Source organism: Spinacia oleracea, chromosome 2 (genome assembly GCF_020520425.1).
Source record: "Spinacia oleracea cultivar Varoflay chromosome 2, BTI_SOV_V1, whole genome shotgun sequence".
In the NCBI taxonomy this organism is placed as follows: domain Eukaryota; kingdom Viridiplantae; phylum Streptophyta; class Magnoliopsida; order Caryophyllales; family Amaranthaceae; genus Spinacia; species Spinacia oleracea.
Genome location: NC_079488.1, coordinates 58288207 through 58360295, shown reverse-complemented (window position 1 = coordinate 58360295; position 72089 = coordinate 58288207). Strand labels below are relative to the sequence as shown.

General features: G+C 37.4%; 1 protein-coding gene and 1 pseudogene across 3 annotated transcripts; both read left to right on the top strand.

The window, feature by feature from the left end:
- The first annotated feature begins 20221 nt into the window (after positions 1-20221).
- Positions 20222-41282, top strand: LOC130467441 (uncharacterized; annotated as a pseudogene).
- A 2164-nt stretch (positions 41283-43446) lies between these two features.
- On the top strand, positions 43447-53460 carry LOC110785215 (vacuolar cation/proton exchanger 3). 3 transcript variants are annotated; one of them, XM_021989653.2, is made up of 13 exons: positions 43447-43815; positions 44507-44548; positions 45159-45425; positions 45821-45888; positions 45980-46008; positions 46398-46594; positions 46705-46917; positions 47404-47538; positions 48880-48996; positions 49224-49277; positions 50007-50123; positions 51323-51416; positions 52887-53460. In XM_021989653.2, exons 3-13 carry the CDS (start codon positions 45159-45161, stop codon positions 52895-52897), a joined length of 1302 nt encoding a protein of 433 aa, XP_021845345.1. In that variant the 5' UTR covers positions 43447-43815; positions 44507-44548; the 3' UTR covers positions 52898-53460. The 3 variants fall into 3 exon arrangements, with proteins under 3 accessions (XP_021845345.1, XP_021845346.1, XP_021845344.1); XM_021989652.2 differs by having other exon boundaries at positions 43448-43815; positions 44499-44548; XM_021989654.2 differs by lacking the exon at positions 44507-44548.
- The last annotated feature ends 18629 nt before the right edge of the window (positions 53461-72089 follow it).

The window sequence follows — 72089 nt, the reverse complement described above, 5'->3', positions numbered from 1 at the left end:
AAATGCGTTATTGAAAGGTGCGATATTGAAATGACGATATTGAAGTGCGGTATTGAAATTGCGATATTGAAATGACGATATTAAAATGACGATATTGAAATGACGATATTGAAATTGTACTATCGTATTTGAGATCTGAACGCCAAGCGACTACTTAATAATAAGTGCGTCCGACACGGATTCAATTCTAAAAATCTCAACTTTAGGATAAGTTTCTCATCCCAAAGTGTGTTAGATTTTGAACTTGAATATTGGACTTGAGTATAGAACTTGAATATTGAAACTTGAATATTGAAATTAGGAGTTTTGAATATCAAAGATTAGACCTTTTAATGTTAAAAAGGCCTCACCTTTGATGTGCTCCATGACTTGGAATTGATTCTAGTTTAAGGAAGTGATTTCAAACAACCTTAAACATCATTGAATCTTGAATATTGAATCTTGAACTTAGGAGGCTAAATGTTTAAAGTCCAAACCTTTTAATGTGAAAAAGGTCTCAACTTTAATATGCTCCATAACTTTGGAATTGATTCTTGTTTAAGAAAGTGATTACAAACAACCTTAAACATCATAGAATCCACAACTTGTATTTGTATCATAAAACGGTTTTAATTTTGTAAAATGTGTGATTGTTGTAAGTAACACTTTTAAGAGTAAAAGTGTCAACCTTACTAATCATTTTTTAAATAAAGATTGAACCTTGCATAATTAAAATGGTGTTTTGGACAGTCATTTGGAGAGGGTTTCAAGAGTGAAACCTCCCAAAGATGACACCTTTTGGCATGGTTTTCCTAGTTAATCTAGGGTATGAACCCTAATGATAACATCATAGGATTTTGTATTTAGAAAGGTAGAAAAGTAGAATGCATTGTAGATTTCGGTAAGGATTTGGAATTACCTAGTTAGGGTTAGGTTGGATTTCCGATTTTTGATCCCAATTGCTTAAATATTTGAAATTGTATAGGAATGTAGATTGGAATTTGATTTTTGTGTTTTGATTTTGAAGGCTGATTTCGAAATTACGACGTTCTGTTTTTGATTTGCTGCCCCAAAATGCTTGGAAATGAGGGCTTAAATAGAAAATTAGCCGGCTTAAATCCAAAAGCCACTTACGCCCCGCGCAGGGCCCTGCGCCTGGCGCAGGTGACGTGGCCCAGGAAACGCCAAAGCAAGGACGATGATACCGTCCTTGCATTTGTCTTTTGTGAATGTACCTTTGTACGAATCGTACGACTGTTGGCATGTAGTGAATGCTTAATGATTAAGGATTTAATTTTGCGACTAAAAACAAGCCGTTTTCGGGTTTTGAATTCGGTTTTACGGGACGGGGACTGACATGCTCGCTTTTGTGGGTCGGCGCCCGAATTTGGATTGCTTAGTGTTATTTAGACTGGAAAAGGCCTTGTAAAACCAATGGAGAAGTCCATTGGGTGATATTGTGTTTGGATTTTGAAATTGATTTTTGGGAATTGAATTTTGTACCGAGTTCCGGAATGGGAACGGGCTCGGGATTTGGACTTTGGATTTTGGAATATATTTTAGCAATTGGGACTTCCGCATGGAGTTGTACCAACCACCTAGAAAGGATAATAGTATCCTCATCATCCCATTAGGGGAGACACGATTTAGGTGTCTACAGAAAGCAATAAACAAGTAAAGCATCATCACAATAAGTAAAGGAAAAGTGCGTACAAAACCACATCACCTTAAAATAAGGTGAGTAAAGAGTGCGGAATTGAAATAGAAAGAATAAAGGTGCAATATTGAAATGCGATATTGAAAGGTGCGATATTAAAATGCGTTATTGAAAGGTGCGATATTGAAATGCGTTATTGAAAGGTGCGATATTGAAATGACGATATTGAAGTGCGGTATTGAAATTGTACTATTGTATTTGAGATCCGAACACCAAACGACTACTTAATAATAAGTGCATCCGACACGGATTCAATTCTAAAAATCTCAACTTTAGGATAAGTTGCTCATCCCAGAGTGTCTTAGATTTTGATTATTGAAATTGAACTTTGAATATTGAACTTTGAATATAGAATCTTGAACTTAGGAGGCTAAAAGTTTAAAGTCCAAATCTTTTAATGTGAAAAAGATCTCAACTTTAATGTGCTCCATAACTTTGACATTGATTCTAGTTTAAGGAAGTGATTACAAACAACCTTAAACATCATAGAATCCATAACTTGTATTTGAATCATAAAAGGGTTTTGATTTTGTAAAAATGTGTGATTGTTGTAAGTAACACTTTTAAGAGTAAAAGTGTCAACTTTACTAATCATTTTTGAAATAAAGATTGAATCTTGTATGGCATAATGGAAGTGGTGTTTTGGACAATCATTTGGAGAGGGTTTCAAGAGTGAAACCTCCTAAAGATGACACCTTTAGCATTGTTTTTCCTAGTTAATCAAGGGTATGAACCCTAATGATAACATCATAGGATTTTGGGTTTAGAAAGGTTGAAGAGTAGAAAACATTGTAGATTTTAGTAGGGATTCGAAATTACCTAGTTAGGATTAGGTTGGATTTCCGATTAGTGCTCCCAATTTCTTAAATGCTTGAAATTGTATAGGAATTTGTAGTTTAGAATTGGATTTTGTATTTTGATTTTGAGAGCAGATTTTATATTACGACGTTGTGTTTATGATTTTCTGCCCCAAATCCTTGGGAAATGTGGGATTAGATAGAGAATTAACCGGCTAAAATCCAAAAGCCACATGCGCCTGGCGCAGGTGACGTGGCTCAGAATCCGCCAAAGCAAGGACGATGACGCCGTCCTTGCATTTGTCTCTTATGGCTGTACCTTTGTACGAATTGTACGAAGTTGGCACGTAGTGAATGCTTAAGAATTAAGGCTTGATTTGCATCTAAAAATAAGCCGTTTTGAATTTCAAAATTGTTTTTGGACTCAGTTTTATGGGACGGGGCCCGATATGCTCGGTTTTGTGGGTCGGCGCCCGAATTTGGATGGCTTAGTGTCATTTTGACTGGAAAAGACCTTGTAAAGCCAATGGAGAGGTCCATTGGGTGAGATTGTGTTTAGATTTTGAAATTGATTTTCGAAAATCGAATTTTGTACTGAGTTCCGTAATGGGAACGGGCTCAGGGATTGGACTTTGGATTTTGGATTTTGGATTTTGGATTTTGGAATACATTTTAGCAATTGGGACTTCCGCACGGAGTTGCACCAACCACCTAGCAAGGATAATAGTATCGTCATCATCCTACTAGGGGAGACACGATTTAGGTGTCTATAGAAGCCCCCACTTTGACTGAGCTTCGGTTAGGAAAACGATAGTTAAAGTTTTCGAATAGGGACGGAGGACGGTCAAGATGTTCTACAATCAAGACCATTCTTTGTACGCCGGTACCTGCACAAGACAAGCGTTAGAAAAAAGGATAGAGTTTACCTCCGTGCGGTTGTGATGACTCTGATTTGTACTTATACTGCTTTCCCGTCTTTGGTTCAGGACGGAGCTTGGCATCGAAACGTTTTGATCTTGAAATTTTGAAAATTTTGAATTTTGAATTTTCGAATTTTGAATACCCGGAGTTCATCCGCTGGGGATATATCTACTGGGGGAAAGAGTTTTTTATTGACTCTTAAAATTTTGAAATATCGTCTGACTTTCCTGGAGCTTGGGTCCGTTTGGAGTCGAACGCTTGAATTCTTGTATTTTTCGGACTTTGTATTCTTGAGATATTTATCTGTTAATGTTGAAGAAACAGATATATACCAGTATTCATCGGAAGGTAGCATGATTTGATGTTTGATGCCTGGTGCAGAAAACCATAGCAGCAAAGTACGTGCAATCAGCACGGAGGACCGCGCGTAGATTCTTCAGCGCATGGTCAGAGGGGTTGCGTCTAGCGCAGGGCCCTGCATCCCACGCAAGGCTGGGCTATATAAACCCCCTCGCCGCGCTCTTCATAGGAGCACATTCACTTGTTTGTTTTGTTTTCTCAAAGGTCAATTGCTCTCTCCCCTTGGTCTAGATGCTCTTGCCTTGCCCATGTAAGTATTTCATGTTTTGCTTATGAAATAACTTGTAGGATTGCATGTAGTTTTGATTCTTGCACTTGAAATATTCTTGTATTTGTTGATGTAGTACTTGTATGGTAGTATGCTTCTTGTATCTTGTAGGAATAAAATTGTTTGGTAGCCACATGAACTCAAACCGTTGGAACTTTGTAGAATTTTGAACTTTGTTTTTTTTTTTTTGCATCATCTTTGAATTTTGGCTTTTTTGCACTTGGCCTTCGTAGATAGTTACTCCGTTGGTGACCTCATTGGGTCTTGTAGGAGAGTAGGCTAGGATAGCCTAGACGTTGTTGTAGCATTTTCGAATACCTGCTTCGGCATGGATAGCCTAGGCGTTGGTGTAGAACTTGAATACCTGCTTCAACGTGGATAGACTAGGCGTTGGTGTAGAATTTGCATACCTGCTTCGGCATGGATAGCCTAGGCGTCGGTGTAGAATTCTCCATTGTAGTAGAGGTCCCTTGCTAAACTTGTGTTGCCACTGGGGATTTTTTGGACTTTGATTTTGTACGGGCTAATATGAGATAGCCCCCAGGTTTGGATGTTGATTTTTTTTTTTTGTATTTTGAATGCTTTAGCATGCCTCGTCATACTCGGAGGAAGCTCGCTGAATGCTCGACTATTCGAGCGGCAATGGAGGACGCTTCAGACAATGAAGCGGTTGAGGCAGACGTGCCACTGTCGGGCATGGTACCACGGACCAGACCGACTTTCGAGGGGGACATCTGGCAGTCCTCTGCTCTTGCATTTCGTCCCGAGTTTCATCTGTCAAAACGGTCGCGTGTTGGATTGGTAGGTTTTGCACTATGTTTTGAACTTGCTTCTTGAACTTGTATAGGTTTGAACTGATCCACCCTTTTTGTAGGCTGATGGCGAGGCGATGCGCACCTATTGGTCCTTGAAGGATCTTTGGACCATTTATCCGACTGTTTTTGGCGCCGAGGAGGCTCGAGCGATCTGGGATCAGACGGGCTTGACTCCTTTTTGGGAGGCGTTGGGAGGCTTTCGAGGGCAGGCGGGCGTCAAAGCCCGGCTACAGGCCCTTCTGATATGTGTGTTTTATATAGAGTTTTTACCCCCGTCCCTTAGTACTTTTTGATCTCAAATGAGCTCTTCGGAGCGATTTTTAGTACTAATGTGCTCCTTGTAGTGTGTTTGTAGTTTCAGGTTCATCATTGTAGGAATTAGCATATTTTTGTGCATTTCCTACTCATTTGAATCAATACAAGAGATTATGTACTTTCGAGAGCACAAACATTAAGTTTGAAGAGTTTTGAAGCAAAGCGAATAACGAAGGAAGTACAAAAATGACTATAGTCCACTATTTTAATCATAACTCAAGTTCTACAACTCCAAATGATGTAATTCTAATTGGGTTGGATTTTAGACTTCAATAGCTTTCCAACAAGTGGTCACTCGCCTAATTCCGACGAATAACGAAGGAGATATGACGTTTTGAAGATAGAGGATCGTGCAGTTTCAACACGCGCCCGATCGGGCGGGCTTCGCCCGATCCGGATCGGGCGGTCATTCTGGGAGCTGTTCTGGGAATTTTGCAACCACCCGATCGGGCCGACTATCGAGCACATCGCCCGATCGGGCGAAGCGTCGCCCGATCGGGCGACGCCAACCTCCAACGTATTTCGCGAGTTTTTATTTCCGATTTTGGGCTCTATTTTGGGCAAACTATAAATACTAGCCCCTTATATTTTTAGTGACACCTTTTATTTTTTAGTTTTGAACCTTAGTTTATTTTCTTAGCTTATTATTCTCTCAAATTTGTTCCAACACTTAGTTTTATTTTCAATCAAAAATTCAAGCTTTCATTATTCATTGTTCTTCAATTAGGTATTGCTTCTCGTTCTAATTTAGTTTATTGCTTTAATCATGTTTTCTATTATGTTAATTGCTTTGTTATTTATTATCATGAGTGAGTAGTTTAATTTCTAGGGTTTAGGGGATCCATGAATGCATGATTCCGATTATATGTGGACATGATATTTGATTGATTGATTATAATTTCTATAGCTTATTATTATTGCTCGTCAATTCTGTTCGGCCGGACTTTTTTGATTTGAGTTTGATTAACCTTACATTATGCGCCGAGAGGTATAAATCTGATGTTTTTGGTCTGTGGCTATTAGATAGGAAGTATTTCTAGTACGTAGCGAGAGCCCGCTAGTTGTTCTATCCTAAGGAATTCATAAGATTCGAGAGATGCATGTTTTCCTAGTTATGATTGTTAATTGATTGTTATTGTCCGTTGTCCAATCCCGGTTTGCATTTATGGTGAACCGCTGCCCTAGATTCCTTTAATAGTGTTATTTTCCGATTTGATTACTTGTTTTAGTTTAATACACAAACCATTCCAACTCTTGTTACCAGTAGTCTAGATTAGTAATTTAATAGTAGTAAGAACGCCTGTTTCCCTGTGGATACGATCCCTGCTTCCCTTGCTATATTTTTAGTTGGTGAACGTTAGGTTTATCTTTGATAGGAGTCCGATTTAGCCTGTCACCTTCTGGAGTGGTGGTGGGATACCACCAACACCTTTCACATGGTCTGGGGGGAGATCACCATCACCCCTTTCGAGTTTGCTATGATCACGGGCCTTCCTTTTTCCGAGAGGGACGTGACCTTTGATTCCAAGTTGAACTGGCATTCGGAGGGCGTCAGGGACTTGATCGGTCCTGTCGTCGATTTGACCTCGGAGGGTACCCGTACCTCCTAGGCGGTGATTATGGCTGGGCTTCGCATGGCGGACATATCAAGCAGAGGGTTCGGCTCTTCCTCCTGTCTCTTGTGAGTAGAGTGATGGCCCCGGGTAGGAATAGCCTCATGCTGGTGGGCTTCCTGGGTTCTTTGAGGGATTTGAGGGCTGTTTCAGGCCTCAACTAGGGTGGTCTGGCATACGACCACCTTTTGTACGAGATGAAGAACGCCTCCCGGACTGCACCGGAGATCAAGGCGAGTGTAGCTGCTTTGTAGAGTGTGGTGGAGGTATTTGGGACTCCTTGTATTTTGTATTTCGTACTTGCATGCTTGTATGTTGAATTTTGTATGCATAAGACTTATGGATGCCTTGCTTGCTTTTGAAGATTTGGACGTATGAGCACTTTTCGAGCTTGGCGCCGAATTGCCCCAAGGTTGCGGCTTACCCGTTTGCTGCCTCTTGGGAAGGAGCGGAGCGCAAGGATGTGTCTTTAGCGACCTTCCGCAGAGCTTTGCGGGTCTTTACTGTCAGAGAGGTAGGCCTTTGTACTGTTCTGAATTTTTATCTTTGTTGTATTTGTATACTTGTCTGAGCTATCTGTCTTGTAGGTGGTCTGGCGCCCTTTTGATGATGCGCCTACACCTGCTTCGGCCATGCGGGCCTATTACTTGTCTGGACGGCGGGTGGTGTTCCCGGGAGTGTACCGTCCCATGTGGTATCTGGGTGAGCGGGTGACTCCTCAACATAATGTGAGGGGCAGGTTTGTCCCTATGGATCCTCCGGAGTCCATGTTGGCGAAGACTGTTGATGTTTCTCGTCTTTATTCGGATGCCTTGGAGGCTGGGGTGAAGGAAATAATTCCCTTGGTCCAAGTATGCATTCAATGCTAAGTCTAATAATTGCGGTTCAGTATTAATTATGCAAGTCAATAATTCAGTGAGATCAAGTGAACTGTATGCCTAGCTAGAGGCCGCTTCAGTTCAAGTGGAATTAATAATATTAATCCACAACTTACTCTTGACTGAACCCGTAGGGTCACACAAATAGTACGTGAACGGATCAAGTATTTAAGTAAATTAAATACTCCATTTATGGATATTCGGAAAAGACGGATCTCGGTTCCAATGGGAGATGAAATCGTCAAAAACGAAAAATTATGAATACTCCGGAAACGATGATATTGCCGGAAACGGAAATATGGATCGTATCGGAAATATAAATATTATCCAATTCGTAGATGTTACCGGAAACGAAAACATGGTACGTATCGGAAAATTTTATTGGAAATGGAAATATTGCCGGAATCGGAAATATTACCGGAATCGGAAATATTATCGGAATCGGAAATAAATTCCGGAATCGGAAATATTAAATATTTGTTCGAAACGGAAATAAATTCCGGAATCGGATATATTAAATATTGTTCGAATCGGAAATGAATTCCGGAATCGGAAAACGAATCGGAAGCGCGACGTACGAAATAAACATCGGACGAGCTTGCTAGACGCAAGGGCCCAGCACGAAGTCAGGCCCGCGCCTAGCGAAGCCCGCGCAAAACGAGCAATAACAACAACGCAGCCCGCCTAGCAAGGCAGGCCTAGCCAAGCACAAGGCGAGGCCAGGCCCAACCGAGCAAGGCAAGGCCAGCAGCAGCAGCGTCCATGCTGTGGGCCGCATGACTGCCTGCTGGGCCGAGCCGCGCGCGCACAGCACGCGCTTCGTGGGCCGTGCGTGTGTGTGTTGTGTTCGTGCATGCTTCGAATCCTTAGACGCTTAGGATTTGTCCGGTTAGTTGTTTTCCTAAATCCACTAGTGTTAGTCGTTTAATTAAACACTAAAATACAAAGGATTAATTTAAATAGAATTCTAATTGAATTAGTAAATTGAATCCTAGTGGATATCTAAGGCCGATAATTCCTCCCTATAAATAGGTGATACATAATCACAATTTATAACACATCAATCATAAGTATTCATATAGTTTTAAGATTAAACTAAGCTTAATAATTTGCCAAATAATAAAGTTCGAATAACATAAAACCTTAGACTATATTCTAGTTAATTGAATCTAAGGCGGATCCGAACGTGTTGTACCTATGTACGGAGGGATGACACTTGGAGTCCTAAACTTTTTCTTGTTCGGTTTGGGAGCAGCTAGGGAAGGCACGCGTCACATGTATGTATCCTAAATTATGCTAATTGACTATGTGGCAATTAATTTGGATTCATGGCTTTATGGTTTTTCCGCATGAAATATATGTTTTATATTTGTCATAACCTAACAGTGGTATCACGAGCCTCTAATTAATTCCATAATCAATTATAGTTAACATGATTAAATTTTATAAATTTGCAATGAATTAAAGGGGTGATTAATTTCGTTGATTGTAATTAATTGCAAATTCGTACGATTATTTAATTATATGTTCGCAGGATTTTCGGCAGTTTAGTCAATAATGGTCGGAATCGTATAATTTTATAGTGAATTTCTCATGTAAACGACTGTAATCCCCCGTAATTTTATACATTTTATTAATATATTTTAACGTATAGTTAATTATATTTAAATAGAATTTACGAATTTTAGAAATAAATATATAATTTAAGTATATTTATTTTATTACATTTCGAATATTTTTAACGATTTACGAAATCAAAAGTAATTGTAGAATTTTACGTTGAAAAGAAATCGAATTACGAAAATCGATTGAATTTAGAAAACGATACTAATCAATTTTGGATTGAAATCCTAAAACTAAATCCTAATTCTAGCCCAATTGGCAAAGCCCAAATAATAAGACCCAAACACTTTACTCCTTTTCTCTCCTTCAATTTTACGTAAAACAAAAGAAGCCTAACCCTTCCCTATTCATGTGAACGAGAACCAGCCAACCCTCACAAACCTTGGTGCTTTCTCCCTCACGTTGCTGTCCCCGCCGCCGTCAACCACCAGCCACCGGCAACCACCACCGGTAACTCCTCCATCTTCCTCCTCTCCTTCATTCTTTCTTTCTCTCTCTCTTTCCTTTTGCTCTCCTTAATCAATGGTTCTGATTTTCTTGCCTATGCTTCTCTCGACAGCCACCACAGTACCACCACCAACCGCAGCAACCACCTCACTACAGCCTTTGTCGCGCAGCGCCGCCCAGTCGCGACCAACCCCCCTTCTTTCTGCTCCAACGCACGCAACCAGTCTTCCCTTCTCTTCTTGTTTCTTGCACACGCCATCCACCGTGATGCACCTCTGTCGCGCCACCTGCCACGTTGAACCACCGGCGCGCCGCCTCTTTCCCTGCTGCCGCCGTCCCTGACTGCCGGCCACCAACCCTTCTCTATTTCGTTGGTTAATTCTTAAACCCTAAGCTAATTAAATGTTTTAATTATGTTGATTAATTCTAATTATGTTCTTGAATTAAATTTATAATCTTTATGGTTTGAATATGATTTTCAGATTTGGTGTTGATATTATAAACTAATTATTTTCAGTTTTGGTTGATTAAAATATAAGTTAGGGTTTAATCATGTTTTATTAATTCGAATTATGTTTTCTTGAATTAAAGTTATAGCTTTATGATTTAAATTATAGATTTCAGATTATACAAATTATATAATAAAGTTACTAATTTTCAGATTATACTATATTGGTTAAATTAGTGCCTTTAAGTAGTAAAGTGTGACTTTTGAGGTTTTAATGGCTTTAAATCATAATAGAACTATTATATATTATTAAAGCTATTATTTTTATGATTTTAAGAACGTTGATTATGTTCCGTGGACGTTTGAAATTATTTTATATTGCTGGAAATTTTAAACGGGATGTTTTATTGGAGTTAGGACGACTTGTGAACATTAGTTTAATAGTTATTATGCTTGGAGGTTATTTAGTTAAGTTTTGATATTGGGGATGGTTCAAAATATGTTTAGGGTGTATTTATAGTACTTTAGTATTCCTGTAAATTGTTGGAAATTGATTGGGGAATTTTATTGGTTGTTTTTAGGCGGAGAAATATTTGTAGGCGACTTTTGAATTCGTTAAAGTGGCCTATCAGTTTGTTTACACAAGGTACGTACATACCTGTGTGCTTGGAATGTGTGTTATTTGTTGAATCCATGTTGAAATTTGTTGATGAACTTGGTTATGTTGGAATTACATGTTTAATATTGTTGGATAGACATGTTGAACATGTATATTTCGTTAAGAGAATTATAACATGTTAGTAGATGATTGATGCGAGCATGTTGGTTGGGAACATTAGATTATTATATATATTGATTCAGATCGATTGTTCGTTGTTCCCTTTTAGCTTTTCATTACTTTAAGAGGGCCGAGGACCTTGTTTAGTAAGTTGAAACCTTATACCCATATAGAGGGGTTGATCAGTATTAAAGGAAAGGTTGGAGTAATTTGAATAAGTCTTGATTGACATCTCTGTGATCACTTACTTAATTCCAAGATAAAAACAGTGAAGAATAATTGTTGATTGTATGACTTATGTGATTGTTGAGTCACAACAGAGTTTAATTTGTAAATCATGTAAAGTGAAACTGAGTAGCAATAGCTTTAGACTGTGCACGTCTAAAGTGACGGACAATCGAGAGTTGGGGTCATGGGTCGCCTATGGCTTTTTCTGGGGCCGGATTGATCACCGGTTCTATTTTATTCAAAAGTCCCTCGATATCGCAGGTCATTGGGGTTTACGGAGTCGCGCCCGTACCTCGTCTTCCTTAGTGAAGAAGTTTCTAGCAGACAACTCAGTCCATTGACTATTTCAATTAAAATAATGTTAATGATACAAAGGTCTAGTTCAATCAAATATAGTCTTCAAGTCAATATGTTTTGGTTATCCAGTGAGGTTATGATACATATGAATAAACATAAATCATGCGGAAAAACCATAAAGTCAGGAAACATATTATTTACACATAATCATTTAGCATAATTCAGATGCATACACTTTGTAGCGTTCCCTCCCTAGCTGCGCCCGAACCGAACAAGAACAAGTCTTTAGGACTCCAAGTGTCGTCCCTCCGTAGATAGTCCACAGCACGTCCGGATCCGCCTTAAGATTGACCAACTAAAATCGCCCTTAAGGTACTACAAATTTCGGTTAATAGGGCAAGTGTTTGTGGCTGATTTTTGCTTGAAAATCTTACCTCTGAATACTTCAATTCTCGATGTAAATATGTGACCCTAGGCACCTATTTATAGAGTTATGGAAAAGGACTTGGAATCCTATTAGGATACTAATTTATTTAATTAGAATCTTATTAAAACTCTATTAAACAAATTCTATCTTTATTAGGATTGGGATTTAATCATAGAACAAATTCCATTAGCTTTAGGATTTGTATTGAAACACAAACGTTGCACGAGCACGAGCATCGCACAAACCCGCGCAGGCCTTGCGGCCCACACGAGGTGGCGCTGCTCGCAGCCCACGAGCATCAGCCCCCGCGCGCGCGCCAAGGCCATTGTTGGGCCTGGCCTTGCGTTGGGCCTGGCGTGGCTTAGCAGCGTGTGTTTGGGCGCTCGGCTTGCTGGGCGTAGGCCTGGCTTCGTGTTGGGCCTTCGTCTAGCATGTCTCGTCCGATGCTAATTCGTACGACGCGCTTCCGATTAAATTCCCGATTCCGGAATTCATTTCCGATACGAACAATATTTAATATTTCCGATTCTGGAATTAATTTCCGTTTCGAACAAATATTTAATATTTCCGTTTCCGGAATTATTTTCCGATTTCGATAATATTTCCGATTCTGACATTATTTCCGTTTCCGGCAATATTTCCGTTTCCGGAGTATTCATTTCTTGCCTTTGACGATCTCAGCTCCCATTGAAACCAAGATCCGTCGATTCCGAATATCCATAGATAGAGTATTTAATTCCATTAAATACTTGATCCGTTTACGTACTATTTGTGTGACCCTACGGGTTCAGTCAAGAGTAAGCTGTGGATTAATATCATTAATTCCACTTGAACTGAAGCGGCCTCTAGCTAGGCATTCAGCTCACTTGATCTCATTGAATTATTAACTTGTTAATTAATACTGAACCGCATTTATTAGACTTAACATTAAATGCATACTTGGACCAAGGGCATTATTTCCTTCATATCATTGCTTATGTTTTATTAGTATCATGTTAGGATTGTTCGTTTAATAGAATCATGTTAGGATTATTATTGATTTAGTATGTAGTATTCAGCTTTGCCGATTATGTGCTTTTGCTTGTGCATGTTGATCATGGCTATGCCTTATTGATCCTGTGATGACCCAATCTTTGGTGAGCAGTCTCTAGGGATCCATAAGCATTGTCCATTGCAGGTTTGAAGATGATGCATCTCTGGGGTTCGGGATCTGGAGAGATTTGTGTAGTCGTTATTTTATTTCATTTGAATTTCGTTTTGTTGAACTTGTTTTAATGGACTTGAATTTGATTTAAACTAATTATGTCGACTTCGGTTTGTTGGTTTTGGGTAGTTGACTTATTTAAATTATTAAAGTTATTTATTATGTTTTCCGCTGCAAAATTCTGAATAAGCCGAAACGTTTTCACACGGGCGATAATACCTTGATAATTCTCTATAGCTATATTTATAAAGAGAGTTGTTTTAGAAAAAGGAGAATTGTTGGGGTGTTACAAAGTGGTATCAGAGCTAAGGTTTTACTTTAATAAAAATTTTAGGCTCCTAACTATCTAGTTATTTAAAATAAATTTCTTAAAATCGAGCTCCTACGTATTATAGTGTTAAAAAATTGGTACTTTTTTTGGAGGGGCGATTTCCTTTTATCTTGTTTGAAAGTATATAATATTTCTTATTTAAGTTCTAAATCAAATTATTTATTCAAGTTAAAGTGATACTTTCGACATTTTTATTTTTCTTATTATTTATTATTCAAAAAAAAATGAGTACACTTTTTTAAAAGAAGTTCATTTTTTTTAGTTGTTTCAAGAGTTAGAATTCGTTATTTAGGAAATATAAATCTATTTCGAATTAATAACTTTATTTTCGAATTTATTCGCTACGCATATCCTTAAGTTATTTTACTTTATTTATTTTATATTTTTATTTATGTTATTATTCTATGTTATAATTTTCTTATATTATCGTCCTTTTACTTTGTTATTTAAATTATTCCAATGCTTTAGTTTATGAGAGATGGGTAGTATAAGAAGGGCATATAAGATAGAATTATATGTGCATTAGTAGCTAGTCAATGCTAGCATAAGAAATTGATTGTTATGTACGTGTGTGTGCTAATTGTTTAAGTGTTGCATTTAAATGTGCATAAAGAATTGTTTGCTTCCACCAAACTTATTGCGTTATTGAACTTTGTTTATGATTTGGTTGGAAAATCGTTAGTGAGACCCATAATTGTTTATTTCAGGAATAAAATGTTTCTTTCCAAGTACACCAACATAGGATCCTTCGAGAAACTTGATATAGAAACCCCTGATATTTACGTGAAGAAAATTGTGTTTGGATGTGAATATCATGCTAAAGTTCAAGGGCAACCTATCTTAATGAGAAAGGATACCATAGCAGCCACTATCGTTCATTGCTTACCTAACAAAATGCCATACCTACAGCTCAAGAATAGGTTTAAGGATACGCATTTTGAGGATGGAACACCAAATTTGGCCAAGTATGGGACTAGGAATGGTAGGTGGAGATACGACTTAGAGATTATGACCACCATTATTGAGGCGGTAGAAAGTGGTTTCAAAGAGGGTAAAGACATAGGGAATCATGCTTGGGACAAATTTATTGAGGAGCCTATGGGAGTTGGTGTAAACAACGATCTAGAAGGGAATGATGTAGCCGTTGAGGATGAGAATGTAGGGGTTGAGGCAGAAAACCCTAACTCAGGGGCCCATGAGCCTACCATATATTGAGATCTCTAGTGATTCAGATGTAGACCCTGAAGCTGATGGTGAAATGTCAAGTGAGCCTTATCAAAATGAAGGCATGGGAAAGACTAAGATCTGGAATAAGAGTTCGACGAATACTAAAGATCTAGATTTCACTCCACAAGTTTCCAAGGAAATATCACATAGGCAAGATGCCTTAAACATTTGAAGTTGTAATATTTAGTTAGTTCTTTTATGTTTTGAAGAATAAGTAGCAAAGCTACAACAGTTTAAAGTTAAAGCAATAGAAGTTTGAGTTGTTCTTTATTCTTTTCAAGGATCTAATAAACCTCTATAGAGTTAGCAATAAAAGTTAAAGTATTCTTTTCGTTTTGAGAATTCCATAATATTCCAAGTTCTAAGTAGCACGCACGGGATTAATTCTTTATTGTTTGCATACTCAATGTGAATTGTGGATCAATCTAATTTCCACAAAATAGTAAGTGATTTGAGTGCATAAAGGAAATAAGGGGCAATCTAGACCCTTATTACCAATATGATTCAAAAAATTATGCCTTATGTGCGTAATGTGGATATTCTTAATGGATGAGTGACGATGATTACTCTAATATTGTTGTACTTTCTTGATTAAGTGTTTGTTGATGCAATCTCTATGATCAAATCTTTTCCTTTAGAGAATACATATGAGTTATGTTTCGAACCTAAATTAGAATATATTAATTTCAGGTCGTGTTATAGAATGGCCAACAATAATGACCTAGTTGTTGCTATTCGCCTCCTGGCGGAAAAGCTGGCCCATGGGAGAACTGAGCGTCCCGATTCTGTTGGGGACATGTTTGAGAGACTAACCAAAGTTAAGCCCACATACTTTAAGGGGCAAGCTGATCCTACCTTTTTAGAGAACTGGGTTAGAGAGTTTGAGAAATTGTTTGGGGTTGTGAACTGTCCTAAGAACATGAGAGTGGGTCAAGTTGTCCTGTACTTGGAAGATGATGTTGATTTATGGTGGAGAGAGAATAGAGCTAGGCTTAGAGCCGTGGAGAGATTAAATTAGGATTCAACGTTACTGCCTTAAGGGGAAAGTTTTACCCTACCTTTTATAAGAAAGCAAAAAGCTTAGGAATTCATAAACCTTGGGATGGGGAGTATGACCATCGCTGAATATAATAGAAAATTTATAGCGATGTCGAGGTTTGCACCTGAGGTTGTAGCCACAGAGGAGATAAAGGCTCAGAGGTTTGAGCAAGGGTTGACCGATGAGATCCATTTGGGATTAGGTGGAGAAACCTTTACATCTTTAGATAATATGTATGAGAGAACCGCTCATATTTATGGTTTGCAGTCCAGAAGGGACAAGAAAATTGTTGTTGGGGATAAAAGTAAAGAGTTTAATGTTGGGGGAAGTCAAGGGAAATTCAAGAGGAATATGAATGAGAATAGGAATGAGAATGGAAATGAAAATTTTCAAGGAATGAACAATCAGGGGCACAACAATAGGAACCAATATGAGAGAGTGTATCACCTTAAGATGTGCAGTAACAACAATCTTGGTAGAAACTGCAAGGGGGGATTAGTGACTTGCAACTATTGTCAGAAAAAGGGGCATAGAGAGTATAAGTGCTTTACTAAGCAGAAATAGGGTCAAAATGGTAATGAGAGTGGTAACCAGGGATAGTTAGGGTATAACTAATCAATAAATCAGGGTTCGAAGCCTATAAGAGCGCAGAACAACCAAGGAAACCTCCATAAGTCTGTTGATTAGAATAACAACCATAATAAGGCTCCGGGTAAACTGTTCGTGATGAGAAATGAAGCTGAACGTTTTGCAGACATAGTTCAGGGTACTTTTTCTATTAACTCTGTGCTAGTTAAAACGTTGTTTGATTAAGGGGTAACTCATTCTTTTGTTTCGTCATCTGTTGTTAAGAGTCTAAATTTAGTAGATTTTGAGGTAGTTGATTTACCTGTTAGTATACCTACTGGTGTAACCATAGGGTATATCAAGTTGTTTAAGAACTTGTCTTGGAAGATAAAAGATTGCGTTTTCTTTTTGATTTGATAGAGTTTACTCTGGGAAACCTAGTTGTAATTCTGGGAATGGATTGGTCAAGTTTTTACAAGGCTAAGGTAGATTGTGAAATTCATAAAGTAAGTTTAAGGAACCCTATGGGAAGGTCGACCTCATGTGGATGTTTTGAGAAGTCCAAGAACCTTTAGTGATTTCTGTAATGCAAGTGAGGAAATTGATGAATAGGGAGTGTGAACGATTTCTCTGTAGTGTGTTAGAGGTGAGTGAAGAAGTTGGAGTGAAAATCAAGGATGTTGCCATTGAGAGTGGATTCATTGATGTGTTTCCAAGTGAAATTGCAAGTATGTTACCTGTTAGAGCCCTTGAGTTCACTATAGAGTGAAATCCTGAAACGACACCTACAACTAAAGCACCATATAGAATGACACCTCCTGAAATGAGCGAATTAAGACACAATTGCAAGAGTTGTTTCGTTAAGGGGTATATTAGGCCTATTGCATCACCGTGGGGAGCTCCTGTGTTGCTTATTAAGGGAAAGATAAGAGTATGGAATTATGCATCGATTTTAGGGAGCTAAACACTGTAATATCCCGAATTTTCGGGTATTTTCTAATAAATTATTTTGATAAATTAAGATAATTTTACAATTAAAATAAAGTTTTTAATGAGTTTTAACTAATAGTCACTACAAGTATATTTTCAGATTAATTTATATATTTTTTCTGAAATTTAGTCTCCTAATTAAACCCTAATTGTGCCCAAACTATATATACCCTATTGTAACCGAAAAATTCCCGTGCATAATTGTTGACACTCAAACCCTCCTTCATCCCTCAATAGTTTCCCCAGCCGTCATCATCTCTAAGTTGCTCCTTCATCTCGACGGAGACTACTTAGGAACCACGCAAAGAGACTACTAGTTTGAGTACGTGCGCGTTCAAGGTAATTTTCGATGTCCATCTTATTTAAGTTCCATTAAAAAAATATTTTAGATATGTTTATATGTTATTATGTGATAGGAGGATAAAGATATTTGTAAATAAGCTATATGACTAGAATTTTTATATATATATAAACTATTATGTGATAGGAGGATAAAGATATTTGCTCTTAATTAAGTAATGTAGACACAGGTTCTTTATAATTGTATTGGTGGTTATTAACGGCTTGAACATGGTGATCCCCTTGACATTACATCGTCAGGGACTAAATGAGTTTCATTAGTTCTAATGAGTAATGCTAATTAGAGATTAATCGGAGAATTAGTGGCAAGGTTAGAATGTGATTCGTTGATGGATTCTTATAACTACTTGTATTATGTGCTTGAACCTTATTAAAATACTAATTACGAAAAGTGTAATCTCAGAGGGAAAAGCCCGTAAGGGTTAGGAACAGGTTGCCCTTCTAGATGTTGTTCTATCGGTGCACTTTAGTGGAGACCCGATAGGCTTCTAGTAGGTTTCTATTATTCTGTAATAAACTTTCTGCTTAGTCTTCCTCCTAATTCTATTGGTGCGCGGTCGCGGAGACCCATAGTCAATTAGTGAGGGGTGTGCACACTAGGGACATTTTGTATTCATCTTACTTTGGCCATTTTCAAGGGTTGCGCGTGACCCTTAGCGTTCTCTTTCCCTCACTTAATTAATATTGATCTTTATGTGATAAGTTTAATAATGGAGTTATTAAATTGGTACTGGTTGTTTAATTGTCTATTTTATGTACTCAAAATGTTTTCAAACTAAAATTATTTATTTTACGGGATGGAGTTGGAATTACTCAGTTTATCTGATTTTTGGGAGTTCGTCTCTCTTGTCTCTTTTCTATTTATTTTTGCAGGTTGGTAAAGGTACTTGGCTACGAGTGAGGAGACGCTTAGAATAACCACCTAGTCAAGAGACAATTTCTATTTCAGTTTAAGTTTAAGTTGTTTTTTTGTTATTCATTTTATGGGAATTGGTTGTAGTTTTTATGGGGCACCTTTTAGACCACTTAGTTAATTTTGACTTTAATGATTTTAAATTGTTTTGTTGCTTTGCATTTATTTTCTATGGAGAATAAATGTAGCAGTGACACTCCCAAGGTTTGGACGATTGTTTTATGATATAAAAACAGGGTTTTTGATTATATAAAAGGTCCAAATTTTGGGGGTGTTACAAATTGGTATCAAGAGCTTAGGTTTGTTTTCAAATTTTTTTTTCTTTCTTAGGAAAATTGTAATTAATGAAATAGGTTAAAAATTGCATAAGGGGTTCTAATTTAAATATGATAAAATAAGTACTAAGTTAAGTAAAAGCCGTGAGCGTGGGAATACGTTAAGGGGTTGTTACACTTATTTGAAAGTACTTGTTTAGTACTTACATTATGTTGTTTTCTTCTTTTTTTTGTCTGTGCTTAGATGGTTCGTACTAGAGTAACTGCAAGGAAACAAACTGCTAGGAGAGGTCCGGGTGTTCGAGCATCGACCCCGTATGAGCTACGAATTCGTGATGGAGAATATGTCCCGCATTTTATTAACCGGTTAAGAGCTTGCATGGAAAGCTATAGGTTGAATGACTTACTAGAGGGCAATGATTTTCATACTCCAGCTAGGCAAGCTGAAGTTTTAATAAGAACCCTTCCTATAGTAGGACCGCTAGCTCAAGTAAGGAGAAGGCATAGCCGTATTTTTGTGAACGGGGAGCCTAATACCCTAAGGTACAATTACATGGGACGTTGGTTTTTGGATCTTGTCCACTTGGAGGGCGAGATGATTGATGCTATTACTGCTTGGGACTATGATCGCATGCCGGATAATCAAAATAGTGCCCCAGAAACAAGTGACTCATCGGACTTCGACTAGGAAGCTAAAACTATTCGTTAAACTACAGTAGAAACTAGAAACTAATAAGGTCATTAGGCCATGAAACTCTCTATTTAATAGGATTAATAGATTTTCTGTTTTGCGTCAATACTACTACCAGCATTATAATAGTATGTTCTTTAAAATTAGCCATTAGTTTATTAGTTGTAATGACTTTCGATAATCACCTACTAGTAATGATTATTATTATTATTTTTTATTATTATTATTATTATTTTTAGTATTTTTTTTATTTGCCCATTATTTTGTCATGGTGGTCGTGAGAATTCTTACATGAAAGTCAAAGAGTTTGTTAAGTGTTGATGTGGGATGAAAATTCCTGCACCTTCTCACTAGACTTGGGTATTTGCAAGACCTCAAATAAGCTAGTAAAGCGTATTATAATACAAGCTGCTGGTACGAGTTAAGTAATGTGGGAAATCCTTATTATTATTATTATTATTATTATTATTATTATTATTATTATCATTATTATTATTATGTGCTTCTTAATTATAGGGGTACGAAATAGTCTTAATAAGTGTAATTGTGATGACGATTTATGTTAACATTTGGTACATGTACAAATACTATGAGTTTAAACGCATTAGCCGCGTTGAAATATGTGTGGTGATAACACCAGTGTTAAATTGTGCAGAGTGTGTATGCAAAACTATAACGTATACACTAGGTCTCGTACAAGAAGAGTAGAACAAATGGCTGAAACCCCGGAACAACTCGCTGCTAGATTAAGGAACCTTGAACAGATAAACCAGACTATGGGTTTGTTGTTGCAGCAACAGTTGCAAAACAACAACAACAACAACAACAACCATGCTGATAATGACCCGCAAACTACCATGGCTAAGAAGCTAGCTGCATTGAAACCCCCACTATTCCTAGGTAAGGAGGATCCGTTGTTGGTTGAAAACTGGGTACGTGATTTTGACAAGATCTTCTCTGCTGCTGGTACACCTGATGCTCAAAAGGTGGATCAGGCAACTTTCTATTTGCGCGAAAATGCTGACTTATGGTGGGAAAGACAGGGTCCTATACTAAGAAACCAAGAGAACTTTGGCTGGGATGCGTTCAAGTTGGCTATCAAGGGACGTTTCTTCCATGAACACATAAGGAGAAAGAAATACAATGAGTGCAGTAGGTTCAATCAAACTGGGGGCATGAGCGTGCAAGAATATGCTGAGAAGTTTAATGAATATGCTAGGTTCTGTCCCAATGTGGTACCTGATGAGAGAGCTAAGGCTTCAAAATTTGAAGATGGGTTGATTTTCAGAATTCAGAAGAAAGTGATAGCAGCTGGCGCAACAGCAACATTCCAAGAAGCATACGAAAGGGCTTGTAACACCGAAAGGGTGATAAAACGCGAAGAAGAGGTGAAGAATATGCACAAGAAGAGAAATAATGCTGAAACCTCCAACCAGCAAGGGTATGACAAGAAACCTCGCTATGGAGGAAAGAGTAATGGCTATGGCAATGGAAATGGCTATGGGAATGGAAGTGGCAATGGTAATGGCAGTGGCTACAGGTCTAACGATCGCTATAACAACAACAACCGCAACTACCAAGGCCAAGGAAATCAGAATCAGCAAGGATCCCTTCCTTGCAAGAGATGTCACAAGAGCCATCGTGGTCGTACTTGCCAAGGAGACCCAATCACTTGTTACGAATGCAAGGAGCCTGGACATAAGGCACGTGAATGTCCCAAGAGGCAGGGGAATAATCGCCAAGGTCATAATGGAAACAATAATAGCAATGGAGGCGGCTATGGAAGGAACTCGAACAACAATGTCAATGGACATACCAACAATAGTAATGCTGGAGCAACAAACACTAACCAGAACAATGGCAATGGGAGGACCAGCAATGGAAGGATATATGTCATGAACCAGAATGAGGCTAGCATCAATGCCAACGTTGTGACGGGTACTTTTCTAGTTAACTCTAAGCCTGCTTACTTACTTTTTGATTCAGGGGCGTCTCATTCTTTTGTATCCACTTCTTTTGTGAGTAAAAGTGCATTGAAACCTTCATCGTCGTGTCAAGCCAATATAGTGATACCATCTGGGGAAGTTGTGCTTTGTAAATCCCTATACCAAAACATTCCCATTAATGTAGCTGGGACTGAGTTACCTGCAGACCTTATCCAGTTTAACCTGACTGATTTTGATGTAATCTTGGGAATGGATTGGCTTAGTAAGTACAGGGCTAGAATTGAGTGTCACACCCAGAAAGTGTCTCTTAGGGGGCCAAAGGGGAATAGAATTTCTTACCATGGAGTTGTGTCTAAGCCTGAACTCAGTATTGTGTCAGCCATTACTTTTCATTCTTATATTAGGAAAGGTTACCCCATATACTTGTGCCATGTGCAAGATGTGAATGTAGAAGAGAAAGCCATAGGACAGATTCCGGTAGTAAGAGAATTTCAGGATGTATTCCCAGAAGAAATCCCAGGGATGCCACCAGCTAGGGAGTTAGATTTCAAAATAGATTTAGTGCCTGGGACAGGAGCTATTTCCAAGGCACCATATAGGATGGCACCCGCAGAGATGAAGGAGTTGAAAGTGCAGTTAGAAGAGTTGCTTGAGAAAGGGTACATTAGACCGAGTGTCTCACCTTGGGGAGCACCTGTTCTGTTTGTGAGAAAGAAGGATGGGAGCATGAGATTGTGCATTGACTATCGAGAGTTAAACAATGTCACAATAAAGAATAGGTATCCGTTACCTAGGATTGAGGATTTATTTGATCAACTTAAGGGTGCTGGGATCTTTTCGAAAATTGATTTGAGGTCGGGATACCACCAGTTGAGGATAGCAGCAGAAGATATACCTAAGACAGCCTTTCGCACAAGATATGGCCATTATGAGTTCACTGTCATGCCTTTTGGACTCACAAATGCGCCAGCAGCTTTTATGGACCTTATGAATAGAACTATTCAGCCGTATTTGGATAGGTTTGTTGTGGTGTTTATAGATGATATTTTGGTGTACTCGAGGGATAAGGAAGAGCATGAGGAGCATCTAAGAAGAGTGTTGGAGATACTCCGTGAAAAGCAGTTGTATGCTAAATATTCTAAGTGTGAGTTTTGGCTAGAGAAAGTAGCATTCTTAGGCCATGTGATATCGAAAGAGGGGGTTGCAGTTGACCCATCTAAGATTCGAGCAGTGACTGATTGGCCTCGACCTACTAGTGTGACAGAAGTAAGGAGTTTCTTAGGCCTTGCTGGTTATTATAGGAGATTTGTGGAAGACTTTGCTAGAGTAGCTCAACCAATGACAAATTTAATGAAAAAGACAACGAGATTTCAGTGGGATGAGAAATGTGAGCAAGCTTTTCAAGAGTTGAAACGAAAACTTACCTCTGCACCAGTTTTGACATTACCCTCGGGAGTTGATGGATTTGAGGTGTATAGTGATGCATCAAAAAACGGTTTAGGGTGTGTACTTATGCAACATGGGAAGGTTGTAGCTTATGCATCGAGGCAACTTAAGCAGTATGAGAAGAATTACCCCACACATGATTTGGAGCTAGGGGCAGTGGTGTTTGCTCTTAAGATTTGGAGACACTACTTGTATGGTGTGAGGTGTAAGGTTTATACAGACCACAAAAGCTTGAAGTACATATTCACTCAAAAGAAGTTGAACATGAGACAAAGAAGATGGCTAGAACTGATAAAAGACTACGAATTGGACATCTTGTATCATGAAGGAAAAGCAAACAAGGTAGCTGACGCATTAAGCAGAAAGACAAGCCACACGATGAACACAATGGTGTTGGCAAAGGAGTTATGTAAGGAGTTTCAAAAGCTGAATCTGGAGGTGATGGAAGCTGGTCAAGTGGATGCTCAGTTGAATGCAATGTCAGTAGAACCTACCATATACGATGAGATTCGAGAGAAGCAAGCAACAGATGAATGGTTGGGAAAGGTGAGAAAAATGAAGGAAGAAGGAGCAGCTATTGACTTTGAAATCGACGATACTGGAGCAGTGAAATATAAGGGAAGATGGTGCATTCCAAAAGATGAAGATCTAAAGAGGAAAATCTTAGAGGAGGCTCACAATACTCCATACTCAGTGCATCCGGGCGGAGATAAACTTTATAAAGATCTTAAACAACATTTTTGGTGGTCTAACATGAAGCGTGAGGTAGCGGAGTTTGTAGCAAGATGTTTGACATGTCAGAAGGTAAAGATTCAGCATATGAGACCTGGGGGGAAGTTGCAATCTTTGGAGGTACCGGGATGGAAGTGGGAGTCGATTTCAATGGATTTCGTGATGGCATTACCACTTACCAAGACAGCAAAGAATGCAATTTGGGTCATAGTTGATCGCTTGACAAAGACAGCAAGATTCATTGCCATGAAGGATACTTGGAATGTGAACCAACTAGCAGATGCATACGTTCGTGAAATAGTGAGACTGCATGGAGTTACTAAGGACATCATTTCAGATAGGGACCCGAGATTCTTGTCAAACTTTTGGGGTACTTTTCAGAAAGCATTTGGTACTATACTAAAGTTTAGCACAGCATTTCATCCTGCTACCGATGGGCAGACAGAGAGGACGATTCAGACTCTAGAGGATATGTTAAGGGCTTGTGTAATGGATTTTGGTGGGTCGTGGGATGAGCGATTGCCTATGATTGAGTTCTCATATAATAATAGCTACCATGCAAGCATAGGAATGGCACCTTATGAAGCGTTATATGGGAGGAAATGCAGGAGTCCTTTGTGTTGGAGTGATATTAGTGAGTCGTTGACATTGGGGCCAGAAATGATAGAAGAAACAATAAGGCAGGTTAGGTTGATACAAGAGAATATGAAGGAAGCCCAGGATCGACAGAAGTCATATGCAGACCAGAATAGAAGGGTGGTGGAGTTTGAAGTTGGAGAAAAAGCATTACTTAAGGTGTCACCGACCAAAGGTGTCATGCGATTTGGAAGGAAAGGAAAGTTGAGCCCGAGGTACATTGGCCCGTATGAGGTATTGAAGCGAATTGGAGAGGTGGCATATCAGTTAGCTTTACCAATGGAGTTAGCCAATGTCCACAATGTTTTCCATGTCTCCCAACTCAGAAAATATATCCATGACCCTAACCATGTAATCCAACCAGAGTCTATAGAGTTAGACGAGTGATTAACCTCCAAAGAACGCCCTATTAAGATTCTTGATACCAAAACCAGAAGTACGCGGAACAAGGCCGTTAAGTTAGTTAAAGTGCTATGGTCGAATCAAAATTCCGAAGAGGCAACGTGGGAAGCTGAGGATGACATGAAAAAGCGTTATCCAGAACTATTTGAGCAGGTATGCTAAGTTTCGAGGACGAAACTCTTTTTAGGGGGGGTGAAATAGGATGCTAACAGGTCAGTATCGTTCTTTTAGCACATTGGGTTAACCTTAAGTTCGAGGACGAACTTTGTTTTTAGGGGGAGTAGATGTAATATCCCGAATTTTCGCGTATTTTCTAATAAATTATTTTGATAAATTAAGATAATTTTACAATTAAAATAAAGTTTTTAATGAGTTTTAACTAATAGTCACTACGAGTATATTTTCAGATTAATTTATATATTTTTTCTGAAATTTAGTCTCCTAATTAAACCCTAATTGTACCCAAACTATATATACCCTATTGTAACCGAAAAATTCCCTTGCATAATTGTTGACACTCAAACCCTCCTTCATCCCTCAATAGTTTCCCCAGCCGTCATCATCTCTAAGTTGCTCCTTCATTTCGACGGAGACTACTTAGGAACCACGCAAAGAGACTACTAGTTTGAGTACGTGCGAGTTCAAGGTAATTTTCGATGTCCATCTTATTTAAGTTCCATTAAAAAAATATTTTAGATATGTTTATATGTTATTATGTGATAGGAGGATAAAGATATTTGTAAATAAGCTATATGACTAGAATTTTTATATATATATATAAACTATTATGTGATAGGAGGATAAAGATATTTGCTCTTAATTAAGTAATGTAGACACAGGTTCTTTATAATTGTATTGGTGGTTATTAACGGCTTGAACATGGTGATCCCCTTGACATTACATCGTCAGGGACTAAATGAGTTTCATTAGTTCTAATGAGTAATGCTAATTAGAGATTAATCGGAGAATTAGTGGCAAGGTTAGAATGTGATTCGTTGATGGATTCTTATAACTACTTGTATTATGTGCTTGAACCTTATTAAAATACTAATTACGAAAAGTGTAATCTCAGAGGGAAAAGCCCGTAAGGGTTAGGAACAGGTTGCCCTTCTAGATGTTGTTCTATCGGTGCACTTTAGTGGAGACCCGATAGGCTTCTAGTAGGTTTCTATTATTCTGTAATAAACTTTCTGCTTAGTCTTCCTCCTAATTCTATTGGTGCGCGGTCGCGGAGACCCATAGTCAATTAGTGAGGGGTGTGCACACTAGGGACATTTTGTATTCATCTTACTTTGGCCATTTTCAAGGGTTGCGCGTGACCCTTAGCGTTCTCTTTCCCTCACTTAATTAATATTGATCTTTATGTGATAAGTTTAATAATGGAGTTATTAAATTGGTACTGGTTGTTTAATTGTCTATTTTATGTACTCAAAATGTTTTCAAACTAAAATTATTTATTTTACGGGATGGAGTTGGAATTACTCAGTTTATCTGATTTTTGGGAGTTCGTCTCTCTTGTCTCTTTTCTATTTATTTTTGCAGGTTGGTAAAGGTACTTGGCTACGAGTGAGGAGACGCTTAGAATAACCACCTAGTCAAGAGACAATTTCTATTTCAGTTTAAGTTTAAGTTGTTTTTTGTTATTCATTTTATGGGAATTGGTTGTAGTTTTTATGGGGCACCTTTTAGACCACTTAGTTAATTTTGACTTTAATGATTTTAAATTGTTTTGTTGCTTTGCATTTATTTTCTATGGAGAATAAATGTAGCAGTGACACTCCCAAGGTTTGGACGATTGTTTTATGATATAAAAACAGGGTTTTTGATTATATAAAAGGTCCAAATTTTGGGGGTGTTACAAACACCATCAAGAACAAGTATCCTTTGCCTAGGATAGATGGCATATTGGATCAATTGAGTCGGGCGAGTGTGTTCTCGAAGACTGATTTGTGTTTGAAGTATCATCAATTGAGGATAGCTGGTAAGGGCCTAAGACCTCATTAGAACTCGTTATTGTCATTATGGGTTTAGAGTAAAGTCTTTTGGGTTAACCAATGTACTTTCCATAATTATGGATTTGATGAATAAGATTTTCCACGATTTCCGAATTAAGTTCGTTATTATGTTATTGACGATATCCTGATTTATTCAAGGAATGAGAAAAATCATGACAAACACTTGAGGATTATTTGGAGACGCTTAGAAAGAATCTAGTTTTATTAGATGAATGATACAAATCTTGAAGTCATGGGCGTAGAAGTGACACCGACGAAAAGTGGTTTTAGGACTAAATTGATTGAAAACTACGTTACGTAAGGGAATAAATTTAAGAGAAGATTTGAATGGTCCAGGATTTTTAGAAATCATTTGTTATCTTGAAAAGATGGAAGGAAATATATGAAATTAATGGAAGAGTTAAGCCTAAAATATATACATAGAAAACGCTAGATGACTAGAATGCAAGATGACTAGTAGTTCTGTTTCTTGAACTATGTCGACATGGCAATGTCGCAATCATTGGCATAGATACTTACTTGATAAGATTAGTATCGGGCAGACCTATAAAACTTTACTGTAAGAGATGAACATTTGTCATAAGTAAATTTAATTATATTCTTAGACACTAATCCTCAATACCTGAGTGATTTGAGATTACTTGTTTGAGAACTGGTTACTTTGACATTGTCAAGCATCGCACCGTAAAAGGAGACTATAACGACAACGCTCAGGTAATCACCTATCAAAAGAAGTCTAACCTCAAGATCAAAAGATTGGGATTGTCCTCCCATAAGTCGAGATGAGATGCTAAAAGTTGTACAAGGCCACTCGGAGAGCTAGAAACTGTAAAATGCATGGCCGTGCTCAGATGAATCATAGGCTATGATTATCTGTTTACTTGATCAGTTGAACTCTGACACCGAGAAATACCTCTGGACATAATAAGGACTACTACTCTTACCTTACGTTCATGAGCAGGCATCGAGCGACAAAGGAATTAGGAAATGCACACTTGTCCCTAAGGACAAGTGGGAGACTGAAGGAAATAATGCCCTTGGTCCAAGTTTACATTTAATGCATTTAATGATAAGTCTAATAAATGCGGTTCAATATTTATTAACAAGTTAGTAATTCAGTGAGATTAAGTGATCTGAATGCCTGGCTAGAGGCCTCTTCAGTTCGAGTGGAATTAATAACATTAATCCACAACTTACTCTTGACTGAACACGTAGGGTCACACAAATAGTACGTAAACGGATCAAGTATTTAAGTGAATATAACATTCATTAAGTACTCTTTTTATGGTCATTCGGAAATGATGGATCTTGGTTCCAGTGGGAGTTAAAATCATCACAAGGCAAATAAAGGGTATTACCGGAAATGAAGATATTATCGGAAACGAAAATATGGTTCATGACGGAAATATAAATATTTTCCAAGTCAAAGATATTGCCGGAAACAAAAATATGGTTCCTATCGGGAAATATTATCAGAAATAGAAATATTGTCGGGATCGGAAATATTGCCGGAAACGGAAATATTATCGGAATCGGAAATATTATCGAAATCGAAAAATATTGCCGGAATCGGAAATATTAAGGGAAACGTAAATATTGTTCGAATCGGAAATAATTTCCGGAATCGGAAAACGAATCGGAAGTGCGACAAGAGACAAGCCGACAAGCGAGCCGGCTCATCGCTCGACGAGCAAAGGCCGCACGCACATCGCCAGCCACAAGGCTGAAGGAAATAATGCCCTTGGTCCAAGTATGCATTCTATGTTAAGTCTAATAAATGCGGTTCAGTATTAATTAACAAGTTAATAATTCAGTGAGATCAAGTGAGCTGAATGCCTAGCTAGAGGCCGCTTTAGTTCAAGTGGAATTAATGATATTAATCCACAGCTTACTCTTGACTGAACCCGTAGGGTCACACAAATAGTACGTAAACGGATCAAGTATTTAATGGCATTAGATACTCCATCTATGGATATTCGGAATCGACGGATCTTGGTTTCAGTGGGAGCTGAGATCGTCACAGGCAAGAAATGAATACTCCGGAAACGATGATATTGCCGGAAACGGAAATATGGATCGTATCGGAAATATAAATATTATCCAAGTCGTAGATGTTCCCGGAAACGGAAACATGGTACGTATCGGAAAATATTATCGGAAATGGAAATATTGCCAGAATCGGAAATATTGCCGGAAACGGAAATATTGTCAGAATCGGAAATATTATCGGAATCGGAAAATAATTCCGGAAACGGAAATATTAAATATTTGTTCGAAACGGAAATTGATTCCGGAATCGGAAATATTAAATATTGTTCGTATCGGAAATGAATTCCGGAACCGGGAATTTAATCGGAAGCGTATCGTACGAATTAGCATCGGACGAGGCCTGCCGGACGAAGGCCCAGCACGAAGTCGGGCCATCGCCCAGCAAGCCAAACGCGCGCCCAACCAAGGCAGCGCCCAGGCCCACCGCAAGGCAGGCCCAGCGCGCGCCAAGGCCATGGCCTCGCTGCGTGGGCTGCTGCTCGCACGCACACGCATGGGCGGCCCTCGTGGCTGCCGTGTGTGTGTGAGTTTGTGTTCATGCATGATTCCTAAAACTATTAGAATTAGTATATGATTAAATTCCTATTCCTAAAAGGATAAATTAATTAATTAGAGTTCTTGTAGGATTCTAAGTTTAATTAATTCGTATCCTACTAGGATTCCAATTCCTTTTCCATAACTCTATAAATACGTGCCTAGGGTCACATATTTTCAGAGATTAATTCAAGTATTCAAAGTGAGTTTTGAGAGAAAAATTCAGTCATATTTCTTACCTAAGAGTGCCGAAAATTCTAGTACCTTAAGGGCGATTCTAGTTGGTCAATCTTAAGGCGGATCCGGACGTGCTGTGGACTATCTACGGAGGGACGACACTTGGAGTCCTAAAGACTTGTTCTTGTTCGGTTCGGGCGCAGCTAGGGAAGGCATGCAACAAAGAGTATGCATCTAAACTATGCTATATGATTATGTGTAAATAATATGTATTCCTGGCTAAATGGTTTTTCCGCATGATTTATGAATTGTCATATGTATCGTAACCTAACAGTGGTATCAGTAGCCCCTTATTATTTTCATAATCTAAATTGCATGAACATGGTTAAATAATACAAATTTGCAAGAATTAAAAGGGGTGATTAATTTTCGTAATTGTTAATTAATTGCAAATTGCGTTTATTTAATTATACGTACGCAGTTTTTCGGCAGTTTCTTCGTTACTCATCCAAATCGAGTGATTTTTGTGTCAATTCCGCATGTAAAAGGCATTCTAAAATTTTGACAAAAATAGTATTTTTCTGCCGAACCCAGAATTCTCAAATTCGAAGCCTAACTATGACTTTTCGAAGGTTTTAGTTTTTCGAATGCAAAATTTCGTAAATTTAAGATGTTAAATTAAATATTTGCGATTCTTGTTGATAAATCTTGAATTTTTGATTGACCTACTGTATATGTTTAACAAGTTTGAATGCCTAGCCTTGTTAATTATGCAATCTAATTTGTAATTATGATTAATTTGTTGAAAATTAGAATAATTTAGAATTAATTTGATTTTCATAATTAATTATAATTTAATTAGAAACCTATGATTAAAAACCACCATAAAAATTGTAAATTTATGATAAATTTTAAATTTTTATGACCTAGACTTGAATCCATAATAATCGGAAATCAATTGGATAATAAATTTTCGATTTTTCGCCCTAAAATTATGAAATTAATATTATTTATTAATTTGTCATTAATTTTAAATATAAATTTTAATTTTTATGCGATTCGTTCATATAACTTGCACGCACAAAGCAATGGACGCTTCGTGTTACCCTTAAGGGGTGTTGTATAGTGCGGGCATGCGACGACGAGCAAGGGAGCTCGTCGCCCGTGCGGCACGAATGCAATGAGCAAAGGCATGGTGCACGAGCACAAGGCAGCAGCCCTGCCTTGTGTCGTGGGCCACGAGCTATGAACAAATGGGCATGGGCGAAAGGCAAGCCAAGGCAGTCGCGTGTGGGCAGCAAGCGAGCTGCGCCACGACGCGCACTGCCTCGCGCAAGCGCGCGCAGCCTCGCGCGCAGCGAGCGCAAGCTCGCGTGCCACGAGCGCTGCGCCCAGCGATTGATCGCGCGCAATTGCTCGCGCGCACAGCGAGCGATGGCTCGCGCGCACAGCTAGCGATGGCTCGCGCGCACAGCGAGCAATGGCTTGCGCGCACAGCGAGCGATGGCTCGCGCGCAGCGAGCGCTGGCGAGCGCGCACAGCGAGCGAAGGCTCGCGTGCGTCGAGCGCTGGCGCGCGCGCAGCGAGCACCATAGCGTGCGATGGCTTGCGATGGAAGATGCAGCAGCTATGCGACGAGCGCATGGGCTGCGCGCACATGGGCTGCGATGGCTGTGTGCGTGCGGCCCATGGGCGTGCAATGCGTAGGGTGTTTGCGTTGCGATTAGATCGTTTTGAATGTTTAATTTGAAATTTTTCAGTTTACGTAATTTTAATTAATTTTAAAATTAATAATTAAAATTATTTTCTTGGATTTTAATTTTGAATATTGTAATTATAATAAATTTTATTTATTCTAATTATTTTACTAAAATTAAAATCATGAATTAATTTAAATACGACTGAAATTAAATTAAACTTTTTGGATTCAATTATAAATTTATATGAGCTTTAAATTTTAATTAAATTTGTATGTTTCCGGTTAGACTTGAAATACATTTTTATGTTTAAAATTAGTAAGCATATGAATTTATTGGTTTAAGTGGGAGCCCTTTTAGTCATAAAACTCTTGATTAGGTCTACAAATCCTTAAGGTTAAAACAACTTGATTAGAATTAATAAGGACTGAATAATTGGTAGATTATTGGTGCCCTTGATTAATTGCTGCAAATGTTTACGTGATGCATAATGTGTTTTACTAACCAGCTATGTGGGCCATTCATGATAATGAATGGGTGAATGGTATATATTGTATATGTACTGTTTTGCAGGTTATGAAGTGACTAGTATGGCCCAAATAGGATAGAAAATATGGTCTGCGTACCATTAATTTGAATGTAATTGGTCTAAAGTACCAAAGTTGTTTTTCAATTCAAATATGGTCTGCGTACCATCAAATAGTTGTAATTAGTTTTAATTATAGCTTATCCTATTTGAAGAAAATGGTGCCTCCCACGGAGATTTTCAAGACGGACTTTGAAGTCAAAGCTTCAAGATGAAGTCGGGCCATACTAGATCACATTTATCTTATGCATGCTTTAAGTTATTTATTGCTTTAAATATGTCTTAATTATGCATAAGATTGTGGCTTGATTATGTTGCATGATTAAGGATTTTAGTTCACTTAAAATCTAACCAACATAGTAAGAGCCTTAAGTTCCAAACTTAAAAATTGAGTTAAAAGGTGCCATGCCAAAATATACACTTGCTTGGATATCCTTTACATCAATCTAGTAATAGTTTTCGCTCAGCGAGGTGTTACTTATTGGTCCTAAAGGGGAAAGGTACACAAATAATTGTGAGTACATGTTAGTTTTGGTGAAACTCAACGATATAAGTAAGGAGTCCTTTTATGTCGTGGCAAAATCGATAGGTTTACCTAATAAGTTCTTAGACGTACCTATCAACCAAGAATAGTTTCTAGACTATTAGCAAAAGGCTTTTGCTTACCTAAGATGTTTTAGGATTAAGTCTACAAACTGTGCTTAATTCTTCAATGGTTTTAGGGTCTTGGAATCATTTTATTCACACCTGCCGGAACAATAAAATCGAATAAAATGCTAATAACTTGTTTGAATTGCATGGTTGCTTTAATTTCAAGTTATTATTCATGATAAATGTTTAGACTTTGCATGCTTCAATGTATGTTTTAATTATTGTTTATAATTAAATATCTTGCACTGCAATAAATCCTTTTAGAAAGGTAACAGTAAATTTCCTCGATTGGTAGTGAATCCAAGAACGATTCACGGAAAAGAGAGAAAGTGAGCAATTTAAAATGTACGTTTCTTATAGCGACTTTTATGGTTGTTTTCGAACATCAAAGTCGAATGGCAAACCAATTGGTGCTTGTGAATTCAAAATACACTGTAGTTTTGAGATCATAAAGCATTGAGTTTAATACGCTCAGCTTTACCAATGGTTAACAACCTAATATCTTTGTCCATTTAATTCTCGAATGAGTCTAGTTCCTAGACATTCGAATAGATCGATACTTAGAGAACTTTAGAAGCTTCTGGTAAGATCATCTAGTTGAAACAAAATATTCAACATAAATTAAAATGGTAAAGAACCTTGTTGGTGACATTGGACATGTCTAACAAAGTATAAAAGTCAACACTATAGAATTCAGTTCTTAAGACTATAAGAAAGTGTACAAGAAATAGGAAAACAAGGAACAAATGAAAGGAATTTACGATTCCGTTTCTACCTATAAGTTTATGTTTAAAGAGAAGTGACCTAGCAATCAAACTTCCTTGGTATCATATACCGCTTGAGGTTCTTACTTCGGTAATAACTCAAACAATGGAAGCTAGGCTACACTAATGACCTACAAGTGGGAAATGAAGCATGGCAATGCTACATTAGTTGTAGGGTCATCTAGTTTGTTTTAAGTCCTTTCAAAGGCTGGAACTTAATGGCTATTTTGTTCCATAATCAGCATACCTAAATTTCTGCTTCAAACACAGAAAGACTCACATTCAAGAAAAACAAAAACAATGTTTGTTTGTTTATTTGAATGAAATGGTCAATTACAGGTTGAGTCAATATGCTTGATTAAAACAAACAACTCTTTAAAGAACTTTACTAGGTTCAAATCAACCCCTTGATTTGAGTTCCACTAATCTTTGGCATTGTTGCTTAGACCATATCAACAAGTTAACATTCAAAAGCTCTATTTTAATGGACTTTTGAAAGTTGGTTAATTTCTAGATCAACTTAAGACAAGCTAGTCTTACTTGTTGAAAGTAACAAAAGATATGAACTATTGTTAGAACGCCTAGACGATAGAGTTCAAAGCTAAAGAAAGATTTTATGACTTTATTATTTCACATGGATTTGAGTGAATATATGTTTATTGACTCAAATGTGATATAAGTTGAATCTATTTGGCTAGTTCAAAGATTCAGAAGTATAAAATCCACTTGGCAAGAAATCATAAAGATCTAGGTTAGATCATGTTGATGATTACTTGAGACCAAATATGATCATCAATGATTGTGTGTTGTAATTTCACAATCTAGGTCCATAAGATATGGCATATCGTAGTTGGAATAATCGAAGTCAATTAGTACTTGATTCGATTAATGATGAATCATAAAGACCTTTCCTATAATTTCTAAAACAAAATGCTCAACTACCACCAAACTAAACCAAATTCGTCAAAGCTATTGAAAAGTAATTTCAGAATAACTTTTCATAAAATATATCTAGAGAGTTGCAAAACTCAGTGGGAGCTTAGTGTTTGTCATTCGACAAACTAAAGCCCAAGTATAGATATATGTTTCATTATGATTTATTCAAATGAGACACAAGGATATTGTTTCTACCACGAATTTTTGAGAACATAATGTTTGTTTGCTCGAAATAATGTCCTTTTGGAGATTCGTTTCCAAAATAACAAGTGGGAGAAAATAGACCTCGAAAGTCTTCAAGGCGAACAACAAACATAAACGGACATTCCGGAGGCTTTTCGAAGTGCTTCAGAAAATCCGAACTCATTCTTTAAGGACTTTAGAAGTGGCTTTAAAGAATAGACATCTCTTAGAAGACTTTACAAGTGCTTCAAGGAGAACAGAATATTCAAAGGACTTTCAAGTGGCTATTGATATTCTATTGTTTGATGTTCTATACCCTAGTAGGCATAGAGTTCAAGTCACTGAAACTATGCAATTCTTCTATTAGATAGTAAAGAAACCTACAACTTGCAGTCAAACTAAAAGAAGTGACTTGTAAGAAAGCTATGACGAAACCCAGATTCCCTAAAATGGTTAGAGGCCATATATAGACTATATGTTTAATTGGTTAAAGGCCATAAAACATACTCAATGTTTTGATGACAAAATTGAAATTTTGTTGATTTGCAAGAATAGTTTCACACCTATTGGTTGCAAGTTTGTTTTAAGGATAAAAACCATCAAACATGAAATTGTGTTCACACACAAAGCGAGATTAGTTGCTAAAGGTTACAAGCAAATTCATGGCATGGATTGTGTTGAAACCTCATGCAAAATCGTAATGCTTAAGTCTATAATTCAAGCAATGATTGCATATTGGTACATATAGCAATTGGATGACAAAACGTATTCCTCAATCAAATGTTGGAATATAATATGTACATGGTATGTCATAGAATTTGTGGATCCAAATAAATGCTTGAAAAAGAAAGCTAGCTTATAAAATCAAAGTACAGATTTAAGCAAGCAATTGGGAATTGGAACTGTATTTTAAGTGAAGCTAATAAGCATTTTAGTTTCATAAAATATACATGATTCTTATAGATGTATAAGAAGTTTAGTGGGAGTACATAAAAACTTATTTGGTCCTATGTGTATCACACACATATCTCTCTATTGTGAAATAACATTCAAATGCTAATGACTTAGATTTGAAATTATTCATCAATGATGGACCATGGCGAAACTTAGTACATACTGGGTATTAAGATCTATTTACAAAGATCTTATGATATTGTTTTGGATTAAGTAATGGCATTTACTAAATCAAACACGAAAGTCTCCATTGGAGATATTTAACCCATGTGAATAAATCTAAGTAAAGGATGTTTGAACTATGTATAAGCATTTACTAAGTTAAACATCAAAGAGTCTAAATGAGATTCTTAACCTATATTATATGTCAAAGAATTTAGCTGAATTTAGTATCTACTGAAACTAGATAAGCTAAAGTTACATGAATAGAATTCAATTGGGAATTATTCTGCAAAAGAATTTATCATGTATGATATAATATGAGGATCGCCAAAAACGTATCGTATGACTTTAGGCATGACGAACATATACCAATCTCTATTGATCTAAGTGAAGATCAACTAGATTGAGATCAAGAATACTTATGGTACTTGAAATGGTACATAGGAATAGTTCTTGATTCAAGGAAATAAAGATATGCTAAATATTGATGCTACACGCATAAACACTGGCAAAGGATCAAGCAAGACCCTTTGGAGTTAACCATTGATAAGGACGAGCTATAGAGCATCGTGTTTTGAAAATGGCAACATGGGTTGGAGACCATGAGTTGTTGCGTGGGAAATTAAAATAATAATTTCTATGTTCTAAGATATAGTTGGAGAATCTTCCACATATCTATGAACTGCCTGGATAGGTAAATCCAAATAAAGCATCACTAGCAACCTATACAGTTGAAGTAAAAGTAATTATTTCCTAAGAAGCAATAAAACAGGGTTGTTTAAAGTTCTTCACTGAACTTGGGTAGATCACCTATCTGCTGGCTTGATGGTTCTTCATTGAAAAATGCGTAGAACCACTCTTGAAGCAAGAAAAACGTCTGCTAACTTGATGGTTCTTCATTGCAAAATGAGTAAAACCACCATCGAAGTAAGAAAGACTAGATCACATAATAAACACACTCAAAAGATCTTATCATCATATCTCAAAGAACATTCGATGAAAAGGATATTAAGATTGGCAAAGCATGATAACTAAACCTATGCAACAAGTGAGAAGCAACACTCACATTGTAGCACTGGAAATCAAGCATAGCTTTGAATTCCATGAACTGTTTTAAAGATGGGTTTGAGGCCCATGGTTGTAAAACAATGGGGTTAAACATTTATCATATATGAAATGTATTTTCATATTCCATTTAATCTTGGTTTAGTATTAAATGATGAGTCCCTTCAATTTGACGATATATTCAAGATAGACTGTCAGGACCAGTCCTGTGACTAAGAAATGTCTATCAAGTGAACTTGAATGTCAAAGGTTGAAAATGGTCCCTAGTCGGAGTTTTCTATAAAATTGGACGCATAGAAAACGTTAGACGATTAGAATGCAAGATGACTAGTAGTTCTGTTTCTTGAACTATGTGGACATGGCAATGTCATAATCATTTGCATAGATACTTACTTTGGGAAGACTAGTATCGGACAAGACCTATGAAACTTTACTGTAAGAGATGAAAATCTGTCATAAGTAAATTTCATTAAAATTATTAGACACTAAATCCTCAATACCTGAGTGATTTGAGATTACTTGTTTGAGAACTGGTTGCTTTGACGTTGACCAACCGTCGCACCGTAAAAGGAGGCTATAAAGGCAACTCTCAGGTAATCACCTATCAAACGAAGTCTAATCTCAAGATCGCAAGATTGGGATTGTCCTCCCATAAATCGGGATGAGATGCTTAAAAGTTGTACAAGGCCACTCGGAGAGCTAGAAACTGTGAAATGCATGGCCGTGCTCGGATGAATCATAGGCTATGATTATCTGTTTATTTGATCAGTTGAACTCTGAAACCGAGGAACACCTCTGGACATAATAAGGATGACGACTCTTACCTTATGTTCAAGAGCAAGCATCGAGCGACAAAGGAATTAGGAAATGCACACTTGTCCCTAAGGACAAGTGGGAGACTGAAGGAAATAATGCCCTTGGTCCAAGTATGCATTCTATGTTAAGTCTAATAAATGCGGTTCAGTATTAATTAACAAGTTAATAATTCAGTGAGATCAAGTGAGCTGAATGCCTAGCTAGAGGCCGCTTCAGTTCAAGTGGAATTAATGATATTAATCCACAGCTTACTCTTGACTGAACCCGTAGGGTCACACAAATAGTACGTAAACGGATCAAGTATTTAATGGCATTAGATACTCCATCTATGGATATTCGGAATCGACGGATCTTGGTTTCAGTGGGAGCTGAGATCGTCACAGGCAAGAAATGAATACTCCGGAAACGATGATATTGCCGGAAACGGAAATATGGATCGTATCGGAAATATAAATATTATCCAAGTCGTAGATGTTGCCGGAAACGGAAACATGGTACATATCGGAAAATATTATCGGAAATGGAAATATTGCCAGAATCGGAAATATTGCCTGAAACGGAAATATTGTCAGAATCGGAAATATTATCGGAATCGGAAAATAATTCCGGAAACGGAAATATTAAATATTTGTTCGAAACGGAAATTGATTCCGGAATCGGAAATATTAAATATTGTTCGTATCGGAAATGAATTCCGGAACCGGGAATTTAATCGGAAGCGTATCGTACGAATTAGCATCGGACGAGGCCTGCCGGACGAAGGCCCAGCACGAAGTCGGGCCATCGCCCAGCAAGCCAAACGCGCGCCCAGCCAAGGTAGCGCCCAGGCCCACCGCAAGGCAGGCCCAGCGCGCGCCAAGGCCATGGCCTCGCTGCGTGGGCTGCTGCTCGCACGCACACGCATGGGCGGCCCTCGTGGCTGCCGTGTGTGTGTGAGTTTGTGTTCATGCATGATTCCTAAAACTATTAGAATTAGTATATGATTAAATTCCTATTCCTAAAAGGATAAATTAATTAATTAGAGTTCTTGTAGGATTCTAAGTTTAATTAATTCGTATCCTACTAGGATTCCAATTCCTTTTTCATAACTCTATAAATACGTGCCTAGGGTCACATATTTTCAGAGATTAATTCAAGTATTCAAAGTGAGTTTTGAGAGAAAAATTCAGTCATATTTCTTACCTAAGAGTGCCGAAAATTCTAGTACCTTAAGGGCGATTCTAGTTGGTCAATCTTAAGGCGGATCCGGACGTGCTGTGGACTATCTACGGAGGGACGACACTTGGAGTCCTAAAGACTTGTTCTTGTTCGGTTCGGGCGCAGCTAGGGAAGGCACGCAACAAAGAGTATGCATCTAAACTATGCTATATGATTATGTGTAAATAATATGTATTCCTGGCTAAATGGTTTTTCCGCATGATTTATGAATTGTCATATGTATCATAACCTAACAAAGGCCCAGCGCCAACGCTAGGCCAAGCGCCCAGCAATGGTGCTGGCACTTTGTGCGATGGGCCAGCGACAAGCAGCAGCGAAGCAATGAGCCAAGGCGTGCAGCGAGCACTCGCTTGGGCCAAGCCAGGGGCGTGCACCAGCGTGGCCTCTAACGATGCGTTGGTGGCGAGCTCCTTGTGCACCAAGGCTTGTTCTATTACTTAGGCGCCAAGTAACTTGGGCCCTAAGAAATTGGTTTTCCTAGTTCTACTAAGATTGGATAATTGGGATAAATCAGAAACGCTTAGTGTTTATTGAATCCTACAATTCTAATGCTATTAATTAACTAGAGTCCTAATAGGATTAGTTAATTAAATCCTAATAGAATTCTAAGTCCCTATTTCCACCCTATAAATACGTGGTTAATGATCACAATTAACATATGATTTTGAACATCAAGTATTATTATTACTATTGCCTATCACGAGTATTGTGAGTTTCCCGAGTGCATATAAAACCTTAGAGAATATTCTAGTCGGTTGAATATAAGGCGGATCCGGACGTGATGTGGACTATCTACGAAGGGACGACACTTGGAGTTGTTCTTGTTCGGTTCGGAAGCAACTAGGGAAGGCACGCATCGCGTAGTATGTATACTAAATTATGCTAATTGACTATGTGGCAATTAATTTGGATTCCTGGATTTATGGTTTTTCCGCATGAATTATATTGTTCATAACCTTACAAAAAGAACAAGACCTAATTCATGCTAGCTTAATGTCACAAAGCCGAAATATTTCAAGCGTTCATTTTTAAATAGAGTTAAATTTTCTTTGCTAGTTTTTAGTTGTATAAGTGAAAAGTCGACAATTTACATAACATCCTATATAATAATAAGAATTTCAAGTTTATGAGGCCTCCAAATCACGAATTGAGCAATTATATTCACTCCCGCTAAAACCATTGAAAAAAAAGAACCGTCTATTGAACTACCCATCTCAAAAAAACTACCCATCTCAAAGAAACTACCCAAAAAAAACACTACCCATGATTTTATAAGCTTCCTATTATTGCTAATGGAGTGTAAAAACTACCATCTCTTTAGTTGCTCATTTGTCATATACTGATTATTTTTATATTCAATATCAACGTAGAGTTTCCTTATTTTTAGATTTGACGCCGTCGGTTGAGGAGAGGTGTTTGAACAATAGTTGGAGCAATTGACGAATAAGGAATTTAGTTATTTGAAGATAGGTATTTTTCCATATTTGAAAATATATCTTTTGATCATAGTTTTACACCCCTTATTATCAATTACTAAAAGTTATGATTACATAATTAATGAGCACGAGTATGGAAGAAATAATGTTTACATAATGTCGTAGTCTTTTCCATTATTTTGCCTCTTCATTGTCTTCATAAATTCTTATAACTTTAAATTATTCCTCCTAAGTGGAAGGAGTACTATGCAGTGGAGGGAGTAGTATGTAACTGAAGTATACGAAGTATTGGCAAAACAAAAAGCATTGCATCACTATGCCTATATTGTACTCGGTTGTACTGACTTACTTATCCTCTTGATAGCTCTGATGTGTTGGTGAATTAGACATTTTAATCAATTTCTTAAGTAGGTTGTTGGAGGGAATTAATATGACCCCTCTTTTAGTAAACCAAGGTAACTAGCTTTTGAGCCCGTTAAATGAACGGGCACTTATGTAGTGGTTATTAAGCCGTCTTTTAAAGTACTAATTTTATTGAGGGTTTGCGATTTTAGTGCGAATATATGATTTATATAGAGGTAAAATTTGAAAGTCGAAAAAATGTACTTCGTATACATTAGATGGTGAATTATGAGTGTTAGAGCGGGAAATGGAGTGGAAGAGGTTGAATTATCGAATGTATAAATTAAATGGTGAATTGATGTTGAATGAGCAAGATAGAGTGAAAGAGTTGTTGAAGGTGTAAAATAAGTACTTCGTATAACAACCACAAAAGGAAAAAATTGGAAAAAATATATTTATGGATGAAAGATGGAGGTGACACTTGTCATATAATAATCAATAAGATGGAGATGACACTTGTCATATAATAATCAATGGTTATCCTTTTTATAGACTAGGTATAGATTATACTCTTTTCCATGTAAACTTTGTAAGAAGCTACACGTAATTGTATATTTGTATTATATCCATAATAGCAGATTAAGAGTAAATGTAAGAATTATTGATGACACAAGTGCAATGTGTGTTACACTTTTTGGACTACTACTGAGATGATCACATGTCTTAAAGTTTCGGATATTAAAAAATTTGACAACCATGTAAGTACATATACAAATTTTTGCAAATCAATAGTATATTTATTATTACAATATATATTGACTCAAAATTTTATTCATAATTACTGTAGGAATTTGGAGATATTATTTTGGAGGACAACTTGAAGGAGCGTTTGATGAATTCATTCACTTTCATACTACATGTTCCCAAGCTAGATAATGGTGATATCTTAGTTGCATATGTTTTGCGAGTGAGATGGGAAGAAGAACTCTACTATTTAAGGAAACATATCTTCAATAAAGAAAATTGAAAATTGTCATTAGGAAATGTTGAATTATTTTACTAGCAGTATATGGTTTTAAGAGGATTTATTTGTAATTATTATCGATTCAATTTGACCACGCACCTTTATTTTTATTTCCAATACTCTATATATCCCGTGCTTATGCACTGACACATTCTAGTTTTTTCAATAAAAAAATACACCATTATGTAAGCAATCTTTTTTTGTCTCTATTCCTATAAAAGTATGGGCCCCAAGTTATTGTTTCGCCCAAAGGCCACCAAAAAGTCAGGAACAACCCTGATTAGATTATTACTACGTATATGTCTATTTATCATCTAAATCACGATTAAATGAAAACAACCATCATCAACTCAGATAAACACAGTTTCTAAATGCAGAAAATATTTTCTTTATGCAAAACTTGAAAAGTCGATTATACCCCTGATTTTTATATTAAAAAAGAGAAAACCTTTTTCGTTTACCAGGCATATCAGCTCCTTCATCATCTCCCTAACTGTTCACCTTCCATTTATGCAAAATACAATTATCTCTAATTTTGAATAAGATAAATTGCTTAAACGTCCTTATGGAGAAAGAAACTAGTTTTTTAAATAAATAAGTTTTATGAATCAAAGATTAAAATGGTTGGTTAAATTATACGAAGGTAAAATTTTTCAATTTACAAACAACCAAGCTAATTGGCAAACACAACAATGAACAATTGTCTATCATAGTATCATTAGTTTAAGAATGAGTAAGGAGAGTCTATTGGAGTTTTCCAAGGATTGTTTTGTCACTCTTGCGCGATTAACACCTTAACCAGTGGCCACTGGCCCATATTTAGCGGTGATTTCTTCAACCACCTTGAAAACGACATCTGAAAAATTATAGAGCGTAATTTCACGATTGGGGTATCTTTCTCCCTATATTTTATTTTTCTCCTCTTCTTTCAATTCTTGTAGCTCCAAATCTCTGATCTTTTGTTCTGTTTTGTTCACCAGTTTGCATTTTTACCCCACCAAACAATGGACGATTGACTTGTAAAAGAGCATGCAGTTGAGATGCAAACTGTGAATTTCTTTTCCTTTTGGGTAGTTTTTAATTTTACATTTTGCACGAAGATATTATTTTCTCCAATTAATAACACCCATAATAAACTAAACCGTATATTACCCGAGTTAATAATAAAAAATCACAATTGGTTTTTTTTTTCCTCGAACATTTTTTTATAAGTACGGAGTAGTATCTTAAAAAAAATACTCCCTTCGTCCCGGAATACTTGACCTGTTTTCCTTATCGGGTCGTCCCTTAATACTTGACCTGTTTCTAAAAATGGAAATATTCTAACAATATTATATTATTTCTCATTCCACCCCTATTAACCCACCTACCCCCTACCCCATACAAAAAACAATTAAAAATTCAACCCCTACTCTCCCCCAACCCCACCTCTTAACCCACCTCCCACTAACTACATTAAAATAATACCCCACTATCAACTACTACCTATTAAATTAAATAAGTCAATTCAAGTCCCTTAAACTCTGTGCCGGTCAAACCGGGCCGAGTATTCCGGGACGGAGGGACCTAATAAATAATACTCCCTCCGTCCCAAAATTATCTTCCTGCTTTCCTAAACGAGCGTCCCAAAATTATCTTCCTGTTTCTAATTATAGATGTATTAACTTTTCACTTTACCCTTGTTTGGGACCACTAAAATTAAAAAAAACAAGGAAAACTAATTTAATAACACAAAAATCAGAAAAAGAGGAGGGGACCATTTGATGAAAAAATGTCCCCATATTACCCCTATTTGTGTTGAATCTGTGTGCTTTAAATCTGAGCATTTTGATTGGTTGAGAATAAATATTATTGTATTCTTATTGGTTAAACTATTTTGATTAGGATCCATGTGCAAAAGAGGAGGGGACCATTTTGCTTATTCCAACACAAGTACAATCCAATCATTAGACTTATCCACTCCAAATATTTTTCTTAAAAACCGTGAAATTGGTCAAACAAGAAGATAATTTTGGGACGGAGGGAGTAAATAAAATAAAAAATAAAAAGCAGTTTCTCTCTCCTGTACCATGAGGTCCCTCTTGCCCACCCAAATATCTAGTGATCTGGTCTTGAAGTTAACCGTCAAAGGCAGATGAGAAAAGACTTAAAACTGACTAAACAACTAAAATTTGTTTCATTAACCCACTTAAAATACAATTAATTTCAAACCCACTTTGATTAAAATTCTTCCAACTTCAATGGTGTGTTACTTCGTGGAAGCTTCACTCCACATTGACAGAGCAACCCATCTTCCTCTTCCTTCATCACCAACGACTCTTCTTCCTTCTAAATCTTGAAATTTATTTCACTTCAACACCCAGTTGCATTTTAGCTGTTTCAATCAATCAAAAACGAGAAAACCTATCAAAAAAGAAAGTGTCTTTTTTTGTGTGGGACTTTTCTCGTTTTCGAGCTCTTTTGCTTACTTTCATGCTCAAGGGACAAAAGAACAAAAACTCCAAGCACCAGTTTTGCCAAATATTATTTGCTGGAGGTAGTTGAACTTGTTCCTGTTTAATTTTTTTTATACATCTATTTTTGTTTAGTTTATGATTTGGGATTTGGTTTACTTTGTCAGATTAATACTTATTTTGACTTTGATTTTGTTATTGGGTTTTTTTCAAGTTGATCTGATTTATTTAGCTTGTAGTTCAGGGTATCTAGATTTGATCACCATTGACTTCTAATATAAGAATGTAAATTTGCTTATTTTCGCGGATTTGTTTTTTTGTTTTTTTTTTGTTTTCATTGTTCAGTGTTTAAGGGTTAGTACTGGAGTTTGTACCTTACTTGCTTGGTCCAGTGGTTCTCTACTTCACAAAAAATTTAAGGGGTTGCTTGAGTTTACACTCATCTGCTATTCAATCTTTGAATGGCATTGGAGCACAATAGTTATCACATTGAACCCATAACTATGAACTTCTCGACCGCCATTGCAAGTTTTTTGCTTATAAATGTGGAAAAAGATCTACTAGTTGTCCAAGACTCTCTTGATCAAATGTTTATTTCGTTTGGAAATTAGTTTGATCAGTTTGTCTCTCGTCTCGTGTTTTCTATACATCTGTTGAAAGTATCTGTATGTGTATGTCAGATGTATGTTTTTGCCACTTTGTTAATGGATGATTTTTTTCTTTTTTTTGGCCATGTCAAGGTGCTTATTTTAGCCACATTGTTTAGTTTTGCAGCATTCTGAATTGGAGAACTTATTTGCATAACGTGATTGTAAGGTAATAATCCGATTTCTATTCTTTGGTGCTTGAGAGTGCTGTCTCAGTATACTTGTTCATGTTACTAGTATTCTGACTTAAGGAATTCTCTTCCTGTAGTTTCCGTTCTTCATCATCTTGCCTGAAGTTCCTGATAGAGTTCTATTTTGTAGCAAAGATTTGACATTTATGCGTTTATCAATTCCACTTTTGTATCATCAAATCATATGTTCTTCCTGCCCTACCTTGGTTTCAGAGCAATACTATCCACATGGTTTATTGAATAAAGCTGAAATTATGCGCTGTTGCTGAAATTCCGTATCCGAATTCTCTGCCGTACAATTTACTTTAGTTTCGTAACCACTAACCACATTAGCTGATACTTCCTTATATTAAAAAGCTAACATCCAACTGATGCCAACAGACTCACAGTAAAACATATGTTACTGAACGACAAGTTATAAATCCCTCAGAATTCATATAAAAGAACGATCTTGATTTGGTTTCATTACTCTGAGGTCTTGGAACAATCAACAACTTGAGATTCCTCAGGGGTGCATTGCCTTTAAGTACTACATGTGTTATCCCATTATGAAAAACGGGCTTATTTTATCAATTTTGGTTTTTGTAGATGGAACCAGCTGATGGAAAGTTGGACCTCGAGTTCGGTGAGGATATTCCGCTTAGCTCGTCAAAAGCCAGCAGAAAAGGGTTGCATCCTCTAGAATTTGAAACATCTTCTGCGATTCAAAGAGAAATCCCAAATTCACATTTAATAAAGAAGCTGCGTGTCAGCCCTTTCAACAGTATATACACTGTCCTTATAAAAGCTAAAATAAATGTGCTACTACCATTTGGGCCTTTGGCAATATTGCTCCATTACTTGACTGATAAACATGTAAGCAGCACTTCTTCATGTTACTCTGTCGAAAATCAATTGTTTTTTTTGTTACATTGTCCCATCAGCTCATTATTATGAAATCAAAATTAAGCGTGAATCCACAACATTTCTTTTGTTATAATTGTGTCGTTCCTATCACCCTTTTGTCACTCATTTAAAACTGAGGCATTCACTTGTCATAAGTGACAGCGTAAACAAAAGACATTATTTATTTTTGTGTGAAAAAACTGTGTAGAAAGAAAACTTCCATTGCACTGTCCATTGCCATTGCTTTCCCCGAGTCATCAAAGTTGACTTTATTGCAGTCTGCCAGTCTATTGACGTGCCTATTTTCTTTGTTATAATGATGGAAAGCATTCTGATTATTCCTATGGAATTTGTATGGATTCCAGGGATGGATCTTCTTTTTAAGCTTAGTGGGCATCACCCCTTTGGCAGAGCGTTTGGGTTATGCAACAGAGTAAGCTTGTTCTGCGTCATTGAGCTCGCTAATCTCTCAATTATGCAAAAAAGGGTTAATTATCTATGCTAATCCTTGATTTATGATGCAGGCAGCTTGCATTTTACACAGGTCCTACAGGTAATGATTACTTTTTTACCCGCCCTCGGATGTTCTTCCTCCATTCTTTATCTACTGCAACGTACGGGGGTAGGGCACACAAATATAGGAAAGGGGAAAAAGGGTGGGTATTGACCACTTGGCCCCATGTCGCTATGTAAAAGAGAAGATAGAGAGCAATAATATCCATTTAGGTGTCAAAGTTTTTCTAAATTAGAAACTTTGTAATTGATATTAAACTTTCAAAAGAGGTATATCTTGCAATAGAAAAAGAATGGAGGAATGATTAGATTTTGTTTTTATATACACTTGTGACCCCCTTAAATATTTATAATAATCGTGGTAATGTAACGTGGCATATTTTTTCGCTGCATTAAAATGGTGGACTAACTAGAATCATTGGAATCCAGTGGGCGGTTTGTTAAATGCCACTTTTGGCAATGCAACAGAGATGATAATTTCGATCTACGCATTGAAGATGGGTATGATCAGAGTGGTTCAACAATCTTTATTGGGTTCCATTTTGTCAAATATGCTATTAGTTCTTGGATGTGCCTTTTTCACTGGTGGGGTTGTTCATCATCCAAAAATCCAGAGTTTTGACAAGGTGAATATTTTCATACGTGAATTAACCATTAGTATGTGAAACCAGATGTATGATCTCTTTTACTCATACTTCACGATAACATATTATTTACTTGTGTAATGTTTCTGCAGTCTGCAGCCTTGATGAACTCTGGGTTGTTGTTAATGGCTGTGATGGGAATAACATTTCCAGCTGTGCTTCATTTCACACACACTGAGGTGCACCGTGGCAAGTCAGAGCTCTCTCTTTCAAGATTTAGTAGCGGCATCATGCTGGTGGCATATGCAAGCTACCTGTACTTTCAGCTAAGAAGTCAACACAATCTTTATGATCCTATTGACGGGGTAAGTTTGAAAATTCCATGTTTCTTTGCAGTTGATGAGGATATTTCATGTCTGATATATTTTTTTCTATGCACAACAACCACTTTTTGTGGTGTATGAGATATTTTTTGTGTCAACACTACTTTCTAAGGGGTAGCTGGCCAACCATTTCTCAAATTTATTGTGTGTTGTGTGACCCTTGATTTGAAATTACTTGGTTGAAGTTGGTTTCATAAGGAAAATCAATAGACTTTTAATCTTCACAGGTGTAACTTCCTCTGATGCATAATTTTTACGTCTGTGTGGTTCAAACATATAATGTTCATGAGCATTGACAATTGTCTTTGTGTAGAAGCCACATCGTAGCACTTCAATGGTGATTTGTTGAGACTTTTGCTGGGATAGGGAGGCTAAGACATGCACAGCCTTAAATAATTGATTGTCCAAAATGCTTTATGGTTATTATGATAACTTTGAAATATAAACTAAGTTCTGTAAATGGTTTAGGAAACGGTGACTATTCCAGAAGAATCTGATGATGAAGAAGCTCCTGAGATAACTTACTGGGAAGCAATTTCCTGGCTTGCTATTTTGACCTTATGGGTGTCAGTACTATCTGGATATCTCGTTGATGCTATACAGGTAGTTCCTTACATCAATATGTATATTTCTTTTAAAGGTACTTGTTAGTTGTCAATTTTCTATATGGTGTTAAGCCGTTAATGGATATGGTCTGATGATTCTGACGGATATGGGTACAAAACCTTTTTCTTTTTCAAGGAAGGGTCGGGGGGGGGGGGGGGGGGGGAGGGGTTAGTTCTTAACCAAACCAATGTGTTTTCTAAGTTTATTTTGTGTGTTGCTACTAGCCTACTCTGTTGCTTTCATATCAGTTGCTCAGTTACGTTTTGTTTTTTCTACTTATCTAGCCCCTTTTACGAGCTACAAGCCTACAAGGGGTATTCTGGCAAGTGAATATCGTAACCATTACAATCATCCCCACCTTCCTGTTGGAAGGCAGGGTCTAAAGACACAATAGAATTGCAATGACAACAAGCGCAAACCGGTGAAGGTTTGCTGTAGGCTTGGTTGAGGACAGGAGGCCATGGTCAGTGTTTGAGAAGGCTCGAGGTGCACCAAGGCGTTAGGGGTCATAGGGCCTAAGAGCAAAGTGCAGGTATGAGGCGCGTTCCTCATTGTGGCGTAGTTCTTAAAATTAAGGTTCTACGTGATTAAAACAGGTTGCAGACAGTAAGCTCTGGTGGCGTGAAGGAGGGAGTATATGTTGCAATGGAGCCATGGTAAACAAAGTAAAAAAATCATAGCAGAAGACAAAAAAACAAAAAAAAGAGATCATTGGCCTTTGCGCCTCATCCAAAACGCCTCATGCAGGCTTATGCTTGGACAGATTTTCAGACACTTCACTGCTGACAAAACAGTCTCTCAGACATCGTCAGAGAAAACATTTTACAAAAGCTGTCAAAAGTTGTTGATTGATAAAAAGGGATAGGAATGTGACCAGAAAACACCCATGTCAGAACCATAATAACCAAGCAACGTGAAGGACCTCAAAGGATTAAAAAAGAAACTGTTAAGAGATAAACTATCCAACCAAAACCTTGCTCCATGAGATCCAAAAAGTTGCTTCAAGGGGTAGGTCTCTGAAATGATAGAGTTAAGCTATATGTGATCTCCACCCACCAAGCTCTTCGGGCTTTCTACCTTTCTTCCTTTTCATGTCCAAAACGCTTAAATCTTATCTATCTGCAGCTTGTCTTCACTGGAGGATTTTTTATTTTTATTTTTTTTATCAGTAATCTAGTAGCCTTGAATAACCTTAGTTCTGATTCTGAAGAAGATTTGACTATAGGCAAGACTCCTTCCATCAAGAACAATCCTCTTTGGAAATTCATTTGTTATATTTGGTGTGAGTTGATGATTGTCAAATTAATGATTTCTATGATTTTGTTGACCTTTTTTCAGGGTGCATCCGACTCGTGGAATATGCCCGTTGCATTTATTAGTGTGATTCTACTTCCAATTGTGGGGAATGCTGCTGAGCATGCTAGTGCAATCATGTTTGCTGTGAAGGATAAGCTTGTCAGTGCTAAATCTCACTCTATACTCTATCTTATGTGTGTACTTTGGTAGCTCAAGATGATACTTAATAGCCCTTCTCCTTTAATGAGGGGAGGGGGGTGGTGTTTGTTTATTACGATAGTTATGATGCCAGATATCTGGCATAGGTCAACCATGTTGATTAATTTTGTGGTTAAATGGTAATGGATTATTATTGTGGTTAAAAGGTTTCCTCATGGATTATGTAGGACATCACACTTGGAGTAGCAATTGGCTCATCTACTCAAATATCAATGTTTGTGGTAAGTAGGCATAACTGATTGTCTATGATTAGTTGGTGGACATGATTTTCTGGAATGTGGTACAGGTCAATTTATACGTTTTATGTTATGCTTGTAATGCACTTTTAATCTTGAAAAGACTATTTATGAGCGTTGTTATGTGTTTGATTTGTTTGATAGAAGTCCACTGTCGTTATGTAAACTTCAGCAGTTATTTTCTTTTCTTGGTAATTTGAAAATGGGATTGTTTGAAAATACTCGTTAAAAATCTTTAAAGCTTATGCCAACCCATACTATGAGGAGACTTTGTGTGCAAGAAGAGATCCCACCCCTTTAGTGTGTGCATTATACTGCTTCCTGTGATATAAGTAAGTATTTCATAGAAATTGCTCAATCTAATCAAATAGCTATAAAAGCTTAAGGGCACTGATGATTTACCATCAGTGTTCTCGTGTTGTCTTTGGATCATCTGAAAGTTCTCTTCATTTTTTCAAATTACTTATGGTTTGACATTAATGAGACCCGTTGGTATTTGTGTTCTGGGATTGAGTGATTTTCAGGACTTTCTGGTCTGTTGTCACTTGTGCAGCATCAAATGCTGCCTCTTCTGTGTCTGTTATCTTTGCTGTTTATAGTAAATGCTCGTGTTCTTTTCTGCAGAACTGAATTTCATTATGCAAAGAAAGTATCTTTACTCAACTACAGACTCCTATGGAGGGATCACTTACAATGGCATTCTTGATTTTTCAGATTCCCTTTTGTGTAATAGTTGGTTGGATGATGGGCCAGCCAATGGATCTGAACTTTCAACTTTTTGAGACTGCTACTCTGTTTGTGACAGTTTTAGTGGTAGCGTTTATGCTTCAGGTTTGCCATCTGCTTTCATCTGTTTATTATTACTTTCTAATCAAGTTTGATTGTTGTGAAACATGGATAAAAAGCTTCAGTGACTGTATGGTCCTCATGGACTTATGGTAATATGTAAATGCAACAAGTAAATTTCTCCTTCCATTCCATAGCTACTGTCATGATTGTAAAAACTCAAAGCTCATGTGCTAGAAAATTTATCATCATTCCTGGTTATGAGTGCAACTGAAGATATATAATTAGGATGAACAAAAAAATAAAAAATAACAAAATAACAAATCAGAATGAAAATAACAAGGAACATAACGTGGAAAATATATTTGGTAGATGTAAATATAGCTCACATACGACAACGAGCCTGATAGTTCCATTAGTATGATATGGTAAAACAAGAGTTTTGAATAATTCAATTCCGAAAAGAAATTCTCACAAGGTAGGGAAAGGCTGGAAGGAGCCAGCTTTCTAAATGAGCCATTTGAATATTGTATGTTTGTGATCATGAGTAAACCCAACACAATTTAAAAATGGAGGCCATGAAGGGATATTTATAGGAAAACAAGCTACTCAATATACATAATTTCTTAAAAATCTTTGTCCTAAAATATATTACCATATTAAATATTTTGTCATCTAGAACGAGTCATGCCAAAAATTTGGATCAAAATTACTACCTCGTGTATGATTCTGGCAAAGATAGTCAAAGATGTAGATAACTAGATATGAGTTTCTATACCCATGTGTTGAGTTAAAGTTTCATAAGTTGACCTTGCAATTAATCCTCTAGCCAAATAAAATCCCTGAGATGACGAAAAAGAAATTTGAGATCCAAGTCGATCACACTCTATATAAGACAAGAGGCAACCATGCTTTATCTCCAAGGAATTTCGCGTATACCGAATTAAGCAATCCAACGAACTCATTCATTGGATAGAAGTAATCCCAAAGTAGGTTCAAATATCAAAATGCAAGCCAAATAAAGTCCCGAGATGACGAAAAAGAAACTTGAGACCCAAGTCTATCACATTTATAGTAAGACAAGAGGTAACCATGTTTTATCTCCATGGAATTTGCATATACCGACTTTAGATATCCAACGAACCCATTTATTGGATAGAAGTACATCTTCAACTATGTTCAAACATCAAAATGCAAACCTTACCCTAGATGATGGATACTAATTATTTTGTCAACTGTTGCAGGAAGGAACATCAAATTATTTTAAAGGCTTGATGCTTGTGCTGTGCTATCTTATTGTTGCGGCCAGCTTTTTTGTACATAATGATGCCAAGGAAGGTGCGTTATTAATCAATTCCCTATATTTGTTCTCACCATATGCCATTGATGATTCAACAGGGGATTTCATTGGTCATAATGTCTACCATATTAGATTATTAGGGATTGAAAAATCTTATTAATGAGCAAATACATTGATGACGTGAGGGTGAGTACCGAGTAGGGAGTGTTCCAATAGGAGGTTCTTAGGTTGATGCTTTCCCGAGGAAACGTTTAAACACTCTCCATCCTTGAGACGGGATATAAAAATCCTTACCTGATTTATGGAGTTTTAAAGTGAAAGGGATTGCGAAAATTCCTAATGGAATTCTCTTCTACGGATAAAGAACTAAAGACATAGAAGTTGATTAGTAAGCCGGACTAAATGGCGGTAATGGGAGCTTAGTTTTAAAAGGTGTGCCTTGGTCGTGACTAGGTTCAAGGCGCAGGTCTTGGCGCCTTAGCCGTTGCAGGCTAAGGTACCTACAAAAGGCACGCGCCTTATGCGTCTTTTCCAAAAGTTCAAGGCTCATCGCCTTATGGCGTAAGACTTCAATTGCTGACAAGTAATATTTTTTTTGAAAAAGGGCCAAAAACCACGTGACATTAAATTGGCTCCCAAAACAGTTAGAATTTATTATAATGAAAAGAGCAAAGATAATACGCCAAAATTTCTACCTTTTTTTCTTATCTCTTTCAGACAGCGACAGGCCATGTCAATCCCTACCTTTTGTTATTATAAAGTAACTGTTGTATGTAAGGTGTGACGCACTTCTTCTGATAATCTGAATAAAGAATCAATCCCCTTACTGCGTTTCTTTTACTCCTCCAAAAGGCTTTTATTTTTAGCATAATAATTATTTTATACCCCTTTGTGACAACAAGTATTGCTATTTTGATTTTTTATACTGAAAACAAGTACCACAAAAAAAAAATGTGCGCCTTTCCCACGGAAGGCCACGCCTTCGCCTTGAGCCTTGCGACTAGGTACCAAAGACTTTTGCGCCTTGGTGCACTTCTCGCCTTTTAAAACTAAGAATTTGTATTATAAATTTGTGATAAAACTATAGAAGTCACAACGATGCCCATGATAATGTTAAATTCACCTTAAACATCTCATTGTTTTCATAAATCTTTATTGTCATCTATTAGCAGCCTTCACTCATTAGTGGTTTATTGTTGATCTTCATGGAAAAAACAATGTTTATTGGAACACCTCTTGTTTATATAAAAAGGACATCTGAAAGTACACATCACTAACATTTTTCAAAATAAATTTGCGGTGGTGTAACTTTTTTTTCTTTCTGTTTAACAATTAATACTTAATATTTTCGAGTTCTTGGTATAGTTGGTTGCAATAGATCTTACAATTGTAATGGGGAACCTCTCCATCATTTTCTTGATGCTCCTTTGTTGACACTTTATACCTCAAGGTTGGTGTGTGTGCCATTGAAACTTTGACAATAACTCCTAGCTTGCTTCATGTAACAGATGAAAACTGAACTGAACCACCGATCAAGAACAAAGGAGTCTCATTTCCCAGGAAGAAGATGCTGCATTAAGTTTAAACCAGTGACGTTTTGTCATTTATACTCGCATTAATTGTATCCTGGATGCAAATGGTTTGGGTGTTCCATGTCACCTAGAAGAAGGAAAGTCCAGAAGGTTGGTTCTATTGCTGATTCGGGTGAAAAATGCCAATTTTTGTTGTAAGATGTCATTCTCTCTGCACTTGCAGGGATGTCTATAAACTGATCTTCTGTGTCAACTAGCTTTCATTTATGGACATGGTGGTGAACGTCGTCTAGTTATGGTGTTGCTTTGCTCTTGAACCGAAACTAACCCAAACGCAAACGTACTTTTCTGGGGATTAACCCATCAGGAATCTTACTAGTAGTAATACCGGGTACCTTTTATTTTTTTTCTTTTTCTTTTCATTTATATTTATTTTTTTTGGTTATAGAGAGCCATAAAAAGGCAAATGGTGTAAACTGTTTCTGAAAATGTCTTAGTTCCTACTAATTGTAGCGTTTCTTAAAAGAGCAATTTAAATGTTATTTCATTATATACTTGTATAAGACAGAAGCTATTTTAAAAAATTTAAAACAATTTTGGCGCTAAACAAGAAATTGCACCAGGAGAATTTTCTCAACAAGTTCAGTTGCTTCACAAATTTCAACATATTAGAAATTGCTAAACTGCAGTTTGGCATTGCAATGAATCATACTACAGCTGTTTCATAATACTAGTATCGTATTCATTTTTATGAAGTAAGATGTTTCACAATACTTGCATTATTTTCCTTTTAAAAACTTTTTGGGGGTGAAATGTTGTAATTACTCTTTCCTTTCCCCTTTAATAAAGCAGATTTTCTTTTTTATATTTTCTCTTTAGCGTAATCACACGGGCAAAATTGTCCAGTTTTACTTACTTTATTGGTTATTGTGCAAAAGTAATGATACAAGTATTGTGAACTAGAATTAAGCCCGTGCGATGCACGGATCAATACATTAAAATTACAGAGGGAATGCATGATTTGTTACTTTTTATGGGCTAAAAGTATTAATGACATGATTTCCTGTCGTAAAAGAGCAATTAAATTGCGATTCCAGCACAAGCCCGTCGTGAAAGGGGGTTAGTTCGTCGTAATTGACTACCTCATCACATATATCGATCATGTCAGTAATTAGATACCCTGTTGTAGAATATTTCACTAAAAGTACGGAATTTGAGCTCGTCATAAATAGCCCTTCGTTAATGAATTTGTGTGTGTGTGTAATGTAGCTATATTGTTATATAGAACATGGTAGTTGACTCCTAATAAAATTTATCTATTATTATAGGAGCCTAAATAATAAATACTCTTATCAAAATTTGTTCAACCATGTTCTAAATTTGTTCAACCATGTTCTAAATTTATTCAACAATGTTGTAGAATTTCAAGCTCATGTTCTAAATTTATTCAACCATGTTCTAAATTTATTCAACAATGTTCTAAATTTGTTCAACGATGTTCTAAAATTATTCAACAATGTTCTAAATTTATTCAACCATGTTCTAAATTTAGAACATGAGAACATAGTCAACACATATACATATATACATGTTCTAAATTTCCTTTCTCATGTTCTAAATTGATTCAAGCGTGTTCTAAAATTATTCAAGCATGTTCTAAATTTATTCATCCATGTTCTAAATTTATTCAACCACGTTCTACATTTATTCAAACATGTTCTAAATTCATTCATGCATGTTCTAAATTTATTCAAGCATGTTCTAACTTTATTCAACAGTGTTCTAACTTTATTCAAGTATGTTCTAAATGTATTCAAGCATGTTCTAAATTTTATATAGCATGTTCTAAATGATGCACAAGAATGGACACTAGTTAAATTCTCCCACCTTATTGCTGGCGATAAAACATTATATACCAGGTGTAATCCAACTATTATTATTCTCAGTAGAGTAGCAAATTAAATTAACTGGTGGACACTATTTTTTAATTTTATATTCTGTACATTTGGTTCCTGAGATGATGCAATTGAAAAATCTTCCGCGGTTCTCTTTTTAAGTATCTTAATAGCAGAGAGCTTCTACTGTGTGTAATACCACTATTGAACCTGATATCTGCTAGAGGAGTTATGATTGGGTAACATCGAGTACCAGTGGTTGGTGTTCAATATGAGGAAAAGATGCAAATTGAACTTGGCGCTATGAAAAATCAAAGCCTTCACACTTAGTTGTTGCCTTTATCCGCACTTAAGCCAATGAAACCGATTTCGATTTTAATTTTAATTTCAAATCGATTTTAATTTTAATTTCAAATCGATTTTAAGTTTTGAAACCGATTTCTATTTCGAGGAATCAATTGAACAATCGATTGAGAAATCGATGGAAATTGATTTTGAATTGAGAAATCGAGAAATGAGAATTGCTGGATTGAAATTACCGATTGAAATTGCTGGATTCCTGGTTCAATTTGACCGGCAAATTTGTTCGAACACCGGTGAAATTACTAGATTTCTGGTTCGATTTGACTGATTGAAATTGCGATTGAATTGCTGCGACCGACGACGGCCAGAGGTGAGCATTGGCGACGGAGAGAGGCGATCAGCGGCGACGAGAGGCGGGAGGCAATGGCCGGATTTCGCCGGATGTTGGTGGTGGCTACGAGCAGAAATCGTCGGGAACCGAGAGAGGGAGAAGAGAGAGAAGAGAGAGAAAGTTGTGAGGAGTGGAGGGAGAGAGAAAATGCCGACAAGGAAGAAGAAGGGTAGTGTAATCCTCCGTAAATGTATAAACGTTATATGTTTTTGCGTATAGTTAATATATTTAAATAAGAATTTACGAATTTTAGAAATAAATATATAATTAACGTATATTTATTTTATTACATTTTGAATATTTTTAACGATTTATTAAATCTAAAATATTTTAGAATTTTATGTTGAAAAGAAGTTGGATTAAGAAAACACGATTGAATTTGGAAAACAATCCTAATCGGTGTTGGATTCAAATACTAAACTAAATCCTACTCCTAGCCCAATTTGGTGAAGCCCAAAATAATAAACCCAAAACTCTCTCCTCCCTTCTCTTTCAATTTCACGTAAAAACAAGCAAAACAACAACCCTCCTTCCTTCAACTTCACGTGAACTCTCAGCACTCCGCCTCAGCCACCGACCGTCGCCACTGCAAGCGTGACCACCGCCGTCCTCGCCGCCGGTAATCCCTTCTCTCTTTCGTGCTTCCTCTTCTCCCTTTGCGTCGTGTTTCTCCCCTTAACCATTAGTGTGTTCGACCAACAACCTTCCCGAGCTTCCCTCGCCGCCAGCACAGCCGCCGTAGATCTTGACCGCCGGCCCTTTGCACGGCAGTCCTCTCCCTTTTCTCTTTCGTTTTCTTGCTCTTTTTTATTCTCCTTTCTCGGTTGTTATTTCTTGCTCTCCTCCTCAATTGTTTTAACGCTGTCGCACAACCACCACACGACCCAGCCACGCCGCAACAACCACCGGAACCACCGCACGATGCCGCGCCTCCCTTGCCGCCGGCCAGCATCTCCTTAAAAATTTATTTGGTTAATTTCTTAAACGCTAAGTTAATTAAATGTTTTAATTATATTTTATAAATTTAATTTATGTTTTGATTGAATTAAATTTATGATTTTTATGATTTATTTATGAATTTCAGATTTTAATGTTTGCATAATTGAATTATTAAATTTTAGATTTCATAAATTGAATGAAACGAGAATTTGAATTAATCTTAGCGGGAATTCTAAGTTTTTAATGGTTTTAAATCATGGTAGAATGTAGGAATGATTAAAACTATTATTTTTATACTCTAAGCCTGATAATTTGGTGTTGGGAAAGTGTTAAACGAGTTTATATTGCTGGAAATTTAAAGTATGATGTTTTGAAGAGTTTTCAACGAATTTCAATCAATAATTCAATAATTATTATACTAGGAGATTAAATATCCAAGTTTTGATATTGGGGAATGTTCTAAATATGTTTAGGATGTATTTAGAATACTTTATTATTGCTGTTAATGATTAGAAGTTGATTGGGAATCTTTGTTTGTGGTTTTAGGCGGAGAATTCTCTGTAGGCGACTTTTGAAAGTGCTAAAGTGGCCTATCAATTTGTTTACACAAGGTACATACATACCTGTGTGCTTGTGGATGTGTGCTATTATGGAAACCATGTTGAACATGTCTATGAACTTGGTTATGTTGAAATTTACATGTTGGTTGGACGAACATGTTGAACATATATTTTATTATGAGAATAACATGTTAGCATGAATGATTGATGCAAGCATGTCGGTTGGGAACATTATATTATTTTATATATATTGGTTTAGATCAATTGATCGTTGTTCCCTTTTAGCATTTCACTACTTTATGAGGGCCGAGGACCTTGTTTAGTAAGTTGAAACTTTATACCTGTATAAAGTGGTTAACCATTGTTAAAGGAAAGGTTGAATTAATTGGAATGGGTTCTTGATTGATAACTATGGGATCGCTTACTTAATTCAGGATAAAAACAATTGTGAATGCTTGTTGATTACGTGATTTATGTGATGGATGAGTCATAACAAAGTATTAATTGGTAAATCATGTAAAGTGAAACTGAATAGCAATAGTTTTAGACTATGCACGTCTGAAGTGATGGACAAACAGGAGTTGGGGTTCATGGTGGTAGCCCATGGCCTTTTCTGGGACCGGATTGATCACCGTGTTCTATTTTATTCAAAAGTTCCTCGATATCGCAGGTCACTGAGGTTACGGAGTCTCTCCTTAGTGAAGACTTCTGGTTGGACAACTCGGTCCATTGACTATTTCAATTAAAATAATATTAATGATATAAAGGTCTAGTCTAGTCAAGTGTAGTTTTCAAGTTAATATGTTTGAGTCATCCTTACTTATGCTTTATTGGTAGCATGCTAGGAATGTTTATTCGTTGATTTAGTATGTAGTACTCAGCTTTGCTGATTACGTGCTTTGGGGGGTGTGCGTTGATCATGGCTATGCCTTATTGATCATGTGATGACCCGTTTTGGTGAGCAGTGTCTAAGGATCAATAAGCGTTGCCCATCTATGGGTTTGAAGATGATGCATCATTGGGATCGAGATTAGAGAGCTTGTATTTAGTTTTGATTTGCTAAGTTGACTTGGGATTGTTAAATTGGACTTTAAACTTGTCGTACTAGATTACTTTATTTTCGTTGATTGGTTTTGGAATTAACTCTGTAGGTTATTATTTATAAACCTAAAGTTAGTTTTATGTTTTCCGCTGCAAAATTCTGAATAAGCCATCACGTTTTCACACGGGCGATAATATATACTTTGATAATTCTCTATAGTTGTATTTATAAAAAGGTTATTATAGAAAAGGGAGAATTGTCGGGGTGTTACAAAGTGGTATTTTTGAGCTACAAGTTTTACTGAATTTTCGTGTCTACTTTTTAAATTTTTAGGCGCCTAACTAACTAATTATTTACTTAAAACGAATTTCGTTGAATTGAGCTCCAAATAATTAAATTAAATAGATTGAAATATTTTCTTTATTATTTAGAAAAGGTCCAAATTTATTTTAAGTTCAAAGTTTATGATTATGTGATTCGAATTTTTTTTCGTTTATGTGAATAAAGTGCGTTTTCTATTCGAATTTAAATTAATATTTTCGAAATTATTAAAAAAAATATAAACAAAAATCTGTTGCTACAGTACCGTATATAAAAAAAATATTCTTATTCTATTTATTCATTTATTATTTATTCGTTTAATAAAAATTTATTTCTTACTAATCTTTCTTGTTTTATTCTTTAAATGCTTCAATGCTTTACTTATTCTGATTTATTATGAGAGTTGGGTAGTATAGGAAAGGGCATATAGAATAAAAGCATTATGTCTGCATTGAATACTTAATTAGTTCAACATGATTGTACTTTCTCTGCTTACTAATTGTTTATGTCTTTCCTATACTTTACAATTGCTATTTACTTTACTTATTATGTATTATGGAATCGTAAGGTAAGTGAGAGTACTAATTACTAACATAAAAACTATGTTTAATTGTTATAGATCACTAACCATGTCTGACATAGAAGAAAATAGAGTAGGGAGCCACTCCAACCCTATCGTTCTGAGCGATGATGAAAGTGAAACGGATTACGAGTCTGACATTAATAGTTACACACTTACACCAGCTACGAACTTATTCTGCGTCACGTTTTAAGAACAGGAGAACCTTATAGTGATGATGAAGCTCTTCGTGAGTTTGATCGTGCCAGGGGGAAAACTAGGGTCGATATTTATCATGCTGTTTTGAGACCTGATAGTGATACTGAGCCCGAGCCCGAGCCTGAGCCTGAGCCTGAGGAAGATAATCATCAACCTCAAGGACCACGAAGATCCACAAGGCCAAGAAAACAAGCTTATTACTTTGATATGGAAGATGATGATGAACTTAAATACGAGCTATTTACCCTAGAAGGTTATAACGAATCAAAGGACAAGACTGATAATGTCTCCATCTAGCCTTGTTTACATATTTAATTGTGTTTGAGAATAATGTTGGATAATTCGGCCAACCGTAGTTTATGTTTATATCATAGAACCTTTTATTTTATTTTTAGGACAAGTGTGTTGTTAATATTTAGGAATTGTTATTAACATTCTTTTGAGGAATAAAAGTTAGATTATTGATTATCCAAAGGATCAAGAGTTTATTTTGGGCACGCAAAGGGAATGTTTTCTTCTTATATTCTACCTTATTATTTGTGATGATTGAATTTTTTTCCTTGTTCCTCAATTGAATGTCCTTTATGTGAATATCATTCATAAATGATCGAGGGGATTACCTTCGTAAATAATTGTTGCACATTCGTAAATGATTATTTATTTTTACGTGAATTCTTGCTGTTGAGGTGGTATTACGTTGCTAGGATACTATTAAGTGATATTTCGAACCTAAAGTAGAGTATATTAATTTCAGGTACGTCGCGCTCTAGGATGACCAACAATAATGACCTAGTTGCTGCTATTCGCCTCTTGGCGGAAAGGTTAACCCAGGAAAGAACTGAGCGCCCCGATTCTGCAGGGGACATGTTTGAAAGGCTTGCGAAAGTTAAGCCCCCATACTTCAAGGGGAAAGCAGATCCGACCTTCCTAAAAAAATGGATTAGGGAGTTCGAAAAATTATTTGGGGCGGTAAACTGTCCTGAAAATATGAAAGTAGGTCAAGTTGTCCTTTACCTGAAAGATGAGGCCGATCTGTGGTGGAGGGAGAATGGAACTAGGTTAAGTGCTACTGAGGGGTTTAATTGGGACTCATTCATTGTTGCATTGAGGGGGAAGTTTATCCTCCTTTTATTAGAAAGCAAAAGGAACAAGAATTTATAAACCTTAGGATGGGGAATATAACCATCGCTGATTACTACAACAAGTTTATACTCCCTCTATCCCAGATTAGTTGTTACACTTACCTTTGCACAAAGTTTTAGGTGATAAGTGGTTATTTGGTTATCAATTATTATTTTATTGAAAAAGTAGATGTGATAGGAGTTAGTGGGGTATTTTTTTTAATTGAATGAGAGAGGGTGTGGGGACAAAATAAAAAGTAGTGGAAAGAGAGAAACAATATAATAATTGTGGGGTCATTCCTAATTTAGAAGTGTAACAACTAATCTGGGACGGACGAAAAAGGAAAGTGTAACAACTAATCTGGGACGGAAGGAGTAACATTGTCGAGGTTTGCACATGAGGTTGTAGCCACAGAGGAAATAAAGGCTCAGAGGTTTGAGCAAATGTTTACCGATGAGATCCAGCTGGGATTAGGTGGGGAAACCTTTACATCTTTAGACATTGTGTATGGGAGAGCTGCTCATATTTATGGCTTGCAGTCAAGAAGGGACAAGAAAAATGTCGTTGTTTGGGAGAAAAGAAAAGAGTTTAATGCTGGGGAAAGTCAAGGGAAATTCAAAAGGAATAGGCATGGAAATGGAAATAGGAATGGACATGAGAATTTTCAGGGGAGAAACAACCAGGGAAATAGCTACAACAATAGAAACCAATCTGAGATAGCGTACCACTGCAAGAGGTACAACAATAACCACCCTGGGAAGGACTGTAAGGGAGAATTGGTGATTTGCAACTACTTTTAGAAAAAGGGGCTTAGAGAGTTTGAGTAAACCAGGGTTTAACCATTCAGGGAACCAAGGTTCGAAGCCTGTAGGGGCACAAAATAACCAGGGAAACCAAAATAAACCTGCCAATGGGAACAACAATCAAAACAAGGCTCCGGGAAAACTGTTCGTAATGAGCAGAAATGAAGCTGGACTTTCTGCAGATATAGTTTTGGGTACTTTCTCTATTAACACCTTACTAGTTAAAACATTGTTTGATTCAGGGGCAACTTATTCTTTTGTTTCATCAGCTATTGTTAATAGTTTGAAGTTAGTAGATTTTGAGGTGATTGATTTACCTGTTAGTATGCCTACTGGTGTAACCATAAGGTGTACAAAATTATTTAAGAATTTTCTTTTGAAGATAAAAGACTGCACTTTTCCTTCTAATCTGATAGAATTTAGTTTGGGGGACCTAGATGTAATTCTGGGGATGGATTGGCTAAGTTTGTAGAAGGCCAAGATAGACTGTGAAATTCAGAAAGTAAGTCTAAGAACCCTATTGGGAAAGTGATATCATATAGGCGTTTTGGGAAGTCCAAAAACTTTGGGGTGATCTCTGCGATGCAAGTGAGGAAATTGGTCAAGAAGAGGTGTGAATTATTTTTCTGTAGTTGTAACACCCCGACAATTCTCTCTTTTCTAAAATAACTTTTTAATATAAAACGTAGAGAATTATCAAGGCATTATCGCCCGTGTGAAAACGTAACGGCTTATTCAGAATTTTGCAGCGGAAAACATAATAAATAACTTTAATAATTTAAATAAGTCAACTACCCAAAACCAACAAACCGAAGTTGACATAATTAGTTCAAATCAAATTCTAGTCCATTAAAACAAGTTCAACAAAACCAAATTCAAATGAAATAAAATAACAACTACACAAATCTCTCCAGATCCCGAACCCTAGTGATGCATGATCTTCAAACCTGCAATGGACAATTCTTATGGATCCCTAGAGACTGCTCACCAAAGATTGGGTCGTCACAGGATCAATAAGGCATATCCATGATCAACATGCACAAGCAAAAAAACGTAATCAACAAAGCTGAGTACTACATACTAAATCAATAATAATCCTAACATGATTCTATTAAACGAACAATCCTAACATGATTCTATTAAAACATAAGCAAGGATAACCAAAACAAATTGACTTGAAGACTATATTTGACTGAACTAGACCTTTGTATCATTAACATTATTTTAATTGAAATAGTTTATGGACTGAGTTGTCTACTAGAAACTTCTTCACTAAGGAAGACGAGGTACGTGCGCAACTCCGTAAACCCCAATGACCTGCAATATCGAGGGACTTTTGAATAAAATAGAACCGGTGACCAATCCGGCCCAGAGAAAGCCATAGGCGACCCATGACCCCAACTCCTGATTGTCCATCACTTTAGACGTGCACAGTCTAAAGCTATTGCTACTCTGTTTCACTTTACATGATTTACAAATTAAACTCTGTTATGACTCAACAATCACATAAGTCATACAATCAACAATTATTCTCCACTGTTTTTATCTTGGAATTAAGTAAGTGATCACAGAGATGTCAATCAAGACTTATTCCAATTAATCCAACCTTTCCTTTAATACTGATCAACCCCTCTATATGGGTATAAGGTTTCAACTTACTAAACAAGGTCCTCGGCCCTCATAAAGTAGTGAAAAGCTAAAAGGGAACAACGATCAATTGATCTGAATCAATATATATAAAATAATCTAAAGTTCCCAACTGACATGCTTGCAACAATTATCCATGCTAACATGTTATAATTCTTAAAACAAAGTTCTATGCTCAACGCATTAATTCAACGACATTGAACATGAAATTCCAACATAAACAAGTTCATGAATATATATTCAACATAATCTCAATACAACACACATCCACAAACACACAGGTATGTATGTACCTTGTGTAAACAAACTGGTAGGCCACTTTAACGAATTCAAAAGTCGCCTACAAAGAATTCTCCGCCTAAAAACAACCAATAAAATTCCCCAATCAATTTTCTAACAATTTACAGGAACACTAACGTACTCTAAACACATCCCAAACGTATTTAGAACATTCTCCAATATCGAAAATTAACTAATTAACCTCCTAGCATAGTAATAATTATATTAAGGATCCCAAATCTTAAACTCCAATAAACTTCCCTTTTTAAATTTCCAGCAATCTAAAATAATTAAAAACTTGCTCAAAATATATTTAACATCTTTAAAATCATAAAAATAATAACTTTAAAAATATATAATCGTTCTATTATGATTTAAAGCCATTAAAACCTCAAAAGTCACACTTTACTACTTAAAGGCACTAATTTAACCAATATAATATAATCTGAAAATTAGTAACTTTATTATATAATTCGTATAATCCGAAATCTATAATTTAAATCATAAAGACTATAACTTTAATTCAAGAAAACATAATTCGAATTAATAAAACATGATTAAACCCTAACTTATATTTTAATCAACCAAAACTGAAAATAATTAGTTTATAATATCAACATATAATTTGAATTCTAAATATAAATTATCATAACTACTAATTTAAATCATGAAAACTTTAATTAATTTATTAAAACATAAATAGTAATTTAAATAAATTGAAGGGGAAGAAATAACCAAAATTAAGGAGGAGAGAAGTAGCTAGGCTGGGCGGCGGCGCACGGCGAGGCAGCAGCAGAAGGTTGGGCTGACGAAGGTGGTGCTGTGCGGGTGGCGAGGAGACTCGCGGAGGCTGTGCGAAACAGAAATAGGAGTGAGGGAAGCAATCAAGAAACAAAAGATAGGAGGGCACGAAAGAGAGAAAGAAACATGGGGAGGGGAGAGAGTGTTACCGGCGGAGGAGACCGGTGTCGGGTGGTGGCTTGGTCGCCGGCAGGAAACAGTGGTGGCAGCTGTGAGAACCGAAATAGTTGAGGAGGAGAAGGACAAGAAATTCGAAAGAAAAAGAAGAAAGAAGAAACAAAGGGGAGAGGGGAGTTACCGTCGGCGGCGGTGAGAGCAAGGCAGCGCGACAGGAACGGCGCAGCAACCGCGAGCAGGTGGTGGTGGTGCGCTGCTGGTGGTGGATGAGCAAAGATAGGGGCAATATTTAGGTTTCCTGGTTCACGTGAGGGAGAAGGAGTAAGGAGCGTTTATGAGTTTTGCTTTTCATGTGAATGAAACAAGGGTAGGGAAATTATGGGCTTATTTCTTTTGGGTTTACCAAGTTGGGCTAGAATTAGGAATGAACTTTAGTGTTTGAATCCATAAGGATTGTTTTCTAAATTCACGTGTTTTCGTAATTCAAATTCTTTTCAACATTAAATTCTAAAATTATTTTTGATTTCATAAATCGTTAAAATATTTAGAATGTAATCAAATAAAATAAATATACGTTAATTATATATTTATTATTTAAATTAGTAAATTCTATTAAAATATAAATAACTATACGTTAAAATATATTAATAAAATTTATAAATTTACGGGGGATTACAATCTACCCCTCTTAAAAGAAGTTTCGTCCCGAAACTTGACACGAAAATTCACCCATTTTTCAAAAGTTTTCAACTTATTCTTACTGGAGAAGTACTTGTGCCTCTCATGTGCACCTTTTGCCAACTTAAAGTTGCTTGTGTTACTCATGAACACCATTTTCTTATGCGGAGAATCTATTTACTTTGAACCAACATGTATAAGTTGCTAAAAATGAGCATAAAATGCATAAAATTGCTATAAAACTAGGTAAAAAGCGCGAATTTCTATCGCATTCTACCCCCCTTAAAGAAAACGAGTTACGACCTCGTAACTCATCTCAGGGAATAATTCTGGATATTTCTCTTTCAACGAATCTTGCCCTCAATACTATATTTTCACTAAAACATTCCAACAAGCGGAACTTCTACACTTCTTTCCCCATACCATGCCTCAAAGGGTGTCATCTTAATGCTCGCATAGTAAATATTGTTGTAAGAAAATTCAATCAAATTTAGGTGGTCTTCCAATTACCCTTAAAGTCAATGACACAGGCTCTCAACATATATTCCGTTAGTAATCTCAATTTGTCTATCGGTTGTAGGGTGGAAAGCAATACCCATTAACAATGTCGTTCCCAAGATTCACTGCACCTTTTTGCCCCATAAAGGTAATGACCCAAATCTTCAAAGCGAACACAATAAAAGTTAGCTCTAGGTCATGGGTAGGGTAATTAGTTTCATAAGGTTTCACTGACGCGACAACAGGTGCGGAGGTCAAACGCTCTTTTACAATCTGGAAAGCTTCCGCACATTTCTCCCTTCACTCAAATTTTGATTCCTTTTTCATCAGATTGGTCATTGGTCTTGATATCTTCGAAAAGTCTCTCGCAACCCTCCTATAATAGTCTTCTAGGCTTAGGAATTTCAGATATCAGACATGTTCTTTGGAGTAGGTCACTCACTCACAGTTTGAATCTTAGCAGGATCTACATCAACTCCTTCTGCTCAATTTTTCCTTTTTATCGAACCTCATTACGCCTTTCATGTATGTATAACTTTTGGGCACAACACTTATCTCTTTCACCAATTCATATATTTCCTTTCATCTTTTCAAGACAACAAATGATTTCCCACGATCCTCGACCACTCGAATCTTCCCTTAAATTTATTCCCTTACATAATTCTCAATCAATTTAGTTATTCACTTTTCCGTCGGTGTCACTTATACACACATGACTTCAATATTTGTATACTTCATTTAATAAAACTAGATTCTTTCTAAGCGTCTCCAAAATAATCCTCAAGCGTTTGTCATGCTCTTTCTCATTCTTTGGATAGATCATGATACCATCAATGAATACAATGACGAACTTATCTAGGAATTCGTGGAAAATCCTATTCATCAAATCCATAAATATGGCAAGTGCATTGGTTAACCCAAAAGGCATTACTATAAACTCACCATGAGCATAACGAGTTCTAAATAAGGTCTTAGGTATATCCTTATCAGCTATCCTCAATTGGTGATACTCCCAACACAAAACAATCTTCGAGAACACACTCGCCCCATTCAATTGGTCAAATAGGTCATCTATTCTAGGAAAAGGATACTTGTTCTTGATGGTTATGTAGACACCTACTTTTGTCCCCATTCCCGAAAGGGAAAGGTTCGATGATGAGAACATAAATCTCCACTTGACAACGCATCTCCTATAAAATAAACGAGTCTCAATTCCCCTTTTCATTTCACCCGAAACCTGCTATTTATGGAAACCTGCTAAAAATAGTAACTACCGTAAAGGGTAGTTTCTAAAATTGGCAAGTCATAAAAGATAGAAACCTGTCAGAATTAGGTGTTTCACTCCAACGTAAATCCTAAATGAGATAGAAAACTGCGAGAATCCTATTCCTAATATGATTTGGAAATAAGAGTTACGTATTAATTAAAATCCTAACGAGCCTAGAGTTCGTAACGGGCCCAGACGCATTCCGTCATAAATTTGATACGCACTAAAAGACTCGATTAAAGTCTCAAACTCTACGGATTTCAGGAATCCGAATCTGACTAAGAAAACAAGCCCAGACCCTATTTTCAACGCCTGGCTCTGGGCGCTGAAAATACCTGGGTACATATTTTTTCCTAATTCTTTGTGGATTAGAACTCTGCAATTCTATCTTTCCACGAACTCTTCTCTATAAATACAGCCCCAAATTCGACGTGAAAGGAACACACAACACACAACATACAATTATATTCTGAGTATTGACTCCAACCCTTAGCCTAAGCCTCATGCTGCGAAATTGTTCACGCGTTCTGTCGCAATCGATCCATAAATCGAATAGAACGTATCCTGTCCCATAATTGAGATTCGTTAAATAAAAAGGAGAAATAGCAAAGTCAAAGTGGTTAGTTTTCTGAGAACCGTGACGCACCTCTCAAGGGTGCGTCGTAATGTGTCCCTCTTCGATGATTTAATCGCTTTCCTCGCCCTTTTTATGAACTGTTAAACTAACTAAATCTGATTGTTCTATCACGCCTAACAAACATATTATTTTTGGGAAATTGGATTATCATGCTAGGTCCCTTAATGCTATTTAAATCAGATAATCACGATCGATCTAGTATTATATGTTGCATATTGCTAAAACCAACTCAGATTAGTTTAATAGTTAACGCATGTCCCTTCAATTGTTTATGCTGAGCTAGTAAGGATATCCTGCCTCTGGAGTTATCGACGAGCGAAGTACTCCTCTCGGTAGTTACAGTCCCCCGAACCCTCAATCTCTACCTTGCAGGTGTATGTTGAGAGATCCCCACACCAGGGATCATAAGGGAGCCTACGGCCGTCGTGGTCAAACATAATTGCACTCCCTTTATGTCACGATAACCGGGTTTTGTCAGTTTTTCTCATTGTTGTTAAAAACTGAATGGCGACTCCTATATTACTAGTCAATTGGGTGTAAACTCACAGGAAATCCAATTACACTTGATTGAATAAAAAGAATCGTCACACCCACGAGGGACGAGGTCACGTATTAGCCTCGTGCTTTTTCGACCCCCTCACAGTGGCGACTCCACTGGGGATAGTGAAGGAAATACTCGTGCTTGTAGGTAATCAAAATAGCCGAAGGGTGAAACGATCCTACCCCGCGTTTATTTCCCCATCAAGTTGGGACGACCTGAAAATCAGCATATTAATGTGAACGGGCAGAACCGCATAACGAATCTCGGCTCCCTCGGGAGTTGGGACTAAGGATACCTTTTTCGCCAATAGGGGGGTGTATACGCCGCACAGGTTCCCCACTCGGTACTTGTGAAGGTAGTACACCTATCCCGAACCCAATCGCTCGCTCATTAGGTCCCTCTCGCCTGCATTGCCCCTTGGCTTGCACTTGCGGGTTGGCCTCTTGAGCGAAATTCGTCTGTTGAAGACACTACCTCGACCGGGGCATGTGTTGGATCTACGATAGAAGCGGTACCAAGCCAGGCGCAAATAACTACCCATAGAAGCCTATCATAAACTACATGACATGTTATTATCGCCTCATGATGAATGTTAGTTATGTGTAGCGAAATATGTGATTGTGTGTGACAAACTATCCTAGAAAACCAACGACCTTAAAAATTGCCCAAACATTCATAGACTAATTTGCCAAAGAGTTATACCGAAATACGTGTTCCGCAAACCCGAATGATCGCCACAAAAATAAGCGACGCTCGGGATGGCCTGTAACGAATCCCACAAACGCTGATACGCGTAAAGGACGTTATTAGGCAAGCACGCAAATCGAAGTCGCATAAACAAAAGACAGAAAACGAGAACCAGCCAGGGACGCATTTTCAACGCCCCTGGCTGGGCGCCAGAATTTCTCACGCCCCTCGCTGGGCGCCGAAGTTGCTGCTTGGCCTTCTGGTCAGGCGCAACAGCCTCGGTGCCCGCGCGAAAGGATAATACGTAGCACAAAAAAAATGTTCAACAAAAGAATTGCTACGAGGGCGTAAGAAAAGCACTCGATTTCAAAAAGCGACTCGTAAAAAAAATTTATTAATAACTCTTTGCGTCGTTGTTAGGCCTCCTACGACGACGATGCTCGACACTAAAAAAACCGAACATGCTAACAACTATGAATGTCACATGGGCAAGTGTTTCGAAAATCCAAAGAATGACCAAAAAAAAAACCAAAAAGTGTACCAACAAAAGAAAGAGTGAAAAACCAATAGAAGAGTCGAAGTCTAGACTAAGTAATGCTTGAAACTTTGGGAACCTAAACTTTAGCTTATCTTATGCCTAGGACTGGTCCTGCCACTTGGTGCCGATCAGGGAATCAACGGTTAGTGCGTCTCGAAGATACATCACCAACATCAGGTTTAGTGACTCCAAGCTCCGTCCGTCGTCCCTCATTTCAAGGATCTCCGCTTCCCCAACCTCGATTCGCACCTTCAAACATGTCCATCGAAGATTTGCGAGACCAGATGGTCCAAATGACCCAACTTATGGGCCAATTGAAAATGGAAAATGAAGCTTTAGCGGCTGCATAAGCCAAAAATGACCTCGATAACGAGAAGAGGATTGAAAAAATGGTCCTACAGCAAACCATGGGGAGCAAATACTTCTCCCTCGATCCTGAACCTTTTTCTGGCAAACTACCAGAAAAGTTCAGTTCATCTAACTTACCAAAGTTCAAGGCCACGGACAACCCCCGTGATCATCTACTGAGCTTTGTGAATGCCATGAACTTGAAAGGCGTGGATAAGTCCATGTACTTACCTGCCTTTCCTTTGTCCTTGGAACCTGTGCCGCTCAAATGGTACTATCACTAGGACCCTAAGCTCTTCCCCACTTGGGAAGACTTTGTCAATGTCTTCATCAAGCAATACTCGTCGAACATGGATTTCCAAGTCACCATGCGCGAGCTGGAAGTTCTCTTCCAAAAGAAAAATGAGGGTTTCACGACCTACTTTGCTAGATGGAGGGACCAGGCAGCCCAGCTAATCAATAGGCCTCCCGAAACAGAATTGGTCCAAAAATTCATTGACAACCTGGACCCAGCTTACAGACAACACCTTAGGTACATGGGGCTTGACACTTTCAAAAGAGTTTATGATGTGGGAATAAAAATCGAGGATGATCTCACAAAAACAATACAAAGTAAACCCGCATACAAAAGCAACACCTACAACAGGGGCAACACGTCCCAAGCCCAAGAAGTCCATGCTGTAGAAAAGACTCGCGCCCGAAGAAGCCCTGGAAGATGGGTCCGAGACCGAAAGTTTGCCCCACTCGGGTCGACTTTGGTACAAGCCTTTGAAAGACTAACCAATCAAGGAAAGTTGAGACCTATAGGCCCCACCCGTGACCCTCCTGTCAAAAGCAAATATTGGGTCGAAGGTACTTACTGCAAATTCCATCTAGGAAATGGACATGACACTGAAAACTGCTGGAATCTAAAACATACGATCCAGGACATGATAGAGGATGAAGTGATACCTCTCCCTAACGTTGGCAAACCCAACAACAACATGAGCCTACTCGGCTCTTGTCACACCTCTCTCGACCAACCAGAGAATTTTGACCCCACGGTGTACATCACACCTCAAGGTGCACCACTCGATGTGGTCCCTATGGATCGAATCGAGAGAGAAGTGTGCGGTGTGTGGAATGATGATGCTGAAGATATTTACCTATCTCAAGTATCGGGCCAGGACCTCTTCACCGAAACTTGGCCCGGGTATGCTCTCACTGACACCACCCCTCAGGAGCCCGAGGTCGACAACCTCACCCGATCCGGAAGAATATACCAACCGGATATTCATTCTCCTCCTATGGACGACATCCCGGTTAGGAAAACTCCTGAGAATGGACGGCACGCCACCGTCGCAGAAGTCATTGAAAATCCTCTCCTGAAACAACTAAAAAGAACCAAGGCCGAGATTACCATCTGGGATCTCATGTGTACTTTTAAGGAACATCGCGAAAAGCTTATTCGCTCACTCGACCTCATCTCAGTATCTACAGATATCACACCTGACTCATTGGTTAGCCATGTCACGAGAGATGCTGGAGAAAAGGCCATAGTTTTCACTGACAAAGACTTTCCCAAAGAGGGGGGTGCTCACAATAAAGCCCTTTATCTAGTGGTTGGATGCAAAGGACAAAACATCCCCCTAGCGCTCGTAGATAACGGTTCGGCGGTTAATGTCTGCCCATTGCGAACCGCCCATTGCTTGGGGCTAGGAAACGATGACTTCCAAACCTCCACGCAAGGGGTACGAGCTTATGATAACTCCCGAAGGCCTGTATTGGGAAAAATCAACCTTACCATACAAACCGGGCCTGTGGCACGCACCACGGAGTTTCAAATAATCGACATCAAGCCCACTTTCAACCTCCTCTTGGGGCGACCTTGGCTCCATGACTTAGGAGGTGTGGCTTCTACCTTGCACCAAATGGTTAAACTTAACCATAACGGGGTGATACTAGAAATCCGCGCCCCTCCTCTCGACGTCAGTTGCACTATGGTTGGAACGGCCGAAACTGCAGACGACCTTTACGGGTTTCAAATGGAAGAAACAATCCAGTTCATCGAAGATTATGATCCAGCATTCCTAGACCCGCATGCATCCCGAGTCATCCCTAGAATGCTGTTAGCTCAAGGTTATTTCCCAGGAACCCCATTGGGCATAAGGAAGAAGGAATACACATTCCATCCTTTTCCCAAAAAATCTACTCCCTTTGGCTTAGGCTATGAACCAACGGAGGAAGATATTGCTGACCGCCTGTCTAGGCTACGCCTTAACAAAACCAAACAAACCACCCTCCTTCCCCCATATCAAAGGACCCTTAACGGGATGTTCGTTCGGGAAGGAGAAGAACACCCATACTGTGATTTCCCTGAACCCTTCGTTCAGGATGGCTTGCTAAAACCCGGATTTGAAATTTTCTATGACTGCCACACCTTGGATGAGGCACCCCACCTCACCAAGACTGAAACAGCTGAAATATTGGACAACCAGGCTCTATGGACATTGTTTAACGAATCGAGGCCTATGGAGAACGAGACTGTGATGACTACCCTAGCTTTACAAGATGAAGGTTTCGATCCAACCCGGTTAATCTCTCTTGCATCAACACTAGAAGAGGTCGAGAACGGATGGGTGAAGACATATCAGTGGGTCAATGCAAAAGGAATGGAATTCAAGATGAGTACCGGTGAAGGACCGAAGTTTTATGAGATCAAACCCCAGGCTTGAGCCACATAGAGCACCATTAGTAAAAAGCGCGTACTAGTTCTTTAGATTGATAGAAAAAAATAATAGAGACTTTAGATGGTCCTAAGGCCCTTTAGAATATAGGTCAGTTTTATTTCAAGTGTGTTTTCCTTACTTTCCGAATCAATAAAGGCGTAATATTTCTCCTAATTTTTTTTTCTAACACTAAATAAACACCAAATGTACTTGCAAAATACAAAAATAAAGAGGCGGCCCACTCTAGGCCCAACAAACAAAGCCCACTCGGTTTTGAAA

Bases quoted from the DNA above. Each gene is read 5' to 3' on its own strand.
- LOC110785215 (XM_021989654.2), top strand. From the start codon at position 45,159: ATGGAACCAGCTGATGGAAAGTTGGACCTCGAGTTCGGTGAGGATATT. The intron at 45,889-45,979 runs GTAAGCTTGTTC...TTTATGATGCAG, and splicing joins CGTTTGGGTTATGCAACAGA to GCAGCTTGCATTTTACACAG. The intron at 47,539-48,879 runs GTAGTTCCTTAC...ACCTTTTTTCAG, and splicing joins ATCTCGTTGATGCTATACAG to GGTGCATCCGACTCGTGGAA.